This window comes from Cryptomeria japonica, chromosome 5, assembly GCF_030272615.1.
Source record: "Cryptomeria japonica chromosome 5, Sugi_1.0, whole genome shotgun sequence".
Lineage (NCBI taxonomy): Eukaryota > Viridiplantae > Streptophyta > Pinopsida > Cupressales > Cupressaceae > Cryptomeria > Cryptomeria japonica.
In genome coordinates this window covers 923,311,458-923,383,546 of record NC_081409.1, presented here as the reverse complement: position 1 = coordinate 923,383,546, position 72,089 = coordinate 923,311,458, and the positions used below count along the sequence as shown (strand labels likewise).

Below are 72,089 nucleotides of genomic sequence, written 5' to 3'. Positions count from 1 at the left end.
ATTACTCTTATAGCAAAAATCAAATAAATCTCATCCTTGTGTAGGGATAGCTACATCTCTCATGCCTTATGCCTTGTTAATTAGTTTGCTAGATAATATTTCATAACCCTACATGTGTTCTTCCCTCTTCAAGAAGGCAATAAGTTGGATTTCAAGGTCCTCTTCTAATCCTCTATTCACTCTTGCAAATTGTGAGGTTCTTTGGCTCATTTTAAGATTTTTATAATAAATAGAGTTTTCTTAAATTGAATGCAAATTAAGATTTTACTATTGAATATACAATTTAGAAGTAATTAAAATCCCTACCAAATGAAATATTCACAATTGAATTTTACAACATGTTGAGTGGAAAATCTAACATACTAATTCTATATATTTTGAAGCCCCAAGTCGCTATTGATTCTTCAATTGCTAAAATTCTTCACACAAGTTGCCTTTCATATGGAATCCTCAAATAATTTGGTATTGTTTATGGTAAAAATGGAAACAACAATATTGAAAGACTAAATAGATTCAACCACAAAACCCTAGCCTAACAACAACAAAGATTCACCATAACATATTAAGATTACCTAAGACAATGTAAATCAAAAAAATCACAAAGATTATACCATCGCATGTCCAATAGGGTTTGGATCTCCATTCTTCTCATATCCATTGATCTTGCTTGATATATTTGCTCTCAGATTTTATGTGTGCACAAGAGCTCAACAAAGAACGGAAATGTGGTTGCAAGTAGGCTTGATCGCATATGAAAGTTCGAATGCTAGAATGCTTAAAGGATTCTTGAGGGTTGATAATGAGAGAAGCATCTCCTTATATACAAGACACTATAAGAAATTGAGGGATAAGATTGAGAGGTGTAAAAGATAAATGGTCGGCTATGATTAGAGGGTAGGTAAAAGAAATAAGAAAATAATGTGAGGGTAGGTAGTGTAGTAATTAAGAGATGAATGACATGTGTCATGAGTAAAAAAGGCTAATGAATTAATTAAATAAATAGATTTATTTAATTAATAGAAGAAGTGGGATCAATTAAATAAATAAAAGTATTTATTTAATTTAGGAAAAGGGTAATTTAAATAAATAAAAGTATTTATTTAAATGAGAAATAAGGCTAGAAGAGGATAAATGAATTAATTAAATAAATAAAGATTTATTCAATTAATAGAAGACTTAGGATAAAATAATTAAATAAATAAAGATATTTATTTAATTAGACAGGACAATTTAGGTGTCTACATTTTGCCCCTCTTTGAGACAATGCAGCTTGTCACATTGTTTCAAAGAAGATAAGATGAACTGATACAAAGTTTCCCCAATATAGAAATGATATGCCCCTCGTGAGATTGGATGAAAATGTTTGAAAAGATCACAGACAATCTCTCGATAAGAAAGAAAGGCTAGAAAGGACTGACAAGATAGGATAGAGTGACAAAGTCATGGGATAAAGAAGACTAACACGGGAGACTAGGGCTAGGGTATTCTATAAGATAGACTACGAGGGAAAACATCCTCATTGTCATCCACACACCTAAGAGATTAGAGTGCAGAGAGAGCAGAGAGCAATCAACAACGATGGCATTGGTGCATAGATTCGATCACATTCACCGATATCAATGGCCAGCAGATGCAGGAGAGTTGGTGAGTACCGCAAAACCTCCTTGTACTTTGTTGCATTAATTGTTGTCATAAATGCATGTCAGGTAGGGTAATAAATGTGCTCTAGGTAGGTCAAGAAAAAAATGTCAAGCGGGGGGAAAAACGTTAAGGCACGTCTGCGTTGGCGCCAGGCACGTCTGGGTAGGATAGGTGTGTCTATGTTTGTGCCAGGCGCGTTTATGATTCCAGTAGCATCTAGGTCGGATGCGAGCACGTCTGTGTCTTGTGAGCGCGTTTATGCAGAACAAGCGTGTCTGTGTCGAATAGAGGCATGTCTGTGTGATGCAGGCACGTCTGGGTAGGATGTAAGTGCTTTTGTGTCATGAATGCGTGTTTATGTCTTCAAGGTTGAATCGACAATTCTGTGATAAACATACGTTGTCAATTGGATAAGTTGCTGAGAGGATACACTCAAGCAGGTCCTCTAGGGAAGACTAGGATAGAAGATAGGGCTAGGATTGACAATTCTATGATAGAACATACGTTGCCAATTAGGAAACTACCCAAGAGGATACACTCAAGCAGAGGCCCTAGGATAGGATAGATCGAGGCACTTTGTGATGAATAGGGAGTACCAAAGAAATTGACAATTTTGTGATAGAACATACATTGTCAATTAGATCAGGCTAAAATTGACAATTCTGTGATAGAACATACGTTGCCAATTGGATAAGCTACTCAAGAGGATGCACTCAAGTAGGTTCCCTAAAAGATAAGATAAAAGTAGCACTTTGTGATGAACAGAGAGTACCACTAGGATTGACACAGTTGATTTGCTTGACTGCAGGAGGACCTACCGATGCTGGAGTCATGAAAGAGATTCCCTTCGACTCAGAGTTTACGACCAGAGTTGACATTTGAGGATATAGCAGTAGTTGAGGCCATGGGATTGCGATATATTATGTATGTGCCTGAGTTTTGGGCAGACATGGGATTGTTGACTGCATTAGCTGAGAGATGGCACTCAGAGACTTGTACTTTTCATTTGTTGATGGGTGAGATGACAGTCACCTTAGAGGATGTATACAAGATGTTGAGGATACCGATCGTTGGGGATTTGGTTCCTTATGATCAAGATGCACTGTGATGAGTGTTTTTGGGATCCAGGACTGGAGATGAGGGCAAGACATGTGGCTTGGGACACCATGACAGTGATAGGATTAGCGCTACCAGCAGTGCTGGCAGGGGTGATCAGTGGGTTCCTCCGTCCGGATAGGGCGACACAAGGGTTGGTTGTGGGATGGGGGAGGACTCTGGAGACATTGGTGACTGAGCACACTACGTTTGCATGGGGGTCGTTTCTACTGACACACTTGTATTATGAGCTGCATCAATTTGTATATCATGGATCAACAGGATTGGGGTGCAGAGTGACATTGTTGCAGGTATGGGCATATGAGCATCTGTCGATCACACGACTGATACATTTCAGAGGCAGGGGACATGGGCACAGTTTTGTTCTCCTGTATGATATGATTACTTCTTAGCCATGGATTGGGAGGCTGGAGTATTGGCGTAGGGTGATTGATGAGATAGATAGTGTGGTATGGAGGTCGTACCAGGACTATGAGGAGTGGGAGGATGATGCAATGGAGCTGCCATATGTATTCAGGAGTAGGTATCTGATAGGGATGACACCATATATCATTGAGAGGCAGTTGATAGAGAGGGTATGCAGGCAGTTTGACATGATACAATGGATGCCACGAGGGTCAAGGATGTATGCGCAGACAGTGAGGGATCAGGTGCATTTGGGGCCATTATTGTCTTATGATCAGGTTGTGATACAACTGTAAGAGATGGTTCCCATGCCTTGGGACATATGGACAGATGTAGAGGATGCATGGATGGATGCAGAGTATACTACATATTGGGCAGAGTACATGTTTCCACGGCTGATGGATCCAAGGGAGTCAATAGATGGAGATGGAGGAGGTGAGGGAGATGATAGTGGAAATGGCGGAGGTAGGGGCCAATGACGGAGGTGGGGCACAGTGATAGAGAGGAGAGTGTCTCAGAGGAGAGAGGGCATGGAGGAGAGACAAATGCATGTAGTGAGGGATAGAGGTAGATTATCGTTACAGGTGCCAGCAACACAAGTTCCTAGATAGGTACAAGGTCCTAGATAGGTACAGGCATGGGGACACGGACAGGAGCAACCACAAGGACAGGGTGAGGGGAGATAGGATGAGGATAAGCTACTATCCTTGAGGGAGATCTGTTAGGGACATGCAGGTGAGATCCAAGATCTAGAGAGTGATACAACTAGACTCAAGAGACAACTAAGGGATACTAAGAGGGAGAGGGATTATGCTATTCAACGTTATACAGAGGTTAAGACAGCACTGAGGGCTGGGAGGTAGGCAACAAAGGACACAGGGGTCGGATACGCCTATGTTCTGCAAGTAGGGGAGGATATAACCTACTGGAGAGACCTGTATTATGGAGTGGTGCCACCAGATCAGCAAGCTAGGAGCTTCCGGAGACCATCGCATACTGCGATGACCACTGGAGGGAGAGACAGGAGACAGGTGTCTAGTGGTGGGATCATGGGTCCTCCACCACCACCAGATAGAGGAGGTAGGAGAGATGATCCTAGGGAAGGTCCTTCCAGGGCTCAAACTCCATTAAGGCCAGCCGGCTCCGAGGGAGGGAGTTCATCATAGCCTTAGAGGGCACCCCATGTATCAGTTTTGTACCATTTTGTATGATGACACCTTCACGTGATTGTAGCCATATGATTTTTTGACATCATTGTATCATGACACTTGTGATTTTTGAGATATATATGAGATGATTCATGTTTGCGGTAGCTATATGCATGTGTACCTATGTGATGCTTCTATGTGTTTAATGATGATGATTTTATGATGCTTATGATATGGATGCAAATATGTACATGATGAAATGCAATATTTTTGTTCTTTTATGTTTTTAAATGTTATGCAAATGTAAATGTGAATGTATGAAATGCAGATGAATATGATGAGGATGTAAAATGTGCTAACATGTGTTGTGTCTAGGATGTAATGTAATTGTGATATCTATATGTATGTATGAAATGCTAATATGTGGTAATGCAGGTGCAGACTACATGAAATGCAAATGTTTTTGGTGTGTAATTATACTCAGTCATGTGATAGCGGGCTACATGGACTCAAGAAGGACAATGGAGGTCAATCAAGAAAGGAGGATGAAAGAGAGAAGATATGGAAGTGAAAGAGATTCTTGTGCTATTATCATTATTGAGCTTTATTATGGCAAAATAGGTTATGACAATCGAGGCATATGTTCGACCCAGAAAGTCATTGTACCCATTTTCATGGAGATCAGACAGTTGCAAACAAGGAATGCCCCAATTCACACTAGACTCTCAGTGTCCTCATATCCTTGGACAAGTCATGGCATTACTAAGAGACAATCCACATATAGCAAAGAAAAATAGGTGATGATATCCCATCCTCGCCCTTCTACTCAAAGACATCTTAGAGATAAAATCTCTAGTCAGAGACATCCCGAAAAAGCTAAAAGACATGTCACCAAACAGATAAAACCAAAAGAAAACCAAGACTTGACACCAACATCCATTGTAGTCCTCAAGTTTAGTGTCTCTTGTCACTTGTACAAGTCTATTTGATTGTGGTCACAATGTTTACTTTCACAAAAGGATAGATAGCACTGAACCATAATGTTGTCTGAATCTGTTGAAAGATTTGATTTGTTGAAGCTCATTGTTGCTTGTGTCTCATCTGAAACTAACTGAATCCATGAAACCGATACTTTATTCTGAAGAAGACAAAACTTTATTATGGATTGGCGATGCAAGTGTTGCTTTATTGCAGATTATGTGTGGATAGACTGAAGAAAACTAGAAGAAACTATACTCCTCGGAACGTGTGATGCTCTTAGTTCCACACCCATCACTAAACGTAGGATTTGCCTTAGCCACAGATAGGAATTGATTTCTTATGGATGGAAAGGTTGCGAGTGTGTGCAAAGTGAAAAGATGAAATGGAATCTTGAAGGAGGGAGGAGCAATGTCTCTACACATGGCATCGGTGACCTAGTTTTCACCATGGTACTTGCCCAAAGCGCCACCAAAGTGGTTTTCACCACTGGATGAATTTATTTCTTTTTACTTTTTTCGATTTTTTTTTTTTTTGTGTCACAAGGCACCTGTTTGCCAGGTTTTCACCAAGTAACAATTTTTTATGTTTATAATTTTTTTTATTTTTTTTTTATTTTTTGTATTTTTGAATTTAAGATATGCTGAAGAGTTATGTGTAAAACTTGCGAAGGTGCATGTTGTTGATAGGATCCTCCAAAGGTTCACCCTCTGGGGTTGAGAGTTGATATGTACCAGATCCATAGGCTGCTGTGATGATGTAAGGACCAAGCCAATTTGGTTCGAACTTGCCCTTCGTCTCTCTGTCTTGCTAATTTTTGGGGTTTTCTTTGAGAACTAAGTCACCTACCTCAAATGTGCGAGGCTTTACCTTATGATTGTAACTGTGAATCATTCATTGTTGATAATCCTTGAGATGATTAAAAGCAGTTTGTCTTCGTTCATCCAATAGTTCTAGTTCTTGGAATCGAGAGACCCTGTAGTCTTCATCATTGATAATGTTATGCAAAGAGACTCGTAAAGATGGTAACTCGACCTCAATAGGAAAGATAGTTTTAGTGCCATAGACAAGTGAATAAGGTGTGGCTCCTGTAAGTGTGTGAACACTTGTGCGATAAGCCCAAAGTGTGGGATTAAGTTGGATATGCCAATTTTGGCCAACGTCATCAACTGTCTTTTTGAGGATTTTAAGAATAGTTGTATTAGACGCCTCAACTTGACCATTACCTTGGGGGTAATAGGGAGTGGATAAATGATGAGTAATATGGAAGCGATCACAAAGTTCACGGACATCTTGGTTTTTGAAGGGACGTTCGTTGTCAGTGATGATGGAAAGAGGAATACTGTACCGGCAAATGATATAGTTGAGAATGAATGTAGCAATTTTTTTTCCAGTGACTCATGTAAGAGGCACGACTTCAATCCATTTTGTAAAATACTTTGTGGAAGTGATAATGAATTTGTGGCCATTGGAAGGAGGGTGAATCTTGCCTATGAGATCGAGTCCCCACTGACAAAAGGGCCAAGGAGTCGCAATCGGTTGAAGTTCTTGTGTTGGTGCATGAATAAGGTCTCCATGAATTTGGCATTGCTTACATTTCTTGACAAACTGATATGAATCTTTTTCCATATTGGGCCAATAGTATCCAGTCTTGATGAGTTTCTTGGCTAAGGTAGGACCACTAAAATGTGGACCACATATTCCTTCATGAACTTTGTGTAACACAACTTGAGCTTCGTCCCTTTCTAAACATCTAAGGAGAGTGCCATCTAGACCTCGATGGTATAGGATATCGACTAAAATGATGTATCAGGAAGATTGGTGAATGAAAGTGCGACGTTAACTGTTGGATAAGTTAGGAGGAAGGGTGTTGTTACAAAGGTATGTGAAAATAGAACTGTATAACTGGGAATCAGGACCAACGATACATATCATCTCAGTAGGAGTGATCTCATACGAGGGAACCAAAAGGTTATCCACCAAGAACTCATAGCGGGTTTCATTTTGCGGTAAATCGATCAGTGAGGCAATAGTAGCCATGGCATATGCGGCTCGGTTATGCTCTCTTGGTATCTGCTCAAAGGTTAACTTCATGAAATGTTGCTTGAAGTCATCTATCATCTTCTTGTAAGGCATTAATTTTTCATCCTTTGTTTGGTAGTCATCAGTTGCTTGACGAATTACCAGTTGAGAGTCCCCAAAAACATGAAGTTCATGGATCTTTCACTGAACTGCAATTCATAATCCAATTGTTAATGCCTCGTATTCTACTATGTTATTAGTGCAAGGAAATGACAATCGATATGATTTTGGAATGGAATCCCCTTGAGGTGTGATAAAGAGGATGCCAGCTCCTGCACCATGTTGCATGTATGAGCCATCACAGTACAGTTGCCAAGGCATTGTGTGTGATACCATTAGGATGGATTTGTCTAGAAACTCTGAAGTTAGAGGATTATCATCTATCATGGGTGCATCGGTTGATTGATCTGCGATAGCTTGTCCCTTTATTGCTTTTCTGCCCACATATTCAATGTCAAATTCGCTCAAGGGCATCACCTATTTGGCTAGTCTGTCAGTAAGCGTCGCCTTATTGAGAAGGTATTTTAATGGATCAATCCTTGCGACCAACTTAGTTTTATGAGTTAGCATGTAATCTCATAATTTTTGCGAAGCAAAAACCACAGTGAGACACGCACACTCAATTGGTGTGTAGTTTAGCTCATAACCAACCAAAGTACGACTGATTTAATAGACTACCTTTTCTTTGCCCTTAGCATCTTATTGCGCTAAGAGTGCCCCCAGTGCTATTGATGTAGCTGATAAGTAGAGTAACAGGGGTTGTGCTGGGACTAGTGGCATCAAGACTAGTGGATTCAAAAGATAATCTTTGTGTATCTGAAAATCCTGTTGACAATTATCATCCCATTTGAATTTGATGTTTTTGTGTGGCAAATGCTGAAAAGGATGACATTTATCTGCAAGTTGTGCTATGAACTGTCGTATGGACTGGGGTCTTCCTTTTAAAGATCGAAGTTGGTTGATATTCCTTGGTGGTGGAATTTCTAGGATTGCTTTGAATTTTGCTGGATTGGCTTCAATCCCTCTTTTTGAAACAATGAATCTCAGGAGCTTCCCGGAGGTTACACCAAAGACACATTTCTTGGGGTTTAGTCTTACTTTGTATTTTTCCAACCAATAAAAAATGACTGAAAGGATGTCCAAATGTGCATATTTGTCTATTGATTTTCCCAAGAGGTCATCAACATAATCTTCTATAGTTATGTGCATGAGATCATGAAAGATATTAGTCATGGCTCATTGATATGTAGCGTATGCATTCTTTAGCCTGAAGGGCATGACATTCCAGCATAAATTTCCCCAGCAAGAAGTAAATGTTGTTTTGTGCTGATCCTCAGATGCGATTTTGATTTGACTGTAGCCAGAGAATCTGTCCATCAAAGATAACATTGCATGACTTGATGTGAGATCTATGATCAAGTCTATGTTTGGCAATGGAAAGTCATCCTTAGGACAAGCTTTGTTGATGTCTCTGAAATCTGTGCATTTTCTGATGCTGCGATCCGACTTATTGACTGGTACCAAGTTGGAGATCCATTCAGGATAATCAATCGGGCGTATGAATCCGACATCCAATAATTTTTCAAGCTCTGCCTTGACTAATAATGCCACTTGTGGATGCATCTTTCTTAATTTTTGTTTTACTGGTTTTGCCCCCAGTTTAACTGTCAAATGATGCATTACTAAATCTAGATCCAGTATAGGCATATCGGTATATGACCATGCAAAATTGATTTGTCGCTCTGTGAAGAAACTTATGAAATTCGGTCTTTCTGTCTCTATCAAAGATTGCGCCGGGAATATGTCATGTGGAATTTCTTCTGTACCAATGTTTGTTTTGATGGTCTCCTCTACTAACATAAATGTTTTTTCTTCATATGATGTCGAGAGAATCTCGAGCCTTCCATCTTCGGGTGCCTTAGAGAGGTTTTCACCCTCAGATATGTCCTTTCTTTTTACTTTTTTGGGGTCAGACAGTGCCACAATGTGGTTTTCACCATAAAACCCACGATTTGGTTTCATTTTTACATTTTTGCGACTGGAAGGCCCAACATCCTCACCAAAATATGCCATGCTGTTGAGTTCTATAGTGTATCCCGCCTTATGGTCCCTAAGTGGAAGATCATCTCATATGCCTAAATAGTCGATAAAGGCTTCATCATTTTGGAATGCGTCGAATTGTACAGGTCCTTCATGGTCCCAATCAATAAGTTGGTGGTGAACAAGGGGAAGGCCTTCAATGTTTTCAAAGTCAGTGGGTGTTAGGGTGCATATACAGTTATATTCAGGTATGTCAAGGTAGTTGTCGAGGTCATCATTGGCACTCTCCTCATCTGTCTCAATCGTGAATGAGTCTTAATTGTCATCACTAAAAGCGCATTCTGAAACAGGTGTCCTCATCCTTCATGATTTTGACCTAGAACCTAGAGACAAAGACTGTGTGGGATACGCAGGGGTTGTTTCTTGACCAATTTTGAATTTGTTATGAAATTCCTCTTCTTCTGTGGGTTCACCTAGTTCTCAGAATGTCTCGGTGAGTTCATAGTCACTGGGGGATTTGTCTAAACCCTATTCCTATCCATTAGAGTCAATGGAATAGCGGTTCTCTTGTTGATCATTGGAAATCATGATTTGTAATGCTTCTTCTTATTTATGAATGTTTACCCTGGAAGATATGGAACCAAGCCCTTTCGAGCATTGATTTTTAAATGTCAATTCTGGTTGCAAAGGTTGAGTGATACCTTCTTTTCTTAAGCCAAGAAGACTTTTACCATCATACCCAAAATTTTGTAGGATCTTGAATCCTTTCCCATATTTTTCACATGGTATCTTGATGTGATCTTGTGTACCATCTTTAGGGTCTTTGTAAAGCATTTTGTATAAGTCTTCTTCTTCCATTTCACCCCACTTTTGAAATATAGTAGGATCCTATTTTAGTGTAATTATAGATACGAGTGTTTAGAAGGATGTGGTCATCCATATTATTTTGGTGAACTCATAACTTTCCGTAAGCACATGGTTTGATTCAAAGTGCATTCATCCATGCCTTTGTCCTGATATTTCCTTTTAAGCTCACCTTGCTTTGATGTTGAAGGTTTTAATGATTTAGGGTCGATATATGCAGAAGATGGGATAACTTCTCTATTAATTGGAATTATTGTCTCTGCTTTTGGCCTCAAGTTATTGCAGTATATAAATGGATTAGGATCACCATTAACTGTTACTTTAACTCCATTATGAGGAAACTTTATGCATTGATGGTATGTAGATGGAACTGCTCTCATCTCATGAATCCATGGACGTCCTAACAATATGTTGTATGTGAGATCTAGATCTAAGACTTGACAAACCACATCCTTTGTAACTGGCCCAACTCTAAGAGGTAAGGTGACTGTGCCTTTGGATGAACGCTCTTCATCATCACATGCCTTGATGGTAATTTTGTTTGTAGCATTCACAGCTTTATCAGAATATCCCAATTGTATTATTGTTTAAAGTACATATATCGAGACTGGCTCCTCCATCTATCAGGACTTGTTTTATTCGATGTTTGTGTAGGAAGGCTTCAATGTGTAAAGGTGCATTATGTGGTTGGCTCACTGAGGCATCATCAACTTCTGTGAATGTAAGGGAATGTGGAATGGAAAGGTATCCCACCATGGCTTGAAACTGGTCCACGTTCAGATCAGTGGGGACTGTAGTGTCTCTCAAAGTTTTGTCAAGAATGGCCTTATGTGCAGGTCATGATATGCGTAAAATCTCAAGAATGGAGATAAGCGCAGGAGTCCTCCCTAACTGTTCCACCAGATCGTACTTAGGTTTGGTTGATGAGGAAGCAGTGTTTTTAGCTGGAACACCTTGCAAAGTGATCCTTTCCTTGACGAGTTGTAACATTACATTCAGAGGTAGGTTCAGAAGAAGATCCAATTCCTTTTAGGACAACCCTAGGTCTTTGGGTAGAATTTTCAAGTGTTTTGTCCTTGATGATAATGGTAGAGACATAATTATCCATCGAAATATGATTAATAGTCGAATCATAGTTATAGGATGCTCTGGTATAGGTAGTCTGCTCATCCGCAACTTTGGATTTTCCCTTGTCATGTTTAGGGAATGGTTCCTTAAATATCTCATGTTCTTGATTGGATGAATGCCCTTCAATCTCAATGTCACCTCTATCAATAAGATTGTATAACGTTCTTCAACCGATGACAATTTCCTATTTTATGTCCTTTGCTCTTGTGAAATTCACAATACTCATCATCATTCCACCAATTTGGTTTGACCTTTGGCCATATGGAGGATTGTCAGGAAATGTTATGATCTTGTTTGCCACTCGCTTCTTGAAAGGTGACTGAAGTGGTTCTCCCAATGGGGTGTATTTCCTTTGTGGTTTGGAAGTTGTTTGAGTATTCACTTGGTTGTTTGTAGAACTTGATCCAGAAAGAATGATTTTGAGTCGCACTGTATTAGCATCAACAACACCATCATTGACTGTGTTCTCGTTCTTGTTCCAAAATCTTGGCTTGTATTTTCCTTTAAAGTCTTCTTTGTTTTCTTTGAATATTTTGATGACACGTTGCTCAATTAGGACCTTCTCTATCACTAAGCCTTTTTCAATGATGTCCTTGAAAGTGGACAAGCAAGCTTTCCTTAGATCATAACCAATTTCTCTGTGGACATTATGTTTGAACATCTCTACCATTTGTTTTTGTGGAATTTCACAAGAGCATCTGTTGGCTAAATTCCTCCATCTTTGTAAGAATGATGAAAATGACTCTCCTTCCTTTTACTTGGTGTTGCACAAAGTGGTAACTGATATATCTGTCTCTATGTTGTATGAGAATCGTTGGATAAAAGCTTCTGCTAGATCACCCCCTGACTTAATTCTTGGTGGAAGTTGGGAGAACCATTCCATAGCTTGATCACCTAAGCTTTGTGGGAACAATATCATCATGTATGTTTCTTTTGATGCTACCTCAATGCAAGCTGTGAAAAATTGTCTTATATGTGCCTTAGGGCCTCCTTTTCCTCTGTACTTATCAAAATTTGGTGTCACAAAGTGTGTAGGAAAAGGAGGCATTGGAATGCTTTTGTCAAATGGATAGGGACATATGTCTCTCATTGTGTAAGCCTGCTTCGATGTATTTATGTCCTCCATTTTCTTTTGTAAGTCCTTAATTTGTTGTTCCAAATTGTTCTTAGGTGGAGACTGACTTCTTGGACCATATCCCATGCTTGAGCCACTAGGTGGAGGAGGAGCATGTTGCATATATGGATGGTATTAACCATACACATGTTCATATGGAGGAGGTCTATAGTGATGCTGCGTATATGGACCGCTTGGTATAGAGTCATGATGAGGAATAGAATATTTGTTTTGTCCATGTATACCATACTCTATAGGCATGTCATGAGTTTGTTCTAGTGTGTTGCCCCCAAATTTCACGTGGGGTTTCCTTGTGTCCAAATTTTGAGCATGCCTTTGGATATCCAATTGCTTTTGCGGTTGGTCCTTAGCATTGGTATGTAATTGAGTATATTTTTATGCATAAGACTTCCATAAAAGTCTGCGTAGATGAGTATCATAGACTTGACCATGTGTATGTGGGACCTCAGGTTTTTGAAACAAAGATGATGGTGATTCAGGCACAAAATGTGGTCCTCTATTACCTCCACTATTAGGCCTCCTTTGATCCATGTTGAGTTGAGGTTCTTGCAAAGGTCGATGTTCCATTATATGAGACATGTCAAAATCATGAGGAATCTTGGCTCCACTTTGCGCCATTACTTGTAGAAAATATTGTCCATCTCTTCTCATTTTTCCTCAACCAATCGATTAAAATGGGGATCTATAATGAAGTCTTCCACTTCTGTTGAATCTACAAAAAAGTTGTCCATATTGTCATTGTGTGTATCATTTTTGTTTGTGTTATCCATGTTCTCAACATTTTTAATGTTTCTATAAGCGTCCATGTCAGGTAATGTGGTATGATCAGAATTAAAAAAGACATCATTGTCATACTCATATGCACTCATGTTGCAGACTCTTGAGGCCCTTTAGCTTCTCTCTTAGATTTTTGGGAACAGGTTTCAACCATGAACTAGGTCTTGACCAAGATGTGTGAGACCAGATGAAGATGGAAAGAGTATGGAAGACCAAGAGTTGGATGGAATATAAATGAATTTGAAGTGTACTTGCAATGCCCAAAGTGTAAGACCAAGTATGTTTGTAGTAGAGTAGGTGTGGCTTCCAAAGAGATGATAGTTTCTCTTGATGAGGTAAGTTGACCTTGATTCTAAGTAAGACCAAATGAGACCCAAAGGTGATAGCCCATAGAGCCATAGAACTATAGCTTTGGGGGGAGGGGGGCCCCTCCCCCACTCGATAGTTGGGGGGCCAGAATTGACGAGGGACCACTTAGCAAAATGTTGTTGTATGTAGTATGTTGACAAAGTATGATGAGGACAAACAAGTGACCTTTTGACTCAAGTTTAGACAAATGTGAATGTAATGCAAGATGTAAAGCAATGATGGACTTTGTGAGACCCAAAAATAGGCTGAATGCTAGATAAAAACCTGAAGAGATAACCTAGGAAGCTCAATGATTTTGAAACTGACTGCTCTTGTTTGCTGGATTGTAATTTTTTTTTCAATTTTGAACATAGACGTGCCTGTATGCTTCACATACGCGGTTAAATGACACAGACATTTTTGAAAGCTGCACAGATGCGTTTATGAGATTTTGTAAATGTAGTTTTGCTTATGAGAACACATACGTGTTTCTATCTTTCACAGACACGGCTAAATGATATAGACATTGTTGGGCACTGCATAGACGCGTTTCCAGAAACTAAGTGCAATTTTTCCAATTTGTAAAGTTATTTGTTGTGACCAAATCTGAAATTTTGACTGTTTTTCATGACAAGAGGACACAATGTTGATGGGGACTCAATGTTTGCAAGTGTTTAGACTCAAAATGACTCCAAAGAAAGTGTGTTGTTTGATGTAAAAATATTTTTGCATACACTTGAAGACACAATGTTTTGATGTTCGATCTTGAGTGTTTGAATGTTTAAAAGAAGACAAGCACAATTCTTATGGTTGGCCATGACAATAGTTGTTGATCCCACATGGGGTTTCCCCCGAGGCTACGCTATTCAGAGTGGATACTTAGATGCTTGACCCCACTGGTTCCACCCTCGACACTCGCTTCTCTGGGGCAGCCAAGAACCAGTCCCCATGAAAACTCCCCATGGCGAATTTTGTATCTCTACTAAGAACCGTATGTGTGTGGGCCACTCCAGAGGTCCGACCTCCTGTCCCAACAACTAGAAGGATTTTGGCTTTGTGAAACAAAAAGATGCTAGTAAGGACATCTGCTCGTGTGGCCATACATGCGGCACTTTCAACTCTGTAAATATAGAAGACTCCCAACCGGTAGGGGTTACGCCCTACAACTGATCAAATAAATTTGATCAAATAGGTTTATGGGGAGATGTAGTGTCGGTATGAACTAATCAACACATGTTACCCATGGCTTTCACCATGGATACAACTATTTATAGTGGTTCGGAAGAGGTGTGTTTTCCTCGCTACCACTTGGGTCGTTCTCTCCTCACTAGTAGTCCTAATGACCAGACAGGGAGACATACCCTCCAGAGATTAAAAGAAAAGAGCCTATTGTTCAAGACACAAAAGACACTGGTTCAATTTTAGTGCACCAATTGAAATGTTTGGTAATCTATGAAAACAAGGCACACAATAAAGATCAAAAACCCTTGCCAAAATTCTGCAACAAAGATTTGTTAGTAGTTTGGCAATAATACCCCTCTTGTAAGCACACAAGTTAGGTAAATTTTAGATCCAAAAGACTGTGAAAAAGGGGGCCTTCGACAAGATGTTTTTGCTTCAAGGACAAGCTGCACCAATTTTGTTAGCTAGATCACAAGATGTTAGCTCAAAATAAACCAGATCTGAAATCTAAATGACGAAATGAAGCCTTAAAACTGGAACAAAAACTGAAAAAATGTGAAATCAGAAACATAGACACGATTAAACCTAACACAGACACAGTAGAAGATCACAAACGTGCCTAAAACCCTTGTAGGCACGCCTAGACAACACAAATGCGATTCCAGGACACAGACGCGTCTGAAAGATGCATAGACATGATTCAAAAATAGAGACGTGACCCTGTAATCTGCAAAATAAAATAAAATAATGTCGAATGCAGACGTGATTATAGAGGTCACAAACGTGGCAAAATATCAAAAACGTGATTTCAGGATGCGCAGACGCGGAATGTCGAAATGTTGTCGAAAATGTCAGATCTGCAACTTCCAAAACACAAAATCTATAACAAAAGATGTTAAATGCAAAAGGGACAAGAGTCCCACCAGGTGTGCCAAAATGTTTATGGTAAAAATGGAAACAACAATATTGAAAGACTAAATAGATTCAACCACAAAACCCTAGCCTAACAACAACAAAGATCCACCATAACATATGAAGATTACCTAAGACAATGTAAATCAATAAAATCACAAAGATTATACCATCACATGTCTAATAGGGTTTGGATCTCCATTCTTCCTATCTCCATTGATCTTGCTTGATATATTTGCTCTAAGATTTTATGTGTGCACAAGAGCTCAACAAAGAATGGAAATGTGATTGCAATTAGACTTGATCGCATATGAAAGTTTGAATGCTAGAATGCTTCAAGGATTTCAGAGGGTTGATAATGAGAGAAACATCTCTTTATATAGAAGACACTATAAGAAATAGAGGGATAAGACTGAGAGGTGTAAAAGATAAATGGTCGGCTATGATTAGAGGGCAGGTAAAAGAAATAAGAAAATAATGAGAGGGTAGGTAGTGTAGGAATTAAGAGATGAATGACATGTGTCATGAGTAGAAAATGTTAATGAATTAATTAAATAAATAAAGATTTATTTAATTAATAGAAGAAGTGGGATCAATTAAATAAATAAAAGTATTTATTTAATTTAGGGAAAGGGTAATTTAAATAAATAAAAATATTTATTTAAATGAGAAATAAGGCTAGAAGAGGATAAATGAATTAATTAAATAAATAAAGATTTATTCAATTAATAGAAGACTTAGAATAAATAAAGATATTTATTTAATTAGATAGGACAATTTTAAGTGTCTACAGGTATATATTTGTCTCCTTCTAAAGTTGAATAAGGTATTTGTAGAGAATTGTTTCTCAGCTTTGAATTTGGACCATAGATCCTACTTGGCACGAAATGATTGACAATTGCACTGGTTTCAAATTTATAATGTAAAAAGCATTTAAAATTTTCATGGTTTCAGTTTTGTAATGTAAAAAGCATTTAAAATTTCATTGGCCAAAATCTGAATGGAGTGAAAGAATAATATCCAATTAAAATTCACCACATATAAAGAGGATTACGCATCCCCACACGTCTCACCAAGCTTTGAGATGAGGAGGAATCCAAGTTGCCCCACCATTTCAATGTAGAACAACTTTAATAAATTGCGCTGTAAGGAAAATCTACAAATACAATGAATATAATACATGAGGCTCCAATTCATTTGTTTATTTGATCGTCACGACTACGAAAGAACTTGCGATCAAATAGTCTTGTGAAACAAATAGGAATATGCCACCTATGAATGATGTGGCATGTTGTTTTCAAAGAATTAATGTAACATAATGACAACGTGCCACGTGGATGCCAATGAGGATAATGGTAGGAACCACTCTATAGGCATGCATAAAAGGAGACTTAAGTATTATTAAGCGCACAAGTTTAATTGATTCAATCATTGCTAGAGCAAAGGGGCCACTTAAAAGATAACAACAGGTTAGACGAGTCACCAACAAATTAAGAGATAAAAGTAATAGACCATATACGAAGGCTTAGGGTTTAGGGTTTTAAATTGAATGAATTATCCCTACAAAAATTCAATGGGGTTTGCAATCTAGGTCCAAGGATGGAAGATATAATCTTTTAATTTTAATTTTATGGATGTAGTTAAAAAAGAAGAAAAGAGGTTCTTGTTTTTATAAATTCTAGCTAGGTGTATAATTTCATCAAATATGAAATTGGTCAAGAAAATAGAAGCACAGGTACCAATTTAATGTGAGATGTGCACGCTGATAATAAAAACAAGATATATGATAGAATACTTTAGTAGCGATAGTTATAATCAATTATTTTTCCAAGAATTTGTCACTAACATAATTAAACGATCTTGAAAAATAAAAAACATAACTTTAACATTGATTATGAGAGAGGCATCTACAATGACATCTAAATGTCTGTAAACAAAAATCCATTTTTGAAACAATTTGACATGCAAATAACAGGTAAATGCATGAAATATGTCATGTTTCAATTTTTGTGGAAGTGTTATTTTATTACTCCAAATAAAATAGGACCTTTGTCACTTGTCTTCAGCTAGATTCAAGCTTTTTTGTATTCTTAATGTTTAGTACTTTAGAAGAACGTTTGTTTTACAGATGATTCTTTTCTATTATAAGATATCATATATTTTTTAACTAGCAATTGCACCTTGGTGTGCAATGGGTACGCCGAATAGAAGAATATTAGTCAAAATAATAAACATTGGAAAATTGAAGAATATTGGGAAAAAAAGAATTGATAAAGTGACATATTGTAAATCGTAAATTTTTAATAAGTTGAACAAGTTTAATAATTCATCATATAGAGATAATTCATTTATCACCAATTAAAGGTCATTGAAATAAAGGATAAGAAGAATCATACATTAGAACTTGGTAGTATATATAAACATGAAAAAATGATCAATGGTTAATAGTGTTACAAGCAAGTATGCACACTATAATAACAAACACCATGAAATTGAATACATGGTTTACATTATCTTTGCTTGAATATAATCATTTGAAATGTCCTTGGAACCTCTCAAGCAAATGCAAAATCAACATGTGTAGAGTAGGTCCTAATTTTTTTTGCATATCTTCCCCATTCAGTGGTTTTGTTTCAATTGTATTTTGATTCTTGCAAGAGATTACATAGTTGCATAGTTGATTTCAAACTATAGAGAAGAATAATAGCTAAAACAATAATTGATAAAGTGATATAATGCAAATTTTAATTTTTTGATGAGTAACCTATAGAGATCATTCATTTATCACCAATATCGGGTCTTTGAAATCAAGGATAGGAAGATTCATATTTTAGAATTTGTCGTGTGTAAAATATGATTAGAACCAAAGCCATTCTTTTAAACACTTAATACATGGTTACAAAACACCAAAAAAATGTCATATATCTAGTTCGATAAAACATCTTTCATATAATTACAAATACTATGGAATTGAATATATGGCTTACATTATTTTTTATTGAATATAAGCATTTGTTTGATCAATCGTGTAAATGATCTAATTGCAAGAAAATTATATGAAATAAATTAAAGAGAAAAAATGAAGTTTTAAAAGGATAAGAAACATCAATTTATTTGATCTATTAAAAAAATTCAAACCCAATTTCTCGGTATGGTGGTAACATTTAAAGGGAATAAAAAAATCATTAAAATATCTTCTATTGAAAATTTCCCATTTGCATAGAAAATTTTAGATGTGCACGAAATTGATCATTAAGAAAGGAAGGCTAATTTAAGGACCGCCAATACTCTCCAAGGCACTGATGAAATCAATTTCCAATTTCGATCTCCAAATATTGACTTCTAAACAACATTAAAACAAAATAATGTTTCAACGCATTGAAACAATTGTGCAATATGCCCAAAACGGGTAGTAATATATATTCATCCTAAGGAACATCTGCTAATTTGCCATCATAAAATCTACAACAAAAGGAGGACTTGCTGGTGGGGCATTGTTTTGGAGTTATCTACAATAGGAATAGCTGGTGATGATTTAGCAAATTGCTAGGTAATAGTTCTTTATGATAATTCTTTGACCACGACTATCATTTATTAAGAATATCATAGATTTTAGAATTGCTCGATCCCAGTATTTACCAAGAACCAGACTAAACCCTACCATCAATTTTTAATTTTGGAACTTTATTTCTAGACATTTTTCTCAATAGTGATAACTATGCATTTTTGAACATCACGCGTTGGGAAGATAAATGCATACTCAAAACTTACTCATTGAGTGTAAGAAGATTCTTTTGTCTTACAATTCAAACTTTATTTGATTTGATTTGTCTAGAGATCATTTAATAGGTACCCAAATGAATATGAAAAATATATATAATATTATCTAAAAAATGAATAGGGCTGACTATAGTTACTCAAACCTATAGTTCATTAATCTAATTCTTATTTATTTTTTAGTTCATACGTAGTCCATTCGTATTGGCAAGCAGTGTAGTTTTGGAATGAATTTAAATGATCTACATTACATACAATGTTCTGGATAGGAAATAAAGAGTATTACCAAAGTGGCCTGCACATTGAATAATTTAGCCATGAGAGGAGCACACAATAAGATTGTAGTTGTGTATGGAATAAATAAACATGAATTCATACGTACCAAAGATAATTTAAATGGAGGAATATAGTCAGAGTTCAATTAAGAGCAAATACCACTGAAGATGTCTTAATGTGGCATGGTCAAATGTCAAATGAATGAATGATGTTAATACTTTTTATAAATGTAAGTTTTGGTAGTGAATTTCTGTTGTGAATTATAGGATTGAGGTCGAGCTTCATCCGAGTGAGTCCTAAGCACCATTTGTACCGCATGTCCCTAGCCAAACTGCAATGAGTTAGTTTCCATCTTTATTAAGCCTGCAATGAGTTGGTAAGATGACTGTTTTCGTGTTCCAATTTGCATTGACCGTCCTTGAAGTGAAAGACAATGTTGCCATCAATGCGATGGGCCGCTCTAATACCTATAATATATTTTTTCATTTAAATTTAAGCACATGATATTGCAAATTAAGAGTACGTATGTTCCTTGAAATCATGTCAGGGCCACACAATGTGAACGAAAATGTACGAATGAAAACAAGGCAAAAGCGCGTGAAAAAAATAGGGTTTAAAAAATTCCTCTATGACAGATTGGACAGATTCATGTGGTACAACCAACATTAAATTAAAATACAGTCATGTACAAGCAGCGAGTCAGAACCTCACCGTCACGTACATACTTCTGCAAACTTTCACGTACAGCCAGCGAGCTAGGAAAATCAACAGACGGAACTTGTTCAATCGTCTTGCATTGCTTGTAAATAATTCCGAGTCATTGATTTGCAAAAGTTAATTATTCCGAGTCATTGATTTGCAAAAGTTAATTGAAACATTCCATAATAAGAGACGCCTTCGACGTAAATATAGACTATGATGGTGGTGAAGAGATTCGATGCATGACTCTATTTACTCCTCACAAGACAAGCGTGTAATTTAGCTGACGTACATTAAATGCTAAACCCAATTTGAAGCAATTTTAGTAGTAAAATGAAACTTAGGGTGGATAGTAATTTGACAGAGCGCTAAACCCAATTTGAAGCTGCGATGATGAATTGCAGAAGAAAGCGCAAGTATAGATTGATAAGTAGAACGTAATTAGTTAAGATTAGAAAAGATGAAAATGATTCATAATGACGGAAAATACGTCGACAGCAGGATTCGAACCTGCGCAGGCATAGCCCAACAGATTTCGAGTCTGTCTCCTTAACCACTCGGACATATCGACGAGATGCAAAGTTCTCCTTTTTCACTTTATTTATTATTGATAATTAAAGACCAAAACCATGATAATTGCAGAGTATTGTTTAAAGAGGGGGACTGGAAAAAATACATCCCTGAACCTCTAGCTTTAAAATATTGTTTAAAGAGCGGCGCTGGAAAAAATATGGGAAGGTTTAAACTTTAGACTACAAATTTAGTAAATAGTCATCTTTATTATTATTATTACAAGTTTAACTCAGGCTTAAAAAAATGATTGTCTGTGAATAGTAATTTTTTTGTTTTATATAAGATAAAAATAAATATATATAATACAATTATATAAAATATAATTTTCATTTAAAGCTAATTGAAAATATCTTTCTATTCTTATCACATATTTCAATTTAAAAAATAGTCAAAAATAATATAATTTATTTTTATGTTCTCCTCTTTCATGAGTTTAATAATTTATTTCAAATTTTACTTTCCAACATTATATTTTTTCCTTTGTAAAATCATATTGAGATATATGAGATTACATATGAAGCTACATCTTGAAGAAGCTTTGTAGGAGGAAAAACAAGAAGAATCTGGGAGAGACAAAAACAGAGGTCAAGAAAGAAAACAAAAGAAGAACAACCCACCAAAAAGGGACAAAGCTCCCAACACAAAGAAAAAAGTAGAAAATAGTGAGCAAAGAGAATCAAGATTGATTAAACATAGAGAGGGTGTTTGCTTGCAAATGAGAATCCACATGCAACTGTCTTAAAATTTTGCTCTTTGCAAACATGAACAAAGGATATATGGGCAAATGAAAAGCACATCCTATCAATCAAATCTTTAATAGGTGAGAGAATCAAATTTTCTACTCTATAGATCTCATTTATCCATTTGATGATGGCTTAGAATCTCCAAAGACTTGAATTTTATCTAAATTTTTGTATGTGGTCAAAACCCCACAGACAAGATTTATCAAGGAAAAGAAGAGTCATAAAATTCTGCATTTTCAATTTTAGTATATTTTAAAAATGAACAAAAATAAAAAAAATCTCAGATAAAACACTAACCAACCAAATACAAAGTGACAGAGTCTAATAGTTGTGATACCAATTGTCCAACATTATACTTATACAATCAGCCTTAAACCCTTCACACCAGGCCTGGAATTTGACGGTCACCCCTACCCGTCATATGAATTTTTGATGACGGTTTAGTCATTTCAATGCCTTTCATTTGACGTTTTAAGAAAAATATTAACTGTCAAAAAATATAAAAGTAGAAGATTGAAGCAATGAAAATCAAATATATTCTATTATTTAAAATATTTTATCAATTATGTTCTATTATTTCAATTTTGACTAGTTTCTAAATTCATATGAAAAAATAGAACTATTCTAAAAAATCATATTAAAACATTAAAAAATTAGAAACAACTACATCCTTCCATATTCTAAATCCTTCCATTTCAAAATATTCTAAATAAGTTTGTATTTTTATAATAAACATTCTAAACTAATATATATATTACCTACTAATTTTTTTTACAGTTTATTTATAATTTGAAGTGTCATCTATACGGTTTCAGAGAAAAAAATAGCATGTCAATGCATACGTTCTATTAATTTTTTAAGCTGTCAAATACGGTTCAAAAATGAAAAAACGGCCATTTTGCCTGTCAAATTCCAAACCTGCTCCGCACTAAACAACTAAAAATCAAAACTTAATGTATGTGATTTCTATAGTTATACCCTAGACTTGATGAAATATGGGTAATCAGAGGCAGAGGCGAAATATTGGAAAAGTTTGAAGTAGACTGCAAATTTACCACGGTGGGCTGTAGACCAAGAAAACTGGGGATAAAAATCAAGAAACGCACACATTATGCTGCGCGCCAGGTAGGGGTCGAACCTACGACTTTCTGCTTAGGAAACAGACGCTCTATCCACTGAGCTACAGGCGCTTATTGCGTTTTAAACATTTTTATAATTAATATTTTTCAAAGTGAAAACTAAACTTTTGTTTTTGCTTTTGGTTATTTCACCTGAAACACCTTCTCCTGACTTCGTTGGATTTAGTACTATTATTTCACTGAAAACATGTTCTCCTGCCTTCTCGGCTTAGTATTTAGTTATAACAGGAAAAATTAGAGTTAGAATAACATTCAAGTGGACGTGCCGGAGTGGTTATCGGGCATGACTAGAAATCATATGGATTCTGCACGCGCAGGTTCGAATCCTGCCGTGACGGCTATTTGTCCAGAATTACGCAATCTGGAGTCTTGCTGTTGTTCTCATTTTGCTCTCTCCATAACATGTTTGGAAAAAACGAAGGCTAATTACTCATATCATATTTTGTTTCATAGACAGCTATATCATATTTTGTTTCATAGACAGCTGTTTTTCATCCCCACGCTGTTACAGTTTGAACTCAGCAATGTTAGATGTCTTACAAACGGAGGTGAGAAGGAAAATTTCCACTTTCGTTTAATTACACTTTTTAAAAATCTCTCTTCTTAATTATAATAGTAATCATATAAATATTTTTTTATTATAATAGTAATCATAGAAATCCCACCTTTGTGTGCAATGCGTAGTGTGTTCTATTTGTTTTGGTATACATTTGTGCAATATATAAGGTCAATTGATAGGCAGTTTAGCAAATGATTTTTTGTGCAACCAAAGTTTTAATAGAATAGCGATAACTTCAAATCAATTATGCATTTGCTTACGACTGAAACAAAACCTCTAAATTAGGAAGATAATTAGGATCCATCATGAACATGAAAATATTATGTTTGCAATAGGGAGAGGGGGAGAGAGAGGGATAAAAAGAGGGAGAGATATACGAGGAAAGAGCAAAAGAGAGAGAGGTGTGATGATTGAGCTAAAGAGAAAGATAAAGATAGACATGGAGAAGGAAAATGAGAGGGATATCGAAAATGAGAGGGAGAGATAGAAAGATAAAGATAGAGATACAAAGTTATACACAGAGGGAGAGAGATAGAGATATAAAGAAATAGAGATAGAGTGAGAGATGGAAGAGCAAGAAATATGGAGACATGAAGATAGGAGGGCAAAGAGATATAGATATAGAGGTCTAGGAAGAGGGTAAGGGATACAAAGATGGATGGATAGAAAGAGGGATACATGTCTACAAATAGAGGGGGAGAGAAGAAGATAGAGCGAGGGAGCAAGAGGGAGACAAATAGATAAAGAGATAGAAAGAGGTAAAGGGAGAGATAAAGATAACAATAAATTTTACTATGAGCTAAAAACCATAAAAATAATTTAGAGTCAGTACTCAAGTGTGTTAGAGTAAATCCTAAATAAAATGATTGAATGTAGAATATAAACTAACTCAAGAATGCATCAATCACTTGACTTGAATGATAAATGTTAGATCTGAAGTTTAATTTCAGAAATATGAGACCAACATGAAATCATACCCAACCCTTTAGGGAGAGGTACAAGTCAGTCATCAGCCAGTGATTCCCTCTCATCCTCCAACATCTCTTGAAGCTTCCATTATGGTGAATAAGTGTTGATGAAGACTTGATATTTGCTAATTTTTCCTTGAATTTGCTGATTTGGAACTTCACATAACACAAAGCTTTCACATCACAAGGATATCATAAAGTTGCACCTTCAATTGATTGATTGCCAAATGAGGAAAGCTAACTTACTTATACATGAAATCCTAACTTTAAATTGATAAAAGGAAACTTAGAAATATTATTTTTTCGTATTAAAGATAATTTTAGAAATGGCAAGACCTACATATTATCCTCCTAAAATATTAGCCAAAAATCATCAGACACTATTTGTCAATTGTCAGTGTCCCAAAAAATAGGCAATAATTTTTAGGATTGTCAAATAATAATATGATGATTCTAGAATTATAATTTATATGAGAAGTTATAATATTTAAGTGATGGAAAAGTTGTTTAGAAATTTGAAATAGGATATGAATTATAATAAATTAAAATGATTAAAGATAAAGGGCACACCTAGAATTAAGGGCCCGAATAAGAGTGTGATGAGATTTTAATTAAGAAAGGACCCATGTTCTTGAGTTAATCATTAATTGAATACCAGAAAAGTCCTATAATGCATAGAAGAACAAGACACACTAAAAATGAGTGCTAGGAGAGTGTGAATTTGGACACCTTGATCAAAGGTGTATGTTTGATGCTACAAAAAGAAGTTCAGGTCTTTGCATATTGTTGAATGAATGAATACAGGAAGTTGTTCTAGAGACTTTCCAAGAGAATGCTTTGCATTTCCCTACATTTCAAGATATGGACTTGTGGTTCAAAACTTATCTTGTATGTGTTGTGAAATATGCATCTTTCTCTTTTCAAGACACATAAGTTGTCACAAAGGTTTTTGGTAATTGCAATATGTAGACAATTTGATTGTATGTGAGGACTAGTCTGGGAAATGCTTCACATTTCTCTATATTTATGTGTTTTCTCTTGCAATTTGGTGGACATGATCATGTTGTTTGTACATTGTCTTAGCTCGGGTTTCAAGTGTTGAAATGTATTGCAAGTATGATTGTCAACGGTCTATCTCAAGAATATATTTACTACCTGTTACGAAGATTAAACGGCTATGTATATGCTTGCCTGTGCCAACTTAATTTGGCATGACAACATAAAGTCCAGCGTATGAGAATGATGATGAAAATTCTTGGGATGTCTATATGTGGTGTGCATATCGGATTATGATCTCTATGGTGTCACATGTTGTTTGATGTTGATATTCTGGGAGATTTGTGACTATTTTACTAATAGGGCATGCTTTCTCATGTACACCATGTATTTGAGTGTTTGTGTTGGCTTTGGAAGATGTGGAAATATTATTTTGGGTCGAGCTAAGTCTTTATGTGAACCACAATGTGTAATTTCTCTTGATAAATATGTTTTTGGGTTGATTGGTAAAGGGCTACATGTTTCATCTACACGTTACCTCGTTGCTGACTTGGAGTGATTTGTGCCAATTGTTGGATGATGTGCCTACTTGGAAATGGGTGTCAAGGATGTTTTTGGTCCTATTTATCTTTTGGATAGAACCACAATGGGTTTCTTCACTCCGCAAAAGTATTTTGGGTTGACCTATTATATGTGTCATGTTTTTTTTATCAATGGTCAACTTCGACAAGGATTATTGAAGGTTTTGGAGTATATATATTGAAGATCATTCATTGGAGAGTGAGAGATTTTGTGTTCTTTCCAAGGTTGATCATAAATGACATACTAGAGGCAGTGAGTGAAAGGCTGCAACATTCTTAAAAGTTATTTCAATCTCCTGGAGGTAGTGAGTCAAAGGTAGCTAAAGTGGCGACAGTGTGGTAGAGGTAGTGAGTCAAAGACAATTATAATTCAAGTTGTTTCCTTATTGTAGCTTGCCTTTAAGTACTTAGTGAATCTCTTCTACAAGTGTTTATAAGTTTGGTGGACTTTAGGGAGTTGTACCCCTAAAAAAAGTTGTAAATATGTTATATTATTGTGAGGCTGGATTTGGACAATAGATCCAAGAAACTCTTCTCATCGTGGTTTTTCCGTTGTGGGGTTTTGAACGTATATCTCATGTTGTCTTGTGCAATTGTGTCGATTGTGTTATCTTTCATTGGTGTTGATTAGTTTAAAGATTTGAATTAAAATTAGGTGCAAAAAAGTTTAAGTTTTAACAGATACTGATTCACCCCCCACTCTTAGTATCTATTGTGTTCAACATAAAGCCCCTATTTTATCTTTCAATTTCAATTGTCAACCAATGAAAGTAATGTGTGTGCTTAACATAGATTGTAAGTATAACTAAGCACCAACAAAAATGTGAAAAAAGTAAGCAATTGCTATTCCAAATTTAAAAATCTAAAGAATATGATAATAAGGAAATGAAATAATCCAAAATTTGTACTAATTAAATAAAATACAAAATAATAGAATTCATAATGTTACGTTTTAGGATGTGTATCCAAAATAAATATTCTATTGGGTTCTTGGAAGAAAGTGGGCAAGGAAAAATTGAAAGGATTATTTTCTTTGGAAGAAGTAATAAAGGAGAAAAGAAGGTCCATGACTAGTTCCTGAAGGAAGAGGGGAATAAACACATAAAATTTATAATGCTTGTAAGATATATAATAAAATAATAATAAGAATATTATCTCCTCAAAGAAAATTAAAGACAATAGTAAGAATGGTAAATTCACAAAAATATGTACAAACAACTTATAGTGAGAGGATTACAAAATTCTAAAAATAATGTTAGGAATTCAAAATTCTAATTTTGAAAGTTTCTTGTTTGTCTGCATCTGATAGTTGGAGAACTAGGTCGCCTAGAGCCTCTCGATCCTTTACTTTCGAGTTGAATTTGTTGTCACAGGGGCATCTCTATTCCTTCTCTCATATTTAGCTCCGTGTTTGCATACTATGTATGTAGCTTGTTGTTTATGTTATTTTAAATCAAATTCCCATCATTTACCGTAGATCTAGCCTTTAAATTACATAATTTCAATTGCATGCTCAACTCAATCAAAAGGGAATAGAATCCAATCAAAACTCAACCCTCTTCTTAATAGAATTGAGGTTGAATCTATTGGGTTCTACTCTCCCTTTAATGTTCTTTATGCAAATAAGTGAATTCATTTGTGGATCACTCTTTCCATACATCACACTTATGTATGAAATACCTATGTACTCTCATATGATCTAAAGTCACTTTCACATGTTAGTGGATATGTTAAAAGGGTGATTTTCTTCCATGTACTAATAAGTATATCTAAATGGTGAGTATATGAAGAGGATTGATATATCAATTTGGTATTTTATAGAAAAGATAAGTTGTTTGAGTGATAAATAGCCAATCTATTTCTACTTGATGGATTGTGAATTGTATTATCTTTGCACACTATTGATAGAACCTTAATTGGAAGTGTGTATATTTTTGGGATATTGAAGAACGCTTTGAAAGAGAGAATAAGGTTTTGTACTCATATATGTAGGTGTTGCAAGTAAGCACATGAGCATGAAATAAATATATGACAAGAAATACTAAAGTAGTTTTCCTAGGGGTTATGGATGAAGGGTGGGATAGACGGAGAATTAAATATTGTGGGATTAATAAGTGTAAAGCGGAAAATAATCGAACCCTAGTTGCTCTCCCCTCTTCCAACTCCGAGGAGAGAGAAGGGAGGTTGCTAGGGTTGATGGTTTTCACTTAGGGGAGACTTTACATTCAAAAGAGGGGTTGAAACCCACAAGATCCAATCCCACACAATGCAAGATTGGATTCTAAATGAGTTTCAAGGGTTAAGACAGCAAGGCTACCCTCTTTTGTAAAGAATGTGCATAGAATGATCAAGCTAGGAACGCATAGAAAGTGAGAAAGATTCTCTTATAAACTGAGATAGCGATATAGGATGAAGCTGCGGACCTGGAATTAACAGTAAAATGTCGATACGGCGCTGTCCTGCAAATTTGAGCAAAAGTTGACGGGACGATGGCGCCTGGCGTGCACACGGTCCTCCGAAAAATCCGCGAAACGAAGGGGGATCTGTTCGTCTCTGCACAAGGATTCCAGATCTTCAATTTCAGCCGTGTACCTGCAACCTACACACAGAAAAGCGAAGATGATTGGGGGGTTAGGGATTAGGGGTTTGCCCTTAGGTCAAACCCCGATTTTGGAATTAACCAAGAAATGAGAAATGCTGTAAATGTAAATGTAAATGTCTGTAATGTAAAACAAGTACTAATACCTTGTTGTAAGGATGTTTGTATCCTTATGTGCGAAGGTATAGATGTTGTTGTATGTTGTATGTTGTATGTAGTATGTGATCTCCTCTTCAATGGTTGAATCCTTGTCTTGAATGCAACACTTAGCCTTGAATGGAGACTTAGAATGATCAATTGCTTGAAGGAATGCTTGAATACTTGAATGCTTGAGTGTTTGCGTATCGTTTCCACCTTTTTCCCCTCTATCAAATGAGAGAGGAAAATGTAGTTTATATATTTGCCAATTAGGGTTAAAAGACTGATTTTCCCGACCTTAGGCCGACCAGGAAAGATAATTTTCCAATTTGTAAACAAAAAGACCCGAAGTCCCATAGGAGACCGGGCCCAAAATAGGGCCAGGGACCAGGGCGCTGGGCACCATGGTCCTGGGGGACCAGGGCGCTGGGCGCTCTGGTCCCACCTCCCGAGACAGCAGGGTGCAAGGAGGATCAGGCCAGGGTGCTTGAAAAATGCAGTTTTTGGTGTCGTGGACAAGTTTCGGGGTCTCCATTCAGGTTCTGTGTTGCGTCGCCATCGTGAAGACCAAAATGCAGTCGAAATTGCAAGTGTCGCAATTTTAGGACGCTACATTTAGCCCCCACTTTAGCGGGAGTATGTATGCTCATACTTCCGGTAAAGTACAAGGAACAATCATTGAACGACTTTCACCACGTCAAGGAGGCAAGACACACCAAGCCCCTAGTGGACTAAGGATCTTACGACTTCGATTGACAAAGTAAAAGGGAAGATCACGAGAAAGAACCATGACTGTCAGTAGTAAGGTTCCCTCACTATGAGTCATGCAAGAAAAATACCCAAAATTTTCAAGGCAAAGCTAAGTTCGCTAAGAAATTTTCAAGTATCTTGAAAGGATAGACAGGGTGTATGCCCCCCTACGTTAAAGCGATCACACACGCCTCAACGGGGGTGATTGTTTTAACGTAGTGATACACATAAGAAATGAGAAGGAAAAGGAGCATGTTATCACAAAGATTTAGCCCCCAAGTGTCAGATAAACCCAAGGATAATAGACACAAACACAAAGCACGAGGTGACTTCGCTTTCCTCGGGGTCAGTATGCTGTATGATAATTCATGTATATATCATATGTATGTATGCATAATTGTTCTTCATTCCCCAATCAAGGAAGGTCACCTAGAAGAAGGGAACACATGTGTCTTTTGAGTCAACATGAGAGAGACCAAAAGAGATCTCAATGCTTTGCATCGTCCTCAAGTAGACAACAGCAAGGACAACAAATAGAAGAATGAGAATAACATATAGAAGAAGTAACAAAAGAGAGGAGGAGAATCTGCTATGCTAATGAAACTAGTCTAGCACGTCATCTACCCCTCGATCTTGCTGATCAATGTTTTGGGAAGGCAGGGAACACGCTAGAGGAGGAACATCCAACACAGCAGATGGAGCTATCACAAGATCCAAACAAGGGCTATGTTCATGTTCCAAGCCATGTTGTTCTTGTCTAGGAGCTAGGATAAGTGTTTTAGAAAATTCGTTAGATAAATGGTTATCAATATCAACAAGTTCATATTCACTATCAGAAGCAAGAGGAGTAACATGTTCATCATGAATAACATTTTCATCTATATCATCATCAAGATTTATAAAAATAGGATCTTTAACTCGCACAGGATCAAGACCATCATGCATCTTATGTTTAGGAGATTTAGGCTCAATTTCCGGCTGAGGAGAAAATGCAATAATGCTTGTTGAAGGTGTTTTTGGAGATTGCAAAGTTTGAGAAGCAGCTGCCTGAGCTCTAAGACGACACTTTCGTCAGCGTTCACGTGCAGAACGATTTCGTCTAGTCTTAGTAGAAAGTTGAGAAGATTGAGGAGGAGGAATGTTCTCATCCTTATCACTTGGGTGTTTAGGTTGTGGTCTCTTAGGTTGGATAATAGGAGAAGAGGAAGGTCTCTTCTCTCTATAAAAGGACGGAGGAGGAACTGCTCCATATAAAGGAGGAATTTTTGGTTTAGGAAGGAGACCAAGTCCATCATGACGAGGAGGTATAGGTCTACTTTTAGAAGTTTTATTAGGCATAGACATAGTCACATCCATAGGGATGGGTTGGGAATCTTCTTGAGGAAAGACATTAGTTTTATCTTTCAAAGGGAGAACTTCCTTCTCAAGAATGATAGGAATGTCAAGTTTAGGTGTTCTAGGTTCACTTATAGATAGGATCATATCTGTTTTCCACTTTTGATAAGATTTGAAAAGATGATCACTTCGCGGAGGAAGAGATTGGAATTGTTTAGGCCAAAAATAATCAAAAGGAACACTAGAAGTTCTTTCAGCTGGTTTAAAGAGACTATGATTGATAGTAACAACTTCACCATTATGGGGAAATTTCAAACACTTATGAATAGGAGAAGCAATAGCTTTCATGGAAGATAGCCAAGGATAGCCAAGCTTCACACGAAATTGTTCAGAAGATGGAATAATAGCAAAGTTCACATCAAGGGATTTGTTATGAACTTCAATAGGTAATGTAATAGAACCAATTGCAGGAGAAGAAAAAGCATCAAATAATTTCACAACCACATCTGTTTTGTCATAGATCACTTGATTTAATTGCAAAGTAAAAAGAAATTCCTCAGTAATAACATTAACCATGCAAGAAGGATCAATAAGCACTCCACGGAAAGGTGTATTCTTGACTTTTGCAATTATGTATAAAGGACCATCAGGTGCCCTGATAGTTTCACTAGAATCAAATGTGATGGAAGGTTCTTTAGGGTTTTCTTGCTGCTCTACAAAGTTAATCACATTCGGAGTCATAGACACAAGACCATCAGATGAGAGAGAGGAATCATTAGTCTCAATCGCATTAGAGGTGTGAGAAGGTAATGGATCAGTAAAAATCTGAAGATTTTGGTTAGGAGGAGCTACAGGTGTGTTGCCTTTATCATTCACTCCAGAAATAGAGATAGTATTATTATCAATCAAATCTTGAATTTTACCCTTCAAAGCAAAACATTTTTCAGTATCATGCCCAGGTTGACGATGAAATTGACAAAAAGATTTGTTATCAAAATAAGGTGAATTAATCTTTGCAGGATCAATTTGCCTTATAGGAGGAAGAGTAAGCACATTTTGTTCCAATAACTTATTCATAATACTATGCAATGATTCATTCAAAGGAGTATACTTTCTTTCTTTCTTGAAAAACTTAGAAATAGGAGGCACACCTGATGCTGCATTCACGTTGTTGTTGATGATGTTTTCATTGAATTTGATGGAATCTCTGTTCGGTTTAAACTTTCCAAATGGTTGTTGACTGCTATCACCCTTATCACTCGGAGCCATAGGATGTGATTGTTCCATTTGACTCACAGTCAGTTTATAATTGTGAAGAGTTGCACAGAACTGTTGGAAAGAAGTAAACTCAGAAAATAGAAGTTTGTCTCGAATATCTTTTTGTAAATTAGAAATAAAGATTCTTTGAATATCATTGTCAGGCATTGGAAAAGAAATTTGAGCATACAAATGCTTATATCTACCAATGAAATCAGTCACTTTTTCTTTAACACCTTGTTTACAATGCATTAAATCAATCAAATTAACTTTAGGACTTATATTGTTTTGAAATTGTTGAATGAAAGCATTTGCAAGTTGTTCAAAAGAAGTAATAGAATAAGAAGGCAACGAGCAATACCATTGTAGGGCTTTGTCTCTTAATGTTCTAGTAAATAGTTTTGCAAGCAATCTTTGGTCATAAGCAAAATCAGTACATATTGTTTGAAAAGTCTTAACATGTGTTAGAGGATCACCTTTACCATTATAAAGCTCCAAATGCGGGATTTCAACATGTTTAGGGGGGATAGCTCGAACAATGTCAAGAGAAAGTGGGCTCGCAACATCAAATTTGGGCACACTAAACTTAGATTGATTCATAGAGGCAATTTGTTGCTGTAAAGAAGAGACAGTTTGTGCAAGATTGTTGATGGTCGCTTCAGTCGAAGAATTCATATTAGATGTGTTAGATTGAGATGGAGGTGTTATGTTATTGAAAGAAGGTAAAGAGTAAGGTGGTGGGACACTATGATAGTTAGTCATAGGAGAGGATTCGAAAGGAGGAACACTACAAGGAGGAATGGAATAGTTGAATGAATTGCCCCCTTGCGTCATGTTCATTTGTGGAGATGTAATAGGGACACTCATTGAAGGAATGAATGAAGAAGTCAAATTGAATGAAGGAAGAGGGTTAATTGAAGAGGAAGGATTGCCCCCATGACTGGTGATCATAGGAGGAATGTCTTGTATAGAAGTAGTCATTATGTTTGATGTAAAAGTAGGTATGCTAGCAATAGAAGTTGTCAAAGGAATAGAATGATTGACTTGAGTGGGAGGTTGGGTATAACCTAAAGTTTCGGCATAACTCTTCATAGGCATCACATTCGAATCCACAATGTGTGCAATACCACGCAAAATATCAATTCCATTCTTATCACTTTGAAGCATATGTTTTAGACCCTCAATTAAAGGAAGAGCTTGACTATCGGGGTATTCTTGAGACATCCATTGTCGAAAATCATCAAATTGGTTATCCAATTTCGAAAGTTGTTCTACAGAAACCTCATGGAGAGCTTCTTCATCATTAGGAGGATTAGAGGAATTACCCATGTCCTCGTTAAAAAGGCTATTCAAATTAGGTTCCATCTCCTCGGTAGTTAAACCTCAGAAAGACTTAATTCTAAGGCTTCGTCTAACGGGAATAGTGTAAGTAGGGCTTATTGTTGTAAAACTCATGCACTAGAGAGGGAGAGAAAATTTTGAATTTAGAGGTAGCAAATTTCAGTAAAATCAGCCAATCTCCTAGATTTAGGCTGTTAAATGCAATCATGACAATCTCCCAAAATTTCAGAAAAAATGTCCGGGACCGTGGCGCTCGGAGTGCACACGGTCCTTGCAACTTTTTTTGAAATTTGCAGGGATGAAAGTTATGATGATTTTAAAGCTAACCTAAAAAAATTGAGTGATTTTACGATCTATAGATAGGCCAAATTAAAGTTGCAATCTCAAAATTGAACCCTACCCAGATTGTCGAAAAATGCAAAATTTGAATTTTGAAAAAGAGAGGGAAACTGAAATTTTGAATTTTATGATTTTAGAGGGAATGTTAAGAGCAATGCAAGTTTTGAATTTTAAAAGTTGACTCAATTTCACGCAAAATTCAATTTTGAAAGCGGAAATCAAAGTTGTTGTAATTAAGCACTTAATTTCAAAAGTCACAAATTGCAAGAATTTGAATAAAGTACTGAAATTTCGAATGAATGCAAACACACTTTTCAGATTTAGGGTAGTAAGAACACAATTTCGACACAAAATTTCAATTTCAACAATTTTTGAATGATTAGGAGCCTTAAACCAAGCAATCACAAGACCAACTTTGACTGTAATTTTGAAAGTGTTAGATTTGGTAAAATCAGCCAAAATTCTGGATTTTAGCAGAAAAATACAATGAGATCTAGCTCCCGAAATTTCGAAAAAAATGTCGGGGACGATGGCGCTCGGAGTGCACACGGTCCTCGCAACTTTTTTCCAAATTTTCAGGGATGAAAGATATTGTGATTTTATTGCAGAATCCAAAGTTACAGCTGATTTGGAGATGTTTTGATTAGTGAAATTGTCGGACAAAGTTTGAATCAAGAGGGTTTCAAAAATTAGGGTTTTGACACTTAACCACTTAATTTTAAAAATTAAAGCACAGATATGAATTGATAATTTGTAATAGAAGGGCAGATCTGAAACAAGCATTAACTATTAAATATTTCACAAGTTCAATTACTAAAAATAAATTTTAGGGTTTTTATGCAATTAACCTCTAAAATTTGCAAAAGATCAAACATGGAAATGTAATCAAGGAATCAAATTTTTAGATCTAACCATGAATAATCAGAAAGGATGTTCACGTCGGGTTCACCAAAATGTAAAGCGAAAAATAATCGAACCCTAGTTGCTCTCCCCTCTTCCAACTCCAAGGAGAGAGAAGGGAGGTTGCTAGGGTTGATGGTTTTCACTTAGGGGAGACTTTACATTCAAAAGAGGGGTTGAAACCCACAAGATCCAATCCCACACAATGCAAGATTGGATTCTAAATGAGTTTCAAGGGTTAAGACAACAAGGCTACCCTCTTTTGTAAAGAATGTGCATAGAATGATCAAGCTAGGAACGCATAGAAAGTGAGAAAGATTCGCTTATAAACTGAGATAGGGATATAGGATGAAGCTGCGGACCTAGAATTAACAGTAAAATGTCGATACGGCGCTATCCTGCAAATTTGAGCAAAAGTTGACTGGACGATGGCGCCCGACGTGCACACGGTCCTCTGAAAAATTCGCGAAACGAAGGGGGATCTATTCGTCTCTGCACAAGGATTCCAGATCTTCAATTTCAGTCGCGTACCTGCAACCTACACATAGAAAAGCGAAGACGATTGGGGGGTTAGGGATTAGGGGTTTGCCCTTAGGTCAAACCCCGGTTTTGGAATTAACCAAGAAATGAGAAATGCTGTAAATGTAAATGTTTGTAATGTAAAACAAGTACTAATACCTTGTTGTAAGGATGTTTGTATCCTTATGTGCGAAGGTATAGATGTTTTTGTATGTTGTATGTTGTATGTAGTATGTGATCTCCTCTTCAATGGTTGAATCCTTGTCTTGAATGCAACACTTAGCCTTGAATGGAGACTTAGAATGATCAATTGCTTGAAGGAATGCTTGAATGCTTGAAGGAATGCTTGAATACTTGAATGCTTGAGTGTTTGCATATCGTTTCCACCTTTTTCCCCTCTATCAAATGAGAGAGGAAAATGTAGTTTATATATTTGCCAATTAGGGTTAAAAGACTGATTTTCCCGACCTTAGGCCGACCAGGAAAGATAATTTTCCAATTTGCAAACAAAAAGACCCGAAGTCCCATAGGAGACCGGGCCCAAAATAGGGCCAGGGACCAGGGCGCTGGGCGCCCTGGTCCTGAAGGACCAGGGTGCTGGGCGCTCTGGTCCCACCTCCCAAGACAACAGGGTGCAAGGAGGATCAGGCCAGGGTGCTTGAAAAATGCAGTTTTTGGTGTCGTGGACAAGTTTCGGGGTTTCCATTCAGGTTCCGTGTTGCGTCGCCATCGTGAAGACCGAACTGCAGTCGAAATTGCAAGTGTCGCAATTTTAGGACGCTACAATAAGGTGGATAAGATATCAAGGAATATGCATGGAGATTTGGGTGAAGGTGTGTTGGATTGTTTAACATGTGTAATATCTGAGGTAGTGACCTGAAGATGTAAATAAGAATAGATTGTGTGTATAATAAGGTATGTTGGGTAAAACTGAGGACTGAATATGAGAAAATTATATTTTATGTTTCCCTTTAGTGTTGGTTCCTTTAGTTTCCTCCTATGTGTGTCAATCCAGGATTCGTAGACTTTTGAAAGATAGTGTGACTGTTTTCTTAAGGGATGAAGATAATGAACTAAGTGGGGATGAATGCATCTATTAATTTGAACACACTTGCTAATTAAATCACCCTTTAATTGAATTAAAACACATCTTTACTCTAAAGCTCAATTTGAAACATACTTGGTGAATGAATGAAATCTTATTGCTAACATACTTCCTGAATGAAGATAACTAGATTACACTTCTCAAACTGATTTCCAGTTCACACTCTTTCAATCTAAAAGATCGAGAAAATGGTTCCGCTTCATGTCATTGTTGTGACAAGAAGTCGAATAGTGTATAAAGAGACAAGAGTTCCAAAATCACAGTTGTTTACCAGATGATTCATTGAGATACAATTTAACCTATAAGCAAAAGTGTTCTTCTTTAATTTGCAATCAAAAATCAAAATGTGTACAGATATCAGACCGAGATCTAGTTAAACACAAACCATAAAATAAGCTACTTCTACTTCCAAAACCGCTTAGACAATAATGAAATTATTACTGCAGATCAACATTCGAATAGATATGAATTGTATTATATAGAAAATCGTGTTGATGAATAAAATATTAATACAACAATCCACACTAATGAATGCAACTTTAATAAAATAAATATAGAACTCACCACACACAAAATAAATATAAAAAACTACTTGTTAATCCGAGCAATGGGCCTTGCCTCCTTGGTCAACGGTGATGGAATTCACAAACTAACTCATGTTAATTCACCATGTATTCAAACTTGCATCATAAGAATTTTAAGTCTTTGAACAACAATATATTATGATAATACTATTAGTTTCACACACACCTTATGGCTCCCTGGAGCCTTGATATTTATATGCACTACAAACTGTTTTAGTCATAACAACCCAAGAGATAAAACATACAATTAGTTTGGTTGTTTTGGCCTATGGCCTACAACCCCAAAATTGGCTGAAAATAGTTCCCATGTTTTTAAACATTGTTCACAAAATTGCAACAACTAAAACAAGTCGACTTTACTTATTATCAATATAGAAAATATCAAAACGACCCTTAAACAACCATGACCACTCCCATCAATGCTCCTTTGTCCATGTGTCCTCCGTTCAACCTTCCCTTCCTATTTATCTCCTATTATAACAGTTAGGCAAATTAATTAGCAAATAACCATAGTTTTCGTCATACTTTCGGTTTTAACTTTTACTTTCATATTTATAAAATTTCTCCTACTTCCTTACCAAATAGTGATAGGAATGATAGGAAGGGACATGGACATATAGAATAAAAGGCAAACTAAGGGTAAAATTAACAACACATTCTAGCCTCATCAAGGTATAAAAGATATCAATATCCTTAGGATGGGATAATTAGGAGGTTTTGAAAGGGTCCTGAAAAGGAGGAGGAATCAATATAGGAAGTATCATTATCTACTTAGTGTTGGAAAAGAAACATGTGGTGGTCAAGGTTCTATCAACAACATTATTAGCCTTAACAATAGCTATGGTGAATAAGGGAATGAAAGAGGAACCTAGGTGGGTAATTTAGCTCATCAATAAGGATATAGGTCAAACATATTGTTACTTATGATTTCTACTCATGAAGCATATGATGATTTATTTTTGTGTGCAAACTACATATTCAAGAGCCACATATGAATATTTTGATAGAGAATTCAATGAGGACCTGATCCAACTTTTCTAGGAGCTAAATTTGAAGGACCAGGTCACCTAGAGCTGCACAGTCTTGCGAATTTTTGAAAAACTTCTGGAAATTGATTCAGAGCAACATTCTGGTTATGAAAAAATTCTTGTTTGTCTGCATCTAGTAGTTGGAGGACAAGGTCGCCCAGAGCCTCTTGGTCTTGTACTTTTGAGCCAAATTTGTTGTCATAAGTACCTCTCTATTCCTTCTACTCATATTTAGCTACATGTTTGCATAGCGTTTTCGTAACTTATTGTTTATGTTAGTTTATGTCAAATTCCCAACATTTATCCTAGATCTAGCCTTTAAATTACATCATTTCAATTGCATCATCAACTCAATCAAAAGGGAATATAATCCAATCAGTATTCAACCCTCTTCTTAATAGAATTGAGGTTGAATCTATCAGGCATTCCTCTCTCTTTAATGTTTTGTATGGAATAAGTGAATTCATTTGTGGATCCCTCTTTCCATACATCACACCTATGTATGAAATACCTTTCCACTCTCATACGATCTAAAGTCACTTTCACATCTCAATGGATATATTAAAAGGATGATATTGTTCCATGTACTAATAAGTATATCTGAATGGTGAACATATGAAGATGATTGATATATCAATTTGGTAATTTATAGAAAACATAACATGTTGGATTGATAAATAGCCAATCTATTTCTACTTGATGGATTGTGAATTGTATTATCTTTGAACATTGTTGATGGAACCTTAATTGGATGTGTGTATATTTTTGAGATATTTAAGAATTCTTTGAAAGAGAGAATAAGGTTGTGTACTCATACATGTAGGTATTGCAAGTAAGCACATGGGCATGAAATAAATATATGATGTCCAAGAAATACTAAAGTAATTTTCCTAGGAGTTATGTATGAAGGGTGGGATAGAGGGAGAAGTAAATTTTGTGGGATTAATAAGGTGGATAAGATATGAAGGAATATGTATGGAGATTTGGGTGAAGATGTGTCAAGGATAGTTTAACATGTGCAGTAGTTGAGGCAATGACCCACATATGGGAATAATAATATATTGTGTGTCTAATAAGATATACAAGATATCAATATCCTCTAGATGGGATAATTAGGAGGTTTTGAAAGGATCCTATAAAGGAGGAGGTATCAATATAAGAAGTATTATTATCTACTAAGTGTTGAAAAAGAAACACGTGGTTGTCAAGGTTCTATCAATAACATTATTAGCCTTAACAATAGCTATGTTGAGTAAGGGGATGGAAGAGAAACCTAGGTGGGTAATCTAGCTCATTGATAAAAGGGAAAATTGAAAGTATGTAGCAAACAAAAATAACCAAGTGGAGCAAACCAACAGGTAACCATAGGTTTCAAGTTTTGCAAAAAAGAAGAAGGGAGTGGACTATTTCACAATCATGGTATAATCAATCCTTTTGTGGAAGCTTTTATTTCCATTCAAAAAGTTAAATCTATCAAATAAAGGGATAGCGATGAGAAAACTAAAAAATAGAAGAAATGTAGGCAATAATAAGGATATAGGTCACTTGATTGAAGGAATATAAAATTATCCTTATGCAAATTTATTCTTTGTGCATGAAAAATAAAAATATGTATACAATTAGCTACATGTGTACACAAAAATAAATTAAAAAAAAAGTTCAAATAATCTAAAAAATAACGATTTAAAATATAATAATTTAAATAGATTGAATAACATAAAATAGATCAAAACACATGTAACTATACAACCAATAGAACAAGTTAGCTAAAAAAAGATTGAAATATTTAGAAGCTCATTGAAGAAGTAAAGCCCCCATTTTATCTTTCAATTTCAATTGTCAACCAATAAAAGCAATGTGTCTTGTTAATCTAGATTGTAATTATAATTAAGGACCAACAAAAATGTGAAAAATGTAAGCAATGACCATTCTAGATTTATAAATCTAAAGACTAAGATAATACATGGAGGTAATAAGGAAATGATCTAATCCAAAATTTGTACTAATTATAAAATTCAAAGCAATAGAACTTGTAATGTTACATTTGAGGATATGGATCCAAAAGAAATATCCTATGAGTTCTTGCAAGAAAGTGGACAAGGAAAAATTAATAGCATTATTTTTTTTGGAAGAAGTAATAAAGGAGAAAAGAAGGTATGTGATTAATTCCTCAAGGAAGAGAGGAATGATCACATAAAATTTATAATGTTTTGTAAGAATAAAACAACAATAATAAGAATATTATTTCTTCAAAGAAAATAAAAGATGATAGTAAGAATGGTAAATTCACAAAAAATATGTACAAATTATTTATAACGAATGGATTAAGAAATTCTACAAATAATGTCAGCAATTCAAAATTATAGAAGCATAACATAAGAGATGTTGGATGCATACTAATCTTAGATGTCTTTTCTGGGATGCTTGTTTTCCCTTCAGAGAGAGTGAAGCATCTTGTATAATAGACAAGTCCACATTGGTTGGCCACTTCATTTTGGAATTCTATGCTTGGTGATGTGTTTTTACTCTTCATGTGGGTCAAACATATTGCTACCTATGATTTCTACTTGTGAAGCATTGGATGATTGACTATGAGGGAATTGAATTGGCCTTTAGTTTATACTATTTTAGGTATTAATTTAGATTTATGTTTGGTGATGTGTTTTTACTCTTCATGTGGATCAAACGTATTGTTACTTATGATTTCTACTCATGAAGCATTGGATGATTGACTATGGGGGAAATGAATTCTCCTTTAGTTTATCCTATTTTATTTATTAATTTAGATTTATATTATATTTATTTTAATTATTTATTTATTAATTTAATAAAATTATTATTTTATTATCATTTTTAGATTATGATTTTTATTAGTATTTGAATTTTGATATATATTTTGATTTTTCATTTAGTTTATTGTACTTTAATTATAAATGTAGATTTAAGTTTGAATTTTTTAGATTATTTCTCTTTTTATGAAATTACAAAAAATAATTAAAAATTATCAGAACTAATTTAATAAGTCTTCTCTATCTTTCCCTCTTTTTATCCCTATATCTCCCTCTCTCTATTGCTCCCTCTTTTTATATCTTTTTGTTTCTCCTCTATCCTCTCTATTTATTCCCCCTCCCCCCCCCTCTCTCTCTCTCTCACACACACACACACACACACACACACACCCACCCTCCCTCTCCATCCCTCCATATATCTCTATATCTAACTCTTTATCTTTTCCCCTCTCTATCTCCCTCCCTCTTTCTACACCTCTTTATATTACTTGTCTTTGTCACCTTTCTCTCACTCTTGCCCCTCTTTCTTTCTCTCTCCCTCTACCGCCCCCCTTCCCGCTTCCCCCCCTCTCTCTCTTCACACACACACACACGCGCGCGCACACACACACACACACCTCCCCCTCTTCCTTTATAGCTCTCTATTTGTTCTCCATCTCCCCATCTATGTCTATCTTCATCTCTCCCTTTACCTCTTTCTATCTCTTTATGTATTTGTCTCCCTTTTCCTCTCTCACTCTTTCTTCTTCTCTCCCTCTCTATCTGTAGACATGTATCCCTCTCTCTATCCATCCATCTTTGTATCCCTTACCCTCTTCCTAAACGTCTATATCTATATCTCTTTGCCCTCTTATTTCTATGTCTCCATATTTCTTCTTCTTCCATCTCTCACTTTATCTCTATTTCATTATCTCTCTCGCTCTATATATAACTTCTTATCTCTATCTTTATCTTTCTATCTCTCCCTCTCCTCTTGATATCCCTCTCATTTTTCTTCTCCATATCTATCTTTATCTTTCTCTATAGTTCGATCATCACACCTCTCTCTCTTTCACTCTTTCCTCATATATCTCTCCCTCTTTCCCCCTCTCTCTATTGCAAACATAACATGTTCATGTTGATAATGGATCATAATTATCTTCCTAATTGAGAGGTTTTGTTTCAATCGTTAGCAAATGCATAATTGATTCGAAGCTATCATTTTTTTATTAAAACTTTTGTTGCACAAAAAATCATTTACTAAACTGCCCCATTAATTGACCTTATGTATTGCACCAAGTGGGATTGCTAGTATTTATATGGTTACTATTATAATTAAGGAGAGCTTTTTAGACAAAAGAAAAGATTTTCCTTCTCACCTCCGTTTAAAAGACACCCGACATTGAGAGTTCAAACTGTAACAGCGGGGGGAGCGAAAACAACTGTCTATGAAACAAAATCTGATATGAGTAATTAGCCTTCGTTTTTTCCAAACATGTTATTGAGAGAGCAAAGTGAAAACAATAGCAAAATTCTTGATAAACAGTCGTGGACGGCAGGATTCGAACCTGCGCGGGCAAAGCCCACATGATTTCTAGTCATGCCCGATAACCACTCCGGCACGTCCACTCGGATGTCATACTCTCTAAATTTTATTTACTCATTTAGGCACAAAAACATGTTTCCAGTGATAATAATAATAATAAGTCCAATGTAGCCAGGAGAACGTGTTTTAGTGAAATAACATAACGGAAAAACCAAAAAACATTAGTAAAAAAAAATTACAGCAAGCGCCTGTAGCTCAGTGGATAGAGCGTCTGTTTCCTAAGCAGAAAGTCGTAGGTTCGACCCCTACCTGGCGCGCAGCTTAATGTGTGCGTTTCTTGATTTTTATCCCCAGTTTTCTTGGTCTACAGTCCACCGTGGTAAATTTGCAGTCTACTTCAAACTTTTCCAATATTTCTCTCCAAACAATATTTTAAAAACTTTGCGTCTAATTACCCATACTTCATGTCAGTCTTGGAAAAATAACATTATGTACAATGTATAAGTATAATATTGCAGATTTGGTATCACAATTACTGGACTCTACCACTTTGTATTTGGCTGGTCAGTAAATTTTCTCTGTGGGTTTCTAAGTCATCATCAAATCCCATACTTCATGTCAGTCTTGGAAAAATAACATTATGTACAATGTATAAGTATAATATTGGATATTTGGTATCACAATTACTGGACTCTACCACTTTGTATTTGGCTGGTCAGTAAATTTTCCCTGTGCGTTTCTAAGTCATCATCAAATGGATCTATCTGTGGAAAATTTGATTCTCTTATCTATTAAAATTTTGACTGATATATGATGTGTATTTCATTTGTTCATATATCTTTTGTTCATCTTTACAAAGAGCAAAATTTTGAGACGTATATCCTATCAAAGCAAGGTTTACATTTGACGGATAGATGGGAAATTACGGAACACTTGGAGGATTCTTATTTGCAAGCAAACGGAGCTTAATCAATCTTGACACTCTTTGTTCACTCTTTGTCCCTTCTTGGTGGACTGTTCATCTTTTGTTTGCTTTCTTGACCTCGTTTTTGTTTCTTTTCCAATTTAGTTGCTGTGTTATTGCTTTACTTGTTTCTTCTTGTTTTTCCTTCTACAATATGTAATCTTATATATTTCAATATGATTTTACTACTTTTTTTTTTCTGAAGAAAAAAAAATAAAAATGTTGGAAAGAAATTTTTGAAATGGATTATTAAATAAGAAAAAATTATTAAGCCCACTAAGAAAGGAGAGCATAAAAAAAGAATTATATATTTTTACTATTTCTTAAATTGAAATATATGATAAGAATAAAAAATATTTACAATTAGCTATATTTTATATAATTATATTATATAAACTTATTTTTGTCTTAAATAAAACTAAAAAATTACTATTCACAAACAATTATTTTCTAAAAATAAATTGAACTTTGAAAATTCTATAATCTCCATAAAAAAAGCTTGTTATAGTAAAAGTGATTATTTACTAAATTTGTACTCTAAACTACTATTCACAAACAATTATTTTCTAAAAATAAATTGAACTTTGAAAATTCTATAATCTCCATAAAAAAAACCTGTTATAGTAAAAGTGATTATTTCCTAAATTTGTACCCTAAACCCTCCCATATTTTTTCAGAATATAATTCATCTTTTCCTTTAAACGATATTTTATCGTGGTTTTGGTTTTAAATTATTAATTATAAGAAAAATAAAAAGTACATAATTTTCGATATGTCCGAGTGGTTAAGGAGTCAGACTCGAAATCTGCTGGGCTATGCCTTCGCAGGTTCGAATCCTGCTGTCGACGCTTTTTTCGTCTTTTATAATCTTAACTAATTACGTCCTATCAATATACTTGTGCTTTCTTCTGCAATTCATCATCGCAGCTTCAAATTGGATTTAGCTTTTACATCAGTTAAATTACATGCTTGTCTTGTCCATTATTCTATATTCTATAAATGCTCCCATGCGATAATATCAGACGGGAAATTTAAAGTTTAGTTATTAAAATTCATTGCTTGTTTGTAGACTATGTTGTATAATAATGTCAGATTCAAAGGATTGTTGGTTAGGTAGACTCAATTTGTTGGTGGGAAAATACATATTTACCATGTTCCACTCTAATTATTCATCTATAAATCTTCCATTCATACATTTCAATTATTCAAATAATAATTAATATTGAAATCATGTTTTCGAAGATAACTTAATTGCGTTAGAGATAAATTATTAAAAAAAAATTGATTATAATCTATCACTATTATAGTATTCTATCATATATCTTGTTTTTATTGTCATCTTAAAAAACATAGTATGTGGATCTCACATTGTTTTGTTTTCTTGTACTTGTATTTTCTTGGCCAATTCCATATTTGATGAAGTTATGTATACACGTTGCTAGAATTTCTACAAACAAAAACCTCTTTGTTTTGACTACATCCATGAAATTGAAGGATTAAATCTTCCATCCTTGGAGCTAGAATGCACACAATTTTCTTCATCATCTTCCTCTCCTTTTTCTCCTTCGTCTTTGTCATTGTCTTTTTTTTAAAAAAAAATATTTATACTGCTACCCATCTATCTAAGAAAGCTCGTTCTAGTACACATCTAAATAAGAAACACCATTACACAATGATACATACCATTGATTGGCTTCACCATTTAATTGTATAAAAAAATATACTTTTTATATAATATTTTGACCAAAAGATATTTTAAATTGGTGCCTCTCCTAACACATCTCCAATTCCATCAAAATAAGGACACTCCATTCAAACTAGGGTTTATATTAAAAAGTACTTTCAATATATCACCTTTCTACAAATATTCATTGACTATATTTTGTCTAAATCATTTCATAAAGTTGTCAACCCCGACTTCCAAAATACAATTGACAAATCCCCATTGGATTTCGCTAGGCTTTCTTAAAATCTAAAAAAATATATAAAAATTACGTGAATTTTGACATGTAGAGTCTATTTACGAAAAAATATAAAATTGCAATAACCCACTCAATGTTGATGACAAAAAGCTAAAATTATATTATCCTTACTTTTAATTAAAAAATGGTAGAAGAAAATTATAATCATTTGTGAGATAAAAGTGAATATTCAAAATCGAGCCTTCATTCTCACCCTTGCCCAAATTGTAGATCTATTACAACTTGGTAAGATCCAAACATATAATAATAGTAGTAAGACAATGTAGAAGATAGACCACACACAACACAAATTACATTTTGGGTCAAGTTGCCTTAATACACAATATATGTAGAAACATAATAAGGGTAAATGCACAAACTTGGGTCCCAATCTTGAGGAAGTCCGCGGGTTGGGAAAAGAGCCTGCTAGAAACGGGTGCCTAATTTTTACAAATTGGGCACCCGTTTCGCTTCGGGTGTTTGAGGCGTTAAAAAACAGACGCACGTTTTTCGAAAACATGTACCCATTTTGGTTCGAGTGCCCATTTTTTTGAATGTATTTATTTATTCTTTTTAATCCATTTTCCATCATTTTCACTGCTTCAAAAATGGGTAAACGTTTCAGAGGAGCACAGGTACCTGTTTTTTTCATCCCAACTGACCCCCCAGACCATTTCTTACCTCCTTCCAAGTACATAGTTTTGTTTTTAATATTCTTTTATTTATATATTTTTTAATTTTTCATAAAAAATGTTAATTTATTATTATTTTTTAATTGTAGTGTTTTAAAGTTTGAAAAATGTTTTTTATTTTACTTAATTTCATGTTTAAAATAGTTTTTAATTTTTAAATATTGCAAAAAACATGAAAAGTAAAAAATAATAAAAACTTAAAACCGTAGGAAAAAAACAAAAAACAAAAACATAAATGGAAAATAAACATTAGACATAAAAAACAGACAATAAACCCTGGACAAAAAATGAACAATAAACCCTAGATAGAAAATAAACGAACAAAAAACCTTACAAAGTAATCAACAATAAACCCTAGAAAAAAAAACGAACAAAAAACCCTAGAAAATAAACGAACAAGAAACCCTAAAAAATAAACGAACAATAAACCCTAGATGAAAATCAACAATAAGCCCCCCTCTCTCACACACGTACACATTACCCTCTTTGTCATTATGCTTCCTCTCTCTCAATCTCTCATTACCCTCTCTCTCTCTCTCTCACACACACACACACACACACACACACACATTACCTCCTCTCTCTCCCTCTCTCTCTCTCACACACATTAGCCCTCTCTCTCTCTCTCACGTTACCCTCTCTCTCTTTCATTACCCTCTCTATATCATTACCTACTCTCTATCTCTCATTATCTATTCTCTCTCTAACTCGTTGTATCTCAAATTATCTACTCCCCCTCTCTCTCTATTTTAATCGTGCGTAAAAGTTTGAATTTTTAAATTTATATTTCTAAATGTTTTATTTAATTATAAGTTTTTTTTGTAAAAGTTAGATGTTTAATTTATGTTTTGATGTTTAATTTATGTTTAAATTGAACTTTAAATTGATCATGTGCTGAAATGTTACATTCTATATGTTTCCAATGTTATGTATGGATATTAAACATGTATAGTTAGAAGTTAAAATGATATCCTAGGACACCTTAGAATAACCTACAACCTTTTAAGATACCTAGGACCCCTTACGATACCTAACTACCCCTTATCTTACCTCCTCTCTCTCCTCTCTCTCTCTCTTATATTATCTAATCTCTCTCTATCTTATATTATCTATTCTCTCTCTCCCTCATATTACCTACTCTCTCTCTCTCTCTCATTATCTATTCTCTCTCTCTCTCTCTCTCTCTCTCTCTCTCTTATTACCTACTCTCTCTCACTTATTATCTATTCTCTCTCTCTCTCTCACTTATTATCTACTCTCTCTCTCTCTCATTACCTACTCACTTATTATCTACTCTCTCTCTCTCTCTCATTACATACTCTCTCTCTCTCTCATATTACCTACTCTCTCTCATTATATACTCTCTCTCTCTCGTATTATCCATTCTCTCTCTCTCTCATCATCTATTCTCTCTCTCCCACATCATCTATTCTCTCTCTCTCTCTCTCTCTCTCTCTCTCTTAATCTATCAAGTCTTGTTATGTGATTATATATGATCAATTGTTATGTGATTTGGTGCCCTCTAGTGATTATATATGATCAATTTTTATGTGATTTGGTGCCCTCTAGTGATTATATATGATCTATTTATGACTTTATATTTTAACATTGTGATCGATCATCTTATAGTGCAACAATTTATAATTCAATAAAATAATTATCCCAATTTACAATAACATCCTATTCTTAAAATAATAATAAAATCAAGAACTTACAATTAATCTATGAAGAGATTATGATAAAATAAATATATCATAAAAAATTAGAATGATTGTAACACAATTACAATGTGCACAAAATAACATTAAATTATTATGAAACCAAAATTGTATCAAAACTAGACAAATACAATGTAACACAATAAAAAATTAGAATGATTGTAACACAATTACAATGTGCACAAAATAACATTAAGAAGATAACTAATACAATGTTGTTTATGAAACCAAAATTGTATCAAATGTAGACAAATACAATGTTAAAGGGACAAATATTTTTTTTTTTATCATAATTAAATATAAAAAAGTTCACACAATTAACACAAACTTACATGCATATAAATTTGATTCAACCTAATGTACCATCCGCATCCTCTCTCTTCTGCAATGCGTTTATGATTGCCTCATACTCTTCTACTGAAAGTGTCCACAATACCTTATTAGCAGGTCTACCTTTGTATCTTTCTAATTTGATGTTTGTTGCCACCACCAAATGAGAATAGTGTATAATCTTCTTTTCTGATTGGTAGTCTTCATAAGCTGGTAAGCCATTCCTTCTTGTTAAGTATTTGTGTAGCAGTGTGCCAACTACCACAACAAACCCAACTGGATATTGAAAACCATCATCATCTACTTGATCACATATTAACTTTTTCTTAGGTTCTACACATCTAGCTAGACAATACTAAACTTGCTCATCATTATCCTTAGGTGCAACAACATCATACACATGTTCTAGAAAATTTAAGTACATGTAGAAATAAAAACTGTTAGAATTTATAATTCAAATACAATCATAAATATGACAGTACATAAAAATATATAATTTAAAGTTATAAACAAGAAATATAATTAAATTACCAGGTTGTATGAGGTTTGAAACATGGTCACAATCTTCTGATGCAAATGCATGATTTGGATCTTCATTTCTTCTAACATCTTGGTATTGTGTCTCACTTGATGTTAAAGATTTTTGTTGCCATTATTCGACCCATTCCGTATTCTCGCATTCTTCCCATTCACCTGCAACACAAAATTGACAAAACCATGCAAGCTCTCTAGTTCATATAGTCCAAGTGTTAGAATTAGAACTCTTAAATGAATGCCATCTAGCTGACCCATTGATTGTATCACAATCATATCTTGGAAGGATATTCTCCTCTTTAACTAGCTAGAAGAAACATCTAATTGTAGAGTTCTAACTCGATCCTATGGATAAAGTTGCACTACACCGATCCACAATTGCACTTGCATTTCTAAATTTAGCCTTTTCCTCGAATTTGAGTTGCTCTCTGCAAAAGGTTCTCTTAACACATGCACCGACACCATCATGTTCTCCTTTCCCGTGTCCAGCCCAAAAAAAACTCCACATGTGTTAGATATTAGTTTGCTTATGAATCCTACTCAACCAATAAACATTCTAGCATTCTTGAATTGCCCTGTGCAATTATCTGACCATATTAGATGTCGTGTCATCTGAATTTCTTTCTCCCTCAAATTCTCAAAAAAGGTCTTGAAGAAATACTGGACAAACTCAGATGAGTGTAATTTATTATCACTCATATAGAAATGGTACTCTCTCAAAATTTTACTATCCTCTTCTGTACTATCTGGTGCATGCCTATAGACAATATGGACAAAAATCGATACTTGCACTGAATTGTAGTATTATGATTGAACCTCATCTTGTGGTGAAAGCGTGTAGTTCTCTGCAAAGTCAACGACCAAAATTATACTACCAACAAGAAATGTATCCTAACATATTCGAAACTGACCATCGAGCCATCTAGCATTTTGAGAGTGTTTAACATATTTAGGTATGATCTTACTCTTAAATTCATTCATAATGCATGAACACTTTTTTCAATGATTAGATCGCACCGTCTTCCAACCTTTCCATCCTTCAGTGGATACTCAACAGTTTTAAATCTTTTAACATCAACTAATTGTTGTCCAAAATCAATTGAAAGATTTTCATGCAAACATTCGTCCAACAATGCAAGATTGTCACATATATCACATACACCAAAAACACATGCATTGAAAAGAAAATTTTCCTCATTTGGTGGGTTGCAAAACAAACTTGATATAAAATCCTTTATATTTTCATGTGATATATTTATACCACATTCTTGTAACATTCCATTACTATGCATGTTAACACGCATATATCGAAATACATCATAATGGTAGCGAAATTGAACATGAGTTTTGCAACAACATGTGACTCTTTCCTTGTTAATTCAAACATACCAAGGTTTACACTTTTTTAAAGACCTTTGACAAATGCTAATAGTCAACACCTTATCATCCAAATGTTTTTTATACAATTTAGTTTGAGTCATGTCCAATAGGTGTTTTGGATGTGGATCACGAGTTTTTGACCCAACTCTTAATTTAAGAACATCTCTAGCATTAGGTGATACTCAAGTATTATGGTGCCAAAAATTTTCGATCAAAGTTTTGACTTCACCAATAAGTTTCATATCAAACCTTGGTAGTCTAACACTAAAAGTCCACAAATTGTTTGTCAGATCACTTTCAAAGTTAACTCTTCTTTTTACAGGCTTGACAAAGTTTTACAATGAATATTAAGATATCCACTTATATTACTCATCATTCTTTTATCAAAAGTTGTTTGGCTTACGGAAGTTGTTGTTATTGCCCGTCATGCCACATTTTTATCTTTAGAACGACTTTTCTTTACGATTGTATCAAAGGCACTAGGAAAAGTCGATACAACTTGTTTTAAAGACTCATCCTTCTTCTTGGGTTTGACATAAAAGCCTAACTTCTTCATCAATTTTCACATTTTTGTCATTTTAATTAGTTGTACCATTAATTGACATTGAAACCCAAATTTCTTAATTATAAAAAAATGTTTAAACAATCTATTTGCATGTGTCCTAATCTATCTCCATGAAACCAAGCCAGGAAGATTCTCTAGTACATCACTTTTAATTTCAAAATTTTCATTCATTTGATTATCATTCAAACATGTTTCATTTTCAATTGGTGTTTCCATGTCTACATCCACATTATTGGTTTCAATTGCAGGTGGATTTTCAATTTCATTTGGAGTTTCAATTTCGGTTTCAAGTTGAGATCTAGTTTTATTTGGGGTTTCAATTTGGATTTCAATTTTAGTTTCAACTTGAGTTCTAATTTCATTTGGGGAGTGATTTTGAATTGGCGTTTGATTTAATAAGTAATCTGCTTATACTAAATCACCAATTTCTTCATGAGAAAAAACATAGGGCTGTGAAGACATACCTGTATCCAATAATGGATTAGAAGATGCACCTGAATTAAATGGTTCTATTGTGTTTCCTTCGTCATCATTTATGGTCTCATTGATGTTCTCCTCTTCTAAAACGATTGTGGAACTTGAAGCTCCTTGTCTCATTCTTTCTCTTCTCTCTCGTTGACGTATTGCTTCATTCTCCCTATTTGCTGCAATCTCCTCAGTTGTCAGAACCTTCCTTTGCCTCTTCCTGCGTTGATTTGATCCCATGGCTGCACCAAAATTTGAATTCGAATCGATCTCCGTACCAAATCGATAACAAGACAAGAAAAGAGAATGATTAATCAAAACATTCTCTTTGCATATCATACCTATCAGGCAATTGTTGGTGTAAATAAATATTCATTATGGATATTATTACACTTTACTTAAGTTAACTTAAGATAATGCATCTCTTCGTAGTTTGGATTTGAGACACTTAGGGAAGTGTGCACATAGGGATAGAACTTGTAGGAGAAATTCCACCTTTTTTGGTCTTGTTTTGTTGTTACACTTCACATTCAGTGGGTCATTCGCCTCTTGTGGAATATTATATTATTTCTCCTACCTACCCCTAGTATTTCTTACCTACCCTTGTTTCTCATTGAACCACATGTCATGATTGTGCGCTCGTACATCCATATGGCTTTGCCTATATAAGCAGACCTATATTCATTGTATTGGTTAATCCAGTTGATCATTTGCATATTGATGAGAATACAGTTTGTTTTTGTCATTCTATTGTCTCTCTTTTTATGCTTTTCATTGTGCCCTTGATCTTGGCAAAATCCTACATGGTATTAGAGCCATTGGGGCTTCATTGATTGGTTTTTTGGAGACATTTTGGAAGGCTTCTATTTTTGGATCCGAGGAACAAGCATTTTTTAGAGGCATCTTAGAGCATTTTCAACCTCACCATTGAGTCCGGGAGGCTGTTTCCATTAAAATTGAGTATAAACTCGACCATATTTGACAAAAAATTGACTTTTGGGGGTGGAGGAATCTCTTGCCTAATTTGGGCGATACGGTACAAAATTTTTGGATCTATAAAAAAAAATTTCTGAAAATTTTTCCAATTTTTGAAAAGTATATTTTGAAGAAAAAATAAATAAAAATACGAAAAAGGTGAAGGGGATTTTTTTTCTAATTTTTTTTTTTTGGTTTATGGGGGTCCGAAGACCCCCTGCCCACCGTACCTTTCTTGTAAGCTTGTCAGACCACTTAGGCCATCGTGCAGCACCAGCTTAGGCCATCGGCGGCTCCCGCAGCTTCCCGCACAGGCTCCGGCAGCCTAGCGGCCATCGCCAGCAGCACCGTCGGCAGCCCACGACCACAGCCAACAACGCCCGCTGCCCGAAGTTGCCCACAACTGTCGTCCGCTGCTGCCCACAGCACCGCCCAGTCCACCGAGTTCTGTGCGCTGCCCGCAGCTTGCCGCCCGCCGCTGCCCACAGTCCGCCGCCGCTGGGACCTCCAGACCTCGTCGTTGCCGCCACTTCCGGCGAGTTCTGACCGGCCGACCAACACTGCCGGCGCCTTCCACTGACCCTCCGGCAGCCACTGTCGGCCCTCAGGCAGACCTTCGACCACCTCTTTTCGGCTACCGTCAAAATTTTTCGACAACCGACTGGCAGATTTCCGGCGATCGCCAATAGTTAGCGCCACTAGCCTTTTTTTGCACAGTCAACACCCAGTCAGCGCCTAGTCAGTTTTTTGGAAATTCACAGACCTCTCTCCGTTGAGCTGTTTGGTGTTTTGGGCCAACTTTGGAGGCTCATAACTTGCTCAATTTTGCTCCTTTTTGGGTGCAATTTTGTTTTTATTTGGGCTAATTTTTCATGCTCTTCGCAGTGGTGTGGTTATTTTCTAGTTTTGGTGCACAAGTTTTTCATAATTTTTGGATTCTCTCAGCTGTACCTGCCTAATCCTTAATTCTGCAACTTCAAAGGCCTTGTTTGAGCTCATACGACCTCCTTTTTAGGTGCCATTTTTTTTGAAAGTGCATGTTTTTTCATCTAATTTCATAATCTATGATCAGATTTCAGATATTTTGAGTAAAAATTATACTTTCAGATATTGGTTTTATTTGGCCTATTTGGTACTTGTAAATTGCTTGGATCTTAGTTTAGATCTCTTGTATTATTAGTTTGAGTCTCTTTTGGCCTTATTGAGGCAGTTGTAAAATTGAAATCAGAAGCCCACTTTGCCATTTTTTGCAAGTGGCCCATTGTATACGCACTAAGTATAAAGTGCCAAATCATCACTTTTGGGGGGGTTCTTTGATTGAGTGAATTTGGGGGGGTGTCTTGTGTGATTGTGCCTCTCTTTCCTTGTGCTCTTTCATTTTTGTTGCAATGAGTCCTCATAAATTTCTACCTTTAACTCCACATAATTATGCATCATGGAAAATTAAAGTGTGGAGCAAATTAATGGAAAAAGGTCTCACGCATTACATAGATGGAACAATAGCAACACCACCTGATCCTAAGGTTGATCCTAATGCTCAGTTAGAATGACTCACTAAGAATTGCATGGCTCTTGAAACTTTGCGCAAGTATGTATCAGATGACCTCATTTTTCACATTGAGAAGTGTACAACAATCAAAGAGGCTTGGGATATGTTTCAGAAATTGTACGGTCAAGTTGATGAAATCAGAGGTTGCAAAATTGACAATGAACTCACCAACTTGGATCCCAAGAGTTTTGATACAATCCAAGATTATGTCACCAAATCAAATGAGCTAAGAGCAAAGCTTAAGGATTGTGGAATTGACAAAAAGGATGCTCAGTTGATATTCAACTTGTTGGACAAGCTTGCATCAGAATATGCAGCATTTGTGTCTAGCTTCCAAACTCATCGTTTGACAGTGGGGAGTTCCTATGTTATGCCTTCATTTGATGCTTTCACAGAAATGTTGATATTGGAACAATCTAAGTTGTTGAACATGGGGCTTCTCAAGTCTTCAAAGTCCAAGGCTTTGGTGGCTAATCAAGGGAATCAAGGAGGTCAAGGCAAAGATTCCAACAAGAAGAAGAAGCACTCTAAGTCAAAGCCACAACAGGAAAAAGGCCAATCATGCTCTCCTTCACAAGGTGATTTTTCATCCTCTTCCAAGAAGGGGACACCACTTAAGAAGGATAAACCAACTTGTGCATATTGCAAGAAGTATGGTCATGATGAGCATCGATGCCACACAAAGCAAGTTGATGAGTTAACTAATCTTCTTAAGAAAAACAACATCAACTTGCCATTCGCCTACACAAAGAAGGATTCATCTGCTTCCTCTTCCTCACATTCTAAGGGAAAAGGGCAAGCATTTGTGGCTACAACAGGTTCATCACAGCAATGGATACTTGACTCGGGTGCCTCATATCATATGGGTTCTATAAGGAGCAGTTTTCTTCATTGGATCCATCTAAGGTACCTCACATTTACATAGGTGATGATACACAAGTAGAGGTTGAAGGGAAAGATTTCAGTTGACATGGATGATGGAACTTTTGAGAATGTTCTCTATGTTCCTAACTTGTCTACCAACCTTCTCTCTATCTACCAAATCACTCACTATGGAAATTGGAAAAAGGTTGAGTTTACACCAGATTTAGTTGTGGTAAAGGAGCTTGATGATGATGCCTTGGTAGCAGTGGGACAAGTAAATGACAACTCAAGGCTTTATTCATTCTCCCACTTTGTGCCAAGTTCACCTTCTAGGGCCTTTCTTACTCATTCAAATTTTGAAAGTAAGCTATGGCATGAGCGGTTTGGTCACCTCAACTACCGCTATCTTCAATAGCTCAACACTAAAGACATGGTCACGGGTCTACCTTGAATAAGTTTTTCAGAGGGTGTATGTTTAGGTTGTTCCATGGGCAAGCATCTCGAGGAGAAGTTTGATAAGGGGAAAGCTTAGAGAGCTTTGGAAGTTCTTCAACTTGTTCACAACGATGTAGCTGGTCCATTTCCAACACCTTCATTTAGCAAGGCCCGCTATGTCCTCACCTTCATTGATGACTACTCCCGCTTCACTTGGGTCCACTTTCTCATTCATAAGAGTGAAGTATTTGACAGGTTTCAGGACTTCAAGACTCGTGTGGAGAAGCAATTCGAGAAAGTGGTCAAGATTCTTCGTACAGATAATGGAAGGGAATATGTGAACAAGAGACTTGAGGATTTTTGTACACTTGAGGGAATTGATCTTCAACATTTCGTTGCTTACACTCCACAGTAGAATGGAGTTGCAGAATGCGAGAATAGAACTCTCAAAGAAATGGCTAGCTGTATGATACATGCACGTTCTCTTGATCTCGCCTTTTGGCCAGAGGCTATCAGTTGTGCCACACACATCTAGAATCAGGTTCCTCACAAAGCTTTGCAAGGTATTACTCCTTTTGAGGCTTGGGCTAGTAGGAAATTGATTGTGAGACATTTCAAAGTCTTTGGGTGTCCAGCATGGGCTCACATACCTCCATAGAAACGCAAGGCATTGGAACCTCAAAGTCGGCCTTGTATATTTTTTGGATATCCTGAGGGTGTTAAGGCATACAGATTGATGGATCCTGAGACACATGAGGTATTTATTGAGAGGAGTGTTCACTTTGAGGAAAGCTCTCCTAGCTTAGCCTCTCTACCTCCTCCACCTTCCTCCATTTTGGATAGTGATTCTAGTGATTTAGATGATGAGACTCCTTCAACTCTGACTCGCAGGGTTGCACCTCCACAGGGTCCACATATAGTTCAGGAGCCTTGTTCTCCACCTCCACCTAGACCTCATTGGGCTCGACAGACACTTGAGTCTGCGGGTTCTCTTGTTGGGGATCCTTCAAATACACGGAGAACTCGATCACAAAATCAGGATCTTCTGCATGCATTCATTGCTACCGCTTCCGATCCACAGACATTTAGGGAAGCATCAGGGGTTCCTGAGTGGGATCAAGCTATGGAGGAGGAGTATAGTTCCTTGATGAGGAACAACATATGGGATTTAGTCCATCTCCCTAAGGGGAGAAAGATGGTTCGATGTAAGTGGATCTATCAGACCAAGTTTGTAGTGGATGGTAGTGTGGATAAGTACACGGCTCGACTTGTTGTGAAAGGTTTCTCTTAGGTTGCAGGTGTTGACTATACTGAGACCTTTGCGCCCATAGCCAAGATGAACTCCATTCGCTTGACACTTGCTATTGCTGCAGCTCATGGTTTGGCTGTACATCAGATGGATGTGAAGATTGCTTTTCTTCATGGTGATCTTGATGAGGAGATTTATATGGAGCAGCCACAGGGTTTCATCCAGGATACTTCCTTGGTTTGCAGACTAGGAAATCTCTCTATGGCCTTAAGCAAGCCCCTAGGGCTTGGTATGCCAAGATGGATTCCTTTCTTCTCTCAGCAGGGTTCACCAGGTGTCATTTCGATCCGAATGTCTACATTTTGTGACAGGATGACTCTCACTTGATACTTGTGCTCTATGTTGATGACTTGATCATTACAGGGAGTACCACATCCATCATTAGCAAGGTCAAATCTGCTTTGCATGACAAATTTGCTATGATTGACTTGGGTCTTTTGCACTACTTTCTCGGGATAGAGATTTCACAGTCACCTTCCGGGATTACACTATCACAACCCAAGTATGCTCTTGATCTTCTTGCACACTTTCATATGGTTGATTGTAAGCCTGCCCCGACTCCCTTTCTTTCAGGAGTCAAGCTTGAGGCTCAGTGTTCTTCTCCACCAGTTGATGCCACTTTGTATCGTCAGCTTGTGGGTAGTCTCATCTACTTGACCCATACATGCCCTAATATTTCATTTGCAGTTGGCATGGTTTCCCGCTTCATGCAGGAACCACATGAGCTTGATTGGAAAGCCGCCAAACACATCCTTCATTACATCCAAGGTACACATCACTATGGGATTCACTATGCAACAGGCACAGGACTTCGCTTGGTTGGTTACACAAACTCCGATTGGGCTGGCGATCTTGATGATCGTAAGTCTACTTCCGATTACAGTTTTCACCTTGGTTCAAGCCCCATTTGTTGGCAGAGCAAGAAGCAACATGCTATTTCTCTCTCTTCGATTAAGGATGAGTATCGAGGCGCTATTAATGCAGCGACTGAGACCATTTGGCTCCAGTAGATTCTCACAGAGTTTGGGTTCACCACTCCACGACTGACAGTTCTACATTGTGACAATCAGAGCGCTATTGCAATCTCAAAGAACCCGGTCCAACACCAGTGGACCAAACACATCGAGATTCATATGCACTATATCCGAGAGCTGATTCAGGAGCAGGTCATTGATTTGCAGTATTGTCCTACAACGGAGCAGGTTGCTGACATATTCACCAAACCTTTCACCGAGAGTAAGTTCTAGCAATTGTGAGCTCTCTTGGGGGTGCGGGATGTGTCATTAGGGGGGGTCAGCTGACTTCTCCTTCCTCTCTTATGGGGGGGACTTTTTCATCTTTGAGGTTTTGTCCTTCTTCTTTGAGAGTCTTTTGTACATTCATCTCTCTTTTGGGGGGGAGTTTTTTTCCCACTAGGTTTTCTCCCTTTCTCCATTTGTGAGAGATTGCATTGCATAGTTTTGCTTGCATTTGCATATTGTACATGGGTACCTATCATGGCCTAGTAGTCGAGACCCATCTTGCATTGTTGACTTGAGTCTTCATTCCCCTAAGTTGCACTTAAGGGGGGGTGTTGGTGTAAATAAATATTCATTATGGATATTATTACACTTTACTTAAGTTAACTTAGGATAATGCATCTCTTCGTAGTTTGGATTTGAGACACTTAGGGAAGTGTGGACATAGGGATAGAGCTTGTAGGAGAAATTCCACCTTTTGTGGTCTTGTTTTGTTGTTATACTCCACATTCGATGGGTCATCCACCTCTTGTGGAATGTTATATTATTTCTCTTACCTACCCCTAGTATTTCTTACATACCCTTGTTTCTCATTGAGCCACATGTCATGATTGTGCGCTCATACATCCATATGGCCTTGCCTATATAAGCAGGCCTATATCCATTGTATTGGTTAATCCAATTGATCATTTGCATATTGATGAGAATACAAGTTGTTCTTGTCATTCTATTGTCTCTCTTTTCATGCTTTTCATTGTGCCCTTGATCTTGGCAAAATCCTACAACAATGATTGAAAAATCATTCAATCATTGGGATTTGTGCTTCTGGGCCAGATTTTGGCCCAACAGATCTTTTCAAAAATGGATGCTTGCTATTTAATGAATCGAGTGCCCGTTTCACTTTCAATGGTACAAAGCGAAACGGGTGCCCATTTTTTAAAATTAGGGGCGGGAAACAACCCTTAGCATTATTTTTTGCTTCGGGATAGGCTTGGTCCCACCAAGCCTATGCTTGGACCTCCAAAAAAGTGGCTAAGGTAAAACGACATCAAATTTTTACCTTGGCCTAATTTTTTGAGGGTCTTCCTGATTGAATTTTTTGATTAAACAAAAACCCATTATAGCTCTGAGCATCCTGATTTCAAAAATGTAAATTTCATAGTGATAAGATCATTTTTACTATTTTTGTATTATTTATTAATCAAAAGTGGTACCTAAACCTAAAATATTGTGGTTCAGTAAAACTTTAATAACTTTATTGTTTTTAGGTTTTTAGAAAAATAAATTATTTGACATCAATCTACATACAATTCTTTTGAATATAAAAAAAAAATAAAAAATGAAATTTTCATCAAATTATGGTGGCCGTACACCCGATGTTTTGAAAATATACTTTATTGTTAGTTAAAAATTAATAAAAAAATATATTCAATAAAAAAAAAGCAAAAATATTCTCATCAATATTTGGTGTCTTAGGTATCATTTCTCATAAGGATTTGCAAAAATTCATTTATTTGCATCAAAAAAGGGTGGTCGTACACGTGTGGTATGGTCCTGAAACAAGCATTTTGAAAAACCTGTTTTTAAACATGCCTACCAAAAAACAATTTCTACCATGTGGGTATTAAAATAAGTTACATATTTGAAAAGTAGAATTTGAGCACTACATTTTCTATTACTAAAGTTTTTTGAGATTCAATCTCTAATTTCATCAAATTTTGACATCAATCGACAAAAAATTTGAAAAATAGAGAAAACACTTCCTTTTTTTGCCCAAAAGTGGGACTCAACTTCTTGTAGCCACCCATAAACTCCTTAGATAGAGTAACACCACATAATAATACTTATGGAAGATGTCACTCCATGTTATATTTCCAAGATGTCCCCAATGCATTTAACATACCCTACACATATCCTTGCAATGATATTCACCTCCTACTAACAACCTAATGGTGGGACAAACCAATGAACCCATGTATGCCTACTCATTACTTAATATAATTAATTAAACTAGTTGTTCACATGACCCAATATAACTAACTCAAGAGATGTGTATCGCATGCCAAAATACCCAACAACCTATATACGTTATAATACTCTATGACTAGGTACTTTAAATTGTAATGCAAAAGCCTAGAAACAAAACCTAGAATAGAAAAAAGATGAATTGCCTTTGGGTATAGCTAACAAAACTCTTGGGATTCAAACACAATATCATATAATTAAAAAAAATTCTAATTAGTGAGAAACACCAAGCAATCAAATTTCTCAAACTTTAGCTAGTTAAGGGGCTTGGTGAAGATACCAGTTGTGTCATTAGTAGTATGACTACAGAGGATCTAAAGTTTATTAGAATTAAGCATTTACAAAAAGTGACATAGTACATCCATATTGCTACTGTGAGCATAAAAAATAAGACTTTTTTTCATCTTAATGACACCTTGACTATCAATGCAAAGAAGAGTTGGGTCAAGCTATGAAAAATAAAGATTATTAATAATACAACACTAGATTATAATTTGATGAAATCGATCCCAATCGAAAATTCAATCAAACTTTGTAGAAAGTTACTCATTGTGTCTTATTCCTTACTACACAACACAATAATAGTTGTGATCCAAGTTAGAGCTAAAATAAGAGAAAAAGCCTACATGATGACGCGATGATGACTAGATTATATAGTTGCTTGAAATATAGGGTATTTTCATGTGGTAGGCTCAATATTTGTGTTGGGATAAGGTGTTGTACACCTTGCATAATGTTTAGCAATTTTGATAGTAGGATCACCTTCATTCAGAGTTTGCAATTTATCCCACATAACCTTTGTTGATGATTTATCAGTCAATCCCATAATTTGCTTATCAGTAAGTGCACACGAGAGGGCTTCTCTAGCTCTACAATCATTTTCAATATTCTTGTCTAGGTTTGTAGGAGCAAGATTGCCAGATGTCGGATCATACGGTGTATATCGTTTCTCAGTCATCTCCCAAATATCCTTGCCAAGACATCTAAGATGAGATTGCATTCGGATTTTCCATATCCCATAATTTGTTCCATCAAGCTTAGGGATTTCTCTTCTGAAAATAGTTGTCGGTGGATTTGAAGTGTTAGCTGCCATAGGATCTACCTCAAATGGTTAAGCTTCTGCAAAAGAGGACCAAAGCTCTGATACCAATTGTTAGGATAATCGGTGAACAACTGAGAGGGGGGGGGGTGAATCAGTTGTTAACAGATTATGTCAATCAAACCACTTTATAACCTTTAACTGGATCACATAAACATTAAGTACACGAATAGTAGAAACAGATACCAGTAAGAAATAAAACTTAAGAATGAAACAAAGAGTTAACATGATGAAATAATACCACATAACACCATGATTTGTACGTGGAAAACCCGGAAAGGGAAAAACCATGGTGGGAAGCCTACCCACAGTTAGATGATACTTCTGTAGAAAGTATGTGATACAATGAGGGGCCTACACATGTAGGAAGGTACACTACCTAGAGTGTACTACTCATTACAAAAGAGTCTCATTGACTATAGATAGGTTATAACCACCTCAAGATAAATGGACAACAATCAAAAATAGTGAACTGTTAGAGATAGCATCTACCATGCCTGATTATAGTCCCGGTTAAGCTCAATACCAGAGACCTTTGACCTCTTCCTTAATCCCAATTTGATCACCTATGATAGACCAAACTCCTTCGTATATGATATTACATTCCGTGACCACAAACATGATCTACAATGAGATCTTACATCAATTTATACCAACCCTAAGGCCTAAACCAATTAGGTAGGCCACCTAAAAGATATTACAATAAGATCATTACATACATCCATATTACAATGATATGCCATGTCGGCTTGAGACCAAAACAACAATAACCAATCCTTAAATCATCCCAGTAATGTGTAGAGACCACATTAACATGATACTGGTCCATAACCTAGATAGGCACCAGACCTAATCTGGGTCCACCACGCCAAAGCAATGTCTTCAATGAGTTGAGGCATGATCAAAGAACATCTTCAACATACTGAAATCCATCTAGAAGCTGCACCAACACCACTTATGCATCCTGTCAAGATTTCTCAATAAAAGCTCTGTCGGTTAAACATTAAACCCATGACAGTAAGGGTTTACAAGAGTGCGTGATAGCATCCGATTACCAAATCAATACCAACTGACCAAAACATGCTCCGGGAGCATGTAACACATAAAATCAAACATACTCCATTGATCTAAACATGCTGGAAGTGTCCAACATATAGTCCCTTATGTCGGTAACACTAGATCTTCTACCGGTAACCAAAACCTGTCTGTCGATAACCAACCCTAACAACTAGTGTTGACATCAATGACAAAACATCAATGCAACACATAATCAATTCATCATTATTGCCAACAAGGGTTACTGGTTGATCTTCACTGCTTCATTACCGATTGCATTACTGCTTCATTACCAGTTGTTATTGACATCAATGACAACACTATACTTCTTCAATGCAATCTAAAAGTAATATCCTAAACTTAATATTATATTTTCTTGTCCTCTTTACTTTATATTAGATTCAAAGATATTTTGGTGAGATAAATAATTCCTACATGAGAAACAAGACTTTGAGACAATTAAAGAGAAGCCTAAATTTTTTAGACCTATATCACTAAAGGGCCCTCATACTTTCGTGTAGTGCAATTAGTTTGTTGTAGGGTTCATGCACCTAGGATGAGTGTTCATAGTTCATCTACTAGAATTTTTATTCCATTAATCTCCCTAATTTATCCTAAGTCCTCTTTTGAACATGCCCATCATTTTAAATGTCAAAATTAGCAATTCTAGATGTCTACTTTCCATTAAATAGTATTCATTATTTTAATAGCTCTTAAATCTCATATTTATCAATTTTATTTATATCAACTCTTTTATTAACTATTCGTACTTCGATTAATTACCTTCTTTTTTTATTGTTCCACATATAGGCTCATCTAATTTATGCTTATAATTAGTACTTTTAAAAGAAATAGATTACCTTATCCCATTAGCCACTTTAGATTGTTTAAAAAAAAAACTATTTTCTTTTCTTTCAAAGTGAAACCCAATGGATCAAAAAGCATTGACATGACATTTTTAGAGCATCACTATTGGTCTCATTTTGTCTATGTACTATAACATGTATTGGTACCCCTATCACCTATTGGCTCCTCTCCCCTACATAGTTGTAAAAGTTTCCTTCTTGAATGGGAACTTGCAGGATTAATTCTAATTCCAAGGTGTTAAGTAAATAATTATATGGACTCAAGTGGGCACCCCGAACATATTATAACTAGATTAATAGCTACCTAAAATAAATTGGTTTTTATTGAAGAATTAGATTATACTCTTTATATTTGTGTTCAAAGTCATCACATTGTAATTTTTTTTTCTGATGATATTTTTCTTACAAATAATGCTTTAAATAAGGAAAAGGGTGGAAAATAATGAATATGGGTTTGAGAAGATATGTCTTTGCATTTTACACTATTGGTTATAAATTTAATTGCTTCAATGTGAATAATATTTTAGTTTCTCAATTTAAGTATACATTAGACATTTTGTATAAGTCTCATTAAAAATGTTAAGATTTCTCTAACAATGATATAATATAACTTGAAGTTATATAAGGATGACAACGATTCTAGTGTCGAAGGTTATTGATAAATAGTTGGTTAGAAGTTTGATCTACTTAATATCCATTTGGCTTAATATTTTATATCTTGCTTCACGTGTTTCATGCAAATAAGAATGATTATCATGTTGTCAAACATACACTTTGTTACCTTTAATAAACAAATATGTATTCCATTGAATATTAATGAAATAATAATCTATAACTTGTTAGATATTTTGATGCTAACTATGGTGGTCATGTTAGATGATATTATGAAGTTTTGCAAAAAAAAAATATTCATTTATCTAGACTCATCTTTCATTTCAAAAATCAAAGACAACCAAGCTATTTACAATGATTATATTGCACAATTTCAAGGTTGAAGGGGTTGAAGAGGTCCATTGGCTTGGTAGAGGAAACTAGTAAAATAAAATCAAGTAAATTTGGATGCCTAGGGAAGTGTGCATAAGGCAAGTGACATTTGACATTCCATTCTTGTCTTATCAATTCAATTTATGAAGGAAAACACTGGTGATTTTTGGAAAAAATAATTAATTACTCTTAAATTTTGAATTTTGGGTGAATGAGCACAAATTGATATATTATTATTATTTTTTTCAAATAATCTATAGAAGAAAGGTGTTGGATATGATGCAACAACCTTTGAACCACATTTGGAAGCAAAAACTATGTTTTATTTCACTATTTTTGAAGGAAATATAGAGGTCAATTTGATGAAAATGAAAGAGCGGATTTGGATGCCACTTTTTGGTGGCTCATATGGTCAAAACATGTATAAAATATACACTGCAATGGTGTTAAAAAGAATCAATCAAAAGAAGAAATATTGAAGCAAGGATTTACAGGTTGCTGCAGAGAATTGAGTGAGGAAAATTGTATAAAATTAACTTGCCAAGAGGAGAGTAAAGAAAGAAGAGAATAATTATGTTGCAATTGTGTTGTAGGTGTTCAAGTATCCATGTCATCTATATGATCAATGGAAAATAAAATTTAAAGAGGAGTGAAGCCAAGAAGGTGTAGAGAAATGAGGATTTAAAGACTTAAAGGCAGGAGGTTCCTAGAAACCCTTGAATTTTTTTTATTTTTATATCCTTCATATATATAATTGGTCTTGAGATATTTTTTTGTATGAATGTACATATTAATATTTTAATAAATATATGTTTTAAATTTGGTTGTAATACATACATGTTAATGTGGGTTGGATGATATGTGAAGGTTGCAAGATCCTCTGATCTTCTTTGCATCAATTGGTGTCAAAGAAAGATTTGATGTTGCAATGTGTATGAGGAGAAGGGTTTCATATTTGAGGCATGTTTTTGTGTTGTGTTTGATAAGATCTCTAAAATATCTTGTCACAGATTAAAAAAATTGTTTCATGTAACTATAGAAAGCTATGGTTTAATGAGTTGTGATTATAAAGATTTTTTTTGTGTAATTATCTTGGGTTGTCTCCAGCCAAACAAAAGTTGGGTAGAAGGTATGATAAATTCCTCCACAATGGAAGTGGGTAGAGGGATTTTATTGAGATGACATCTGACTAGTCTCCACTATATACATAGAGTTGGTGTAGTATGCCATACACTCAGCTCGGTTGAAGTGTCAATGGGGTATCTTGATGTCCTAAGTGGAGGCTCACTTAATTATCGACCAGGGACATAACTTCAAAGATGAGGCTGGCACTATATGTCCAACAAAGGATTTCTGAATATTTCTATTGTTCAATGAAGGAAATACTAATGAAAGTACAAACAATGCTGGAATCAAAAGCTATATGATACAATAGTTGTTGAGGGTGAAAATTAATAATGTAACAAAGTGACAGTTTGGTTGCAACCAAGACTCTAACTACTGATAGTGCTAGTAAACTATAAGAATTATCTTAACAGTAATTAATAAATCAAAAGAAATCTATCTACTACATCCATAAATTAACTAAGTAATAGAAAAGCGAAAGGGAGAGTTACAGTACCTCAAGCGGCCCTTGCTTGAGGAGTGTGGTCTCTGAAAACCAATAGTACACTAACTAAAAAAAAAACAGTCATTACTTGTTCTCATTTATAGAATCATGTTCAAAGACAACAATTTTGAAAAATATGCAGAAGATCTAGCAACAATAAACATTTGCACTATTCATATTATTATTATCATAAAAAAAACAACTCAATTCACATAAGAATATTATAATTGAAACAACACTTCCTGTTTTTAAAGAAAACACAGGAAGTGGATCATTTACTTCTCCTATTTGAACCTAAAAATATGTCGCTCTTCTCTAACACTGAGGTGACTTATTCAATGAAAGAAAAATAGAAATAGCAAGTAGTCTTGTTTTGAAATGAACTCTTTTATTCCACAATAGCAAAAAATCGGGAACATGGTTCAATGCACATTAAGTTTGAATTAATGAGGCATAACCTCATCACCTTCCATGATGCTACAAATCCTACATGCTCACTAGGTAGACAAAGTTAACAAGGACTCAACGTGATTGCGATTCCCCTTCTAATCCTTGATTGTTTCCATGTGAATCGAAAAGGTGAATCTCGTTTGGCTGTGGGTGAATAAGAGATCTCTCAAGTTGTGTTTGGTATTGAATTTCCTTCAAGTTACATGTTAGTCTCTTACAACAAGCAATAACCTATACAAATTATCATTATAACATTTTGATAATATATCAATCATTAAAACACATAGCATATTTCATATCAACATGTCACACACACACACACACACACACACACACACACACACACACACACACACACACACACACACACACACACAGACGCACACACACATCATAACTAGATGATAATGTAGTTTTGATGAGGATAGTTAAAACATATAAAATCCTAATAAAAGTATGATAAAGGTAGGAAACAAATGAAACTAAGACATTCCCAAGATTCACTATACCCCCAAATTTGCCCTTTTCTTGACCTCAAGCAAACTAGTTCCTAAGATGCCTTAGAATTTGTAATCTATGGACAAAGTAACTCTTGATAGATGTTGTAAGTAGAAGACAAATTCATTTGTGATCCTTTCCCAATGGTCCCTCTCCCTTGCTACATCAATCATTTGTCGTCTTGTCCAATGTTGCACTAGGGAGAGAAGGAGTGGAGGATGAAATATGAGTGAAATCCATAATATTTTTGTGTCATTTAGAGCTTTCATATATCGTTTAGATCTCAGTTCTAAGGCAATAAAGTTATATGGGGAATATGGTTCCCTTCTTTTGATTTCCTAGGGTAATTTTGACTACCTGTGTTGACAATGCCTCAAGGTATTTTATTTCCCTATTTCACGCATAAAAGTCCCAAAGCTATTATAGTCTTGTATTTTATTTCCCTATTTCATGCATAAAAGTCTTAAAGCTATTATAGTCATATCCCCTACACTCATGGAGTTTCATTACAACTTTTGTTCTACTAGTCATTCTAAACAACTCAACTGCAATCTTTTTTGACTCATTACACTTAGCTTTGATCATTGATGTATGTGATTTCTCTCTTTCCTAATAGATCCAATATGATCCCCCTTGTTACTGCTCATTCCTAAGATACAACATGAGTGTTTTTAATTGCAAATCCCCCACATTGAATAAGGGATTCCAAGTAGTCTTATAGGGAACCACTAGATTGTGAAGGTAAAATTCACACATTTGGTCTTGTGTGTCTGGAGTTGCCTTAGAGTAGACAATAATGAATGACCTTGGTGAAAGGATAGAGATGGTGACTTTCTCAATAGTTGACTAATTTGAAAGCTTCAATTTTTTTCATGTAGATACAATGCATACACTCGGACATGAGGATGAAAACTTCTCATTTGATTAACTAAGTCAACCATTTATTTTAGGTTAACGATCAACTTCTTGACCTTATATTTTCCTCCTCTAATTCTACTTCATGTATGTCCTTGAGTGTATGTTTCTCCTTTTCCCACTGACTCTTATGCCATTCAAATTTCAAATGTAATTTCCACAAAGCAATTCCAAGAGTAACTGTGAGATTTTGCCAAGATCAAGAGGCAATGGAAAGCACAAATAAGAGAGAATAAAATAGATGATAAAAATAAACTGTATTCTATCAAGATGAAAATACTGATCAACTGGATCATCAATCGTTCCATACAATGAATATGAGCTTGCTTATATAGGCAAGGCTATATGGATATGTGAGCACACAAACATGACATGTGGCTCAATAAGAAACAAGGGTATGTAGGAAATAGGTGTGGGTAGGTAGGAGAAACAATATAATATTCCACATGAGGTGGATCACCCACTGAATGTGGAGTGTAACAACAAGATAAGTCCACAAACGGTGGAAATTATCCTACACACACTATCCCAATGTGGCACAAACACCCAAGTGTCTCATACCCAAACTACTATGAAATGCATGTACCTAAGTAAACTTAAGTAAGGTGTAATAATATCCAAGATTAATAATTATTTACACCAACACCCCCCCTTAAGTGTAACTTAGGGGAATGCACTTAAGTCTACAATGCAACTAAGCAATGCAAGATGGGTCCTGGCTACGAGGCCATGTTAGGTACCCATTTACAAATGCAAATGCAATCTCCCATAAAGTAGGGAAAGAGAGAAAAACCCAATGGGAAAAAACCCTCCCCCAAAAGATAGATGAAAACTAGATACAAAGAACTCTCATAGAAGTATGTAAAGGACAAAACCCCATGTGAGGAAAAAGTCCCCCCCCATATGAGAGAAGAAGAAGAGAGACTAGGAAGCCCCCCCTCAATGTCAAATCTCCTGCAAAGATGGTCCAATGATGATGACCAAAATACCTCCCCATAAGGAAGAAAGAGAGCCAATGCTGCACCAATAATGTCAAAGTGTGACAAAACCAAGTACCAAGTCGATGACGATGAATCACTTGCTGTAACAAAATGAAGATCAGACATGGAGACAACCTGCTTTGAGCATCATCTGGATACTCAAAAATAACAGAAATAATGGTACAATCCAAGTCTCATGGGAGCCATGCACAAATGTGTACAATCTAAGTCTCAACTGGAGCCATGCACCAAGTCTCACAAGATATTTCTAATCTATGTGTATAAGAGGATTACATCAAATATGTCAACAATGACAAGATACAAAGAAGTGTGGCACTTTATGATAGTGCGAGTACAACATTTCTCAAGCAAGAGCATACATCATGATAAAATATTCAAATGTGGAAACATAAAAATGATGCCACCAACAAAGAAGCCATGTAGAAACTTGCAGATGAAGATGCCTCCAAGTGGAATTTTGCCAAGAGATATAAATGAACAATTGACCCCCCATAAAAAGATCATGTTGGCACTTGAAAATAATAGCAAAGTGGACTTCTGATTTCAACTTTACAACTTCTCAAAATGAGATATGAGAGACTTCAACAAATACTACTAGTGATCTAAACTAAGATCCAAGCAAAATACAAGTACCAAATAGGCCAAAAATGACCAAATACTAAAAGTACAATTTCTACTTAAAATCACTGCAAACTAATGGTAGAATATGAAAGTAGACAAAAATTATGCACTCTCAAAAAAAATGGCACCTAAAAAGGAGTCTATATGAGCCCAAATGAAGCCTCCAAAGTTGTAAAAATCAGGATTTCATGATTTTTGAAAAACCTGTATCTGAAAATCAAAAAAATCCTACACCCCTGTATAGATCACAAAATTATACCCCAAAACAAAAAAAAATTGCTAAAAAAAATGAGTCCAGATGAGTGAGATATCGCTATTTGAAACATGCCTGCAAAATTATAATTTCTGGAAAATTTCCGCCACAGTGTCAAACTTCAAATGCCTCTAGATTTGGCCTCCAAAGTTCGATTTGGATGAAACAAAAGGCAAAACTAACTTTCTTGGACCTCCTCAATCCAATGGTGACCTCAGATTTGACTCATCAAGCCTCAATAATAGCCTGCAATAGAAAGTTCCAAAATACACAATACCAAATAGCATCAATTTCTCTCAATTAGCAAACCAATGACACTCTAATGACTCTTATACCATGTGATATTTTTCCAAGATCAAGAGGTAATGGAAAGCACAAATAAGAGAGAACAAAATAGATGATAGAAATAAATTGTATTCTATCAAGATGAAAATACTGATCAACTGGATCATCAATCGTTCCATACAATGAATATGAGCTTGCTTATATAGGCAAGGCTATATGGATATGTGAGAACACAAACATGACATGTGGCTCAATAAGAAATAAGGGTAGGTAGGAAATAGGTGTGGGTAGGTAGGAGAAACAATATAATATTCCACATGAGGTGGATCACCCACTGAATGTGGAGTGTAACAACAAGATAAGTCCACAAAAGGTGGAAATTCTCCTACACACACTATCCCAATGTGGCACAAACACCCAAGTGTCTCATACCCAAACTACTATGAAATGCATGTACCTAAGTAAACTTAAGTAATGTGTAATAATATCCAAGATGAATTATTATTTACACCAATAGTAACTGTGGTCAATGGTGCTACTGTCTCTTTTTCCTTGATAGCAGGATGTCCCTTCCTTTGTAATTCTATAATAGCCAAGTTAGCTAGCTTTTGTAATCAAACCCCTTCTTGTTGTTGTAATGTCAATTGTGTTTCTAGCTTTTGTGCCTTATCCTTTAACCCTATCTCTCTTTCTCTATAACTACTGATCCAAATTATTTATCTTTTCAAGAGCTACTTGTAGCTCTTCTTTCTCATTTCTCCCTCCTAAGCTATATTCAAGACTAATAAAATTTTTAGGGCCCACCTCAGTCTCATTGTCTCCACTATAGTCTTCCATATGAGGTAGTATCCCCTGTTGTTTGGGGTTCAATGTGTTAACATGTTTCTTCCTTGGATCAAAGGGGTCTTCATCAACATTTCCATGATTAGAATCATACTAATTGGGCTCCCCTTGTACCTCTTCTCCAACCGTTTCTTTCTCTAGTATCTCTGCATCCTTATTTGTAGTCTCTCAAGATTCCTAAACGATTTTTCCCTCTTGGAATCAATGTCAACATGCATAATCTATTGTATAGGAGTTTCTTGTTTAGATGAAATTTTCTTCTTTGAGAGGTGAGTGGAATATCTCTTTGAGCTCTGTTTCCCTTGAAACCTCTTTTCCCTTGGCTTCTTTTGTTTAGATTGATTTTCAATTTTGGGGTTTCAAAATTTTCTTTGGATTTCCTTCTTTTTGAACCTTGTGTAGATGCCTTCCTATATTCTTCTATAACCTTCTACCTCTTTGTCATGCATTTTTCACTTGTCAATTCGGTCCTCCACTTCTTATGTTTTGATGTTGTGAAAGAATGAATGACTTGTGAAACATATGAGCAGATAAACTGTGGATTGAAAGAATGTAATGTTGTAAAATTATGCAACTAATAATATTTGCAATTGTTACCATGGGAAAACCCTCATGAAGAAAAACCCAACCTTCAAAAGCATCCATTCAATTCAAAACAAAGCATATAGATATTATAACAAAGGATTGTAGAAAATTGTGGAGAGTGCTAATGTGAAAGTGGATGAGCAATACAAAAATCAATCTATATCATATGACAGGGAACCGATAATGGAAATGATCATAACTGAACCGACAATGCCTCAACCAGTATAGGAAACTGAGACAGTTACACCAGTACAATAAAAAAATTCAACTATGACTGATGATCAAAGTAGTGAACCTGAAGTTTAGAAGACACCAAGGTATGTAAGGTTAAATCATTTTGAAGATCAAATCATTGGAGATAGGTACAAGGGAGTTATGACAAGAAGAAGACTGGCAAATGAAGAGGTATGTCTTATTTCTCAAATTGAACCGACATTTGTTATTGAAGCTTGTAAAGATAAACATTGGTTAAAGGCTATGGAAGATGAATTAGATCAGATAGAGAAGAATGAGACTTGGACTTTAGTTCCCCGAATTAAAAATAAGAATGTTATTGGAACTAAATGGGTTTTTAGGAATAAACTGAATGAGGATGGTCAAGTTGTAAGAAACAAGGCTAGACTGGTTTGTAAAGGATATTCTCAAATGGAAGGAATTGATTATGGTGAGACATTTGCACTTGTAGCTAGAATTGAAGCTGTTAGACTATTTCTTTCCTATGCAACTTATAAGAACTATAAGGTTTATCAAATGGATGTTAAATGTGCATTTTTGAATGGTGAACTTGAGGAAGAAGTATACATTGAACAGTCTGATGGATTTTCACTGACAGATGATAAAGATATGGTTTGCAGATTGAGGAAAGCTTTATATGGATTCAAGAAAGCTCCTAGAGCTTGGTATGCAAGGTTGGATAAATATCTTTTGAAGCTTGGTTTTACTAAAGGCAGTGTTGATAGTAATTTATATTATAAGATCACTGACGATGATATTCTGATTATTGAAGTATTTTTTGATGATATCATTTTTGGAGGAGAAGATAAATTGTGCATGGAATTCTCTAATAATATGAAGAATGAATTTGAAATGTCCATTATTGGTGAGATGATATTTTTCTTAGGTTTGCAAATTACTGAAACTGACAAAGGAATTTTTATCTGTCAAACTAAGTATCTGAGGGAATTGTTGAAGAAGTTTGGTATGGATAATTCCAAACCGGTAAGTACTCCTATGGTGACAAGTGAGAAATTATCTATCAAGGATACATCTACATCGGTAAATTCGACAAGGTATAAGTCTATGATTGGTGGTTTGTTATATCTAACTCAGACTAGACCGAATATTATGAATGTAGTAGGTATTGTTTCAAGATATCAAAGTAATCCTAAAGAGAATCATGAATGTGCAGTAAAGAGGATATTCCGGTATTTGCAAGGAACAATAGAATGTGGCTTATGTTATTCTAGAGATGATGACTTCAGTTTATGTGCGTATACTGATTCAGATTGAGCAAGAGATACTGATGACAGAAAGAGCACTTCTGGTGGAGCTTTCTTTCTTGGAAAGAAATTGGTTTCATGGATCCGAAAAAAATAGTCATGCATTTCTTTATCTACTGTAGAAGCTGAATATGTCGCAACAACAACTAATTGCACTCGAGTCTGGGATGAAGCAAATGTTGAAGGATATCAAGGTAAATTGTAGTGAACCAGTAGTTATCTACTATGATAACTCTGCAACTATT

General features: G+C 35.6%; 5 non-coding genes across 5 annotated transcripts; 2 read left to right on the top strand and 3 right to left on the bottom strand.

Moving 5' to 3' along the window:
- Window positions 1-20,997: 20,997 nt before the first annotated feature.
- TRNAS-CGA (transfer RNA serine (anticodon CGA)) lies at window positions 20,998-21,079 on the bottom strand. The gene has a single exon. It is a non-coding gene; the product is annotated as a tRNA-Ser (tRNA).
- A 1,862-nt stretch (window positions 21,080-22,941) lies between these two features.
- TRNAR-CCU (transfer RNA arginine (anticodon CCU)) lies at window positions 22,942-23,014 on the bottom strand. Its single transcript has one exon. It is a non-coding gene; the product is annotated as a tRNA-Arg (tRNA).
- Window positions 23,015-42,277: 19,263 nt separating this feature from the next.
- On the bottom strand, window positions 42,278-42,359 carry TRNAS-AGA (transfer RNA serine (anticodon AGA)). The gene has a single exon. It is a non-coding gene; the product is annotated as a tRNA-Ser (tRNA).
- Window positions 42,360-42,520: 161 nt separating this feature from the next.
- TRNAR-CCU (transfer RNA arginine (anticodon CCU)) lies at window positions 42,521-42,593 on the top strand. Its single transcript has one exon. It is a non-coding gene; the product is annotated as a tRNA-Arg (tRNA).
- A 1,413-nt stretch (window positions 42,594-44,006) lies between these two features.
- Window positions 44,007-44,088, top strand: TRNAS-CGA (transfer RNA serine (anticodon CGA)). The gene has a single exon. It is a non-coding gene; the product is annotated as a tRNA-Ser (tRNA).
- Window positions 44,089-72,089: the final 28,001 nt, after the last annotated feature.